We start from the raw sequence: 72089 nt of genomic DNA on the forward strand, positions 1-72089 counted from the left end.
GCCTCTAGAAGGTCGAATCTTTGTCTCACATAACGTCAAATTCTGCTCTCGATTGGGAAGTGAAGAATGCACAAAAAGGATGACTAATCTGGGCCTAGAATATAAAGGCAAGCATACACATGATAGTTTGCTCTTAAACCACTACGAGATATGGTTCGAGTTCAGGCGATTTAAGGCTTAATGTAGCAGGAGGTATCGATCCCTGATTGTTCTTCCATCCATGGTGTGAAGCGAGCAGAAAGACTTGATAATATGTACATTATTGCAGAGGAATTTAGAACACTATCCGGAGGTTCTGTTGATGTTGATCTTTTATTACCCTTCTCATTTTCCAGGTTTTATGCATTTAACCCTTATTCAATTGTACTTCTTCAATATACTAGTATATCTTTACCCATTACCTCTATTTCTTAAAAATGCTCAAATGAACTTTTCTTTTCGTTGTGCACATAAAGCTTTGGCGAATAAAAAACAATAGGTTCTAGTTTTAGATAAGTAGCTGCAAACGTGCTAGTGTTAATTATTTAGTTACATTGATATTTCACTGGTTACAATTTCTTTTATTATTCTTTGACTATTCTTGATAGAGAATGGTTTCCACTTGCATTAAATTATTTCCTACAAAACTCTAAATTTTTTTGGAGTGATTGGATTTTACGAGATTAGAATCTAGTAGACTCGTAGAGTTATCACTCACCAAGTCACACTATATTGATTGATCTAGTTATTCTTCATTCTTCTTTTTTCTAGTTGACTTTTTAAAACAATTCTAGAACACAAATATATACTCGTATAGATTTTTTTGTAATTTTTCTTCAATATACATTGAAGTTGAACGAAATTAATCAAATTATCAAAGTTCAAACATGACTTCCTAAGAAATTTTTACAGATGTTTGACTTATTTATATCTGCTGAAAGTAGGATTGAGCTGTCACCCATATTTTAGAAACTTCATATTTGAGGGACTTCTGAAAACCTGTGAAAGATATTGGCCAACTAAAATATTTATTTATTATTTTTCATATAGATTGAGTAAATTCTTAGAGCATCTCCAACGGTGAGCATAAGAGCATCTGCAACGGTGAGCACAAACTCACCGTCCGTCCTTACCGCTAGCAAGGACACGCTTGTCCGCCGCTGCACTCTTACCGCTGGCACGGACGTGCTCTTAGCTAAGAGCACGTCCGTGCCAGCGAGCAGGGCGACGTGGCGTGTTTCTATTGGCCGTTGGCATTTTTTTTTCTTTTTTTTTAAAAAAAATCGAAAATAATACCAAAATTTTTAAAAAAAAATTTTCGGATTCCAAAAAATATAGCCGTTTTATTACCGTTTTTTTGAATTTTTTTTGAAAATTTTTAAAAAAACTTAATCCCCAAACCATCTATAAATACACACATTCATCATTCATTTGGACGAAATTCGGTCACTTATTAATTTAATTATTTAATTTTTAATTTTTAGGATTTTAATTATGTAATTTTTATTTTTTAGGATTTTAATTATGTAATTTTTATTTTATTTGTATTGTAATATTATTTCGGTTTTTTTTAATGAATTTTAATATTAAGGAAATGTTTTTATTTAAATTGAATAATAGAATGGTGGGACCCTTGTGCTCGTCCTTGCGGAAGAGCACGACTGTGGGTGTTGTGCTCTTGCCTAAGAGCAGACAGAAAAAGTGGGGCCGGACCCACAACCTTGCTCGTTGGCAAAAGCACGGTTGTAGATGCTCTAAGCTCTCCGTCCGTCCTTGCAGCTGGCACGGACACGCTTATCCACCGCTGCGCTCTTGCCGCTGGCACGGACGTGCTCTTAGCTAAGAGCACGTCCGTGCCAGCGAGCAGGGCGACGTGGCGTGTTTCTATTGGCCGTTGGCATTTTCTTTTTTTCTTTTTTTTAAAATTGAAAATAATACCTAAAATAAAAAATATATTTTCGGATTCCCAAAAATATAGCCGTTTTATTACCGTTTTTTTTGAAATGTTTAAAAAAAATTTAATCCCAAAACCATCTATAAATACACACATTCATCATCCATTTGGACGAAATTCGGTCACTTATGAATTTAAATATGTAATTTTTATTTTTTAGGATTTTAATTATGTACTCCCTCCGTCCCATTGAAGATGACTCACTTTCCTTTTTGATTTGTCCCAACCAAGATGACCCATTACTTAAAATGGAAATCCATATATCTCTACTTTATTCCCTCTCTCTTATTTTACTCTCTCCACTTAACAAACAAAATAAAATTGCATAAAATCCCGTGCCGCCCAAGGAAGGGGTCATCTTCCTTGGGACGGAGGGAGTAATTTTTATTTTATTTGTAATTTGTAATATTATTCCAGATATTTTTAATGCATTTTAATTTTGTGGAAATGTTTTTATTCAAATTGAATAATAAAATGGTGGGGTCCTTGTGCTCGTCCTTGCGGAAGAGCACGGCTGTGGGTGTTGTGCTCTTGCCTAAGAGCAGGCAGAAAAAGTGGGGTCGGGTCCACAACCGTGCTCGTTGGCAAGAGCATGGTTGTGGAGGCTCTTAAGCCAAATTATATTCTTAATAATATGTTCACATATAGCACTTTTATACCTTTTGGAGTACCTTTCCGCTTCTAAATTTGCTCTTATGAATTTATTTGACAGCTCACAGCAATAATACTTTGCAAGACTTGAGATATATTTCTTCTTTTGTTTTATCTAATTTTTTAATTTTTTGGAAAATCTCTCCATATGATATGAACTCCACGCAATTACTTGTTGGTTAAACTAAAATGGTATCTATCATTATCTCGCTTTCATCAAATAGGAGTATAGCACATTGACCACGTATTTTTTTAATAAACTACTACAATTGTTCTCTGGATTCGCTTAATTATAAGGAATATTGATCTCGAAATCATGAACTTTGGCTTAATTATGATATTTTTTTACAATAATTGATCTAAAATATCATAGAATCTACATTTTGTGTTATTTTTTCAACCCGACACAAATAAGATATTTTTGGGAAAAACTTGTTCTACTTGGATAGGGAAAAAAAATTATGATAAAATAGACCACTTTTTTAAGTTCGTGGCTAATTGGATAATAAAAAACTACGTAGAAAGTTGAAGTTCTTTGCAGTTCTTAGTGTGTTTTTTTTGTTGTGCATGCAGGGAAAAACCAATGCAATTGCTCGGTCAATACACCGCGCTTCTTAAATCCACTGGATCACTAGGTCCAGGAACTCAAGGAACACAAAGTATTTTTGTCGTTGAACACACTCGACTCTCCTTCAAAAATTAATCCCTCAACCCAAATTTACTATTAAATTAGTATAGGGAAGTGGGGTCGATCCCATGAAGATGGATTCGTGAAGTAGTGCTTAGAGACTCTGGAAACAAGCGGCTGCTGCCACGCAAAAGGGTTGAGGCTTAAACTACCACTAGACCTAGGCACGGAATTTAAATGCTAGACCTAGGACACCGAACACTTATCAAATCAGACATCATCACCGAAAGAAACAATTACTCACTAGACCGTGTAAATGACTGACTAAATATGACTAGGCAGAGAGAATTAAAAAGTGGGGACCATGACATTCAATTAAAGCAAGTACGGTAAAAGCTGCAACTAACAAACTCATGCAGTTTCCTAACCAGCTCGGAAACGTAAATGAAGAAAACAGAGCACACTCCTAGATTCGAACAGAATATAGAAATCGGGACGCCGGAAACTTGCTACGAATCGGAAGTACATCAGATCTACATAAACTAAACGAGATGAAATGAAAACTCGTAAGCTAGGCATAAAATTAAACCAACACGACTCAGATTCACGTCGAATGCTTAATCCACTCCGGATCCAAGCCATCCGAACTCAACACCCAGCACAATCAACTCCATAGCTCCGATTCTCACAGATCTGCTCAAATCAACTCTAAATACCAACAATCACAGACAACCCTACAACATCAGCAAGTAAAAAAAAACGATTCATCCACAAACAAACTCCATTCTCCCAGATCCAACCTCGAACCTGCAATAATCCAGAAAACAACCTCGAAAACAACCAACTCCAACAACCCAACTCAGAATTCAAGTAAACATAATCAACAAACATAGACCAACACAATCGGCATAAACGAAAACGAAACTTGCATAAAAAAAACAGCGAAATATCTAGAAAACAAAGAGGTCCGAGCTTCGAACAGCGAAGCTCGGTGAATGCAGCAGAAATGAAAATGGAAAATAAATTGTTTCTTCGCCCTCAAGAAGGACGGTGTTACAACCAGATTGAAGAGTATGTAAGCTAGAAGTGAACCCCAAGATCGCCCTGAACTTCCCACGAAAGAACCCAAGTGTGTGAAAAAGTGAACTAAGCTACAGGCTGTTGGCGAGGTCTCCAACCGAGAAGATCCTTCCAGCGTGCATGTTTCTCCCTTTTATAGACGCGGACATAACCTTCTAGAGTCTTCGTAGAAATCTCTATTCTACCCTTCAACTCCGAGGCTTCCTCCGTCGAGCAATTTTTCCGCATAATGTCCACTTTTTCGCCTTCTTCCTAGGTCCATCCAACTGTTTCCCTCCTTTGCTGGACCTGGCGAAAATCTTCACACACCTGGCTTAAAACGTGTGTTAGACCCAGAAATTTCATGAATTAAAGCCCTAGACCTATGCATGAAATTAGCCTTATCAAACTGCTCACACTTAAACCATGCTTGTCCTCAAGTATGAAAGACAAGAAAATGAAATAAGGCGAATTTCAATGCACGGTTCCCAAGAACGACTCTACAAACAAGATCTAACAAAAACAAAAACCTAGACCTAGAAAACTTACAGACTCGGAAAAGAAAATAAAACACAAAGAACACAAAACACACACATAAACATGCACTAGTTTCAACTTTTAGGCGACTGTCCCCACAAGCTTAAGTTCTCTCTGATCGTCTACAGTCTCCAAATCCTCCTTCTTCCTTCGTCAACCCAAACGGTTCGTCAGTTTGTCAAGAAACCTATGGATTTCCTAGCGGTTAGGTTCGCTCGATCGCTCATTCCTCACCAGGGACGTTAGGATCGATTCACTCTTAAGTCAATGACACACCACTGATGCGTTGGGTTATGAGAGTTTCTCCTTTTTATCATCTCCCCTATTTTCTGGGTCAGGTAAATATTTCCTCGGTCAGGTAATTTTTACTTCCTGCCCTTAGATAATTAAGCTTCTTTTTCCTCTTTTTATTTTCCCCCTGGACTTCGTCCAGCTTATACCACCAGTTTTTTTCCCTGGACTTCGTCCAGCTTATACCTCATTTTCTCTTTTTTTCCCTGGACTTCGTCCAGCTTATACCTCCTTTTCTCTTTTTTCCCCTTGACTTCGTCCAGCTTATACCTCCTTTTCTCTTTTTTTTTCCTTTATACTCTACTCCCTAAGCATCAAGTGGCTGCCCATTTTTTTACAAGTTAGCTCAAAGTGTTTAGGCTTATAACTCTCTTTATAGTAAGGTTGCACAGCTAGGTCATCTAAGGTATCCTCTATCGTCCTCACTTCATCCAAACCGCTTTTAGTTTATTAAGGAAGAGGGCATCAAAGTTGACGTGTATCCTATCTTCAATCGCTCTTACTAAGGGAATGTTTCTGCCTTATTGTATCCACTAGCTCATGCAACACGTAACACACAGACAAAACTAAAAAAACTATAAGACTCACAGTCACAAACTGCACCTATTCCCTCCCCCTCCCACTTCACTCAAGCTTGTCCCCAAGCTATCCTAGTGAAGGGGGAAATAGGGAAGTACAAACATATAAAACAGAACACCGAACAAACAAACAACGTGCCAAAACAACAACTTCTCACACTTAGACCGTACACCGGGCTAAGTGGGAGAAAGCACAACAACCAAAACCAAACATGCAAAACAGCTCAACCCCTTCTCACACTTAGACCAGAAATTGGGCTAAGTGTGGAAAGTAGCAACACATATGTACAGAACAAGCATGCTGGCACAGAACATTAACACAAACAAAAAAACAGAAACAGAAAGCAATAAAAGACGAAAAGTAAAAGTTACTTGGGTTGGAGAAATTAATTCGGGGTCTGGCCCCCTCGGGAGCCAGACTTGGGCGGCACGGCCTGTTGGGTCACTTTAGCTTTCTTTCTTGCCGGTGATTCCGGATTCTCCTTCCTTTCGTCAGTTTGGCCGGGTACGGTCTTCTTCAAGGTCATGGGTCTAGTAGAGGACGGGGTGATTAGAGGCTTGGTGACTTGTGGCTGCTTCCGGATAGATAGATCTCCCGGACTTGGCACCCTGTGTCCGCCACTAGGTCCAGGAAGTAATATTGGTGTGTCCGGGAACTTCTGGCGAAACCACTTCATCATTCTCATTATCAACGCGACACCCTCCGTCATCTTCTCAGTACATTGGGACGACATTACCACCAGATCAGAAACGCGCCCCTTGAGGGCCACCATTTCCTCCCTGACCGTCTGAACCTCCGTTCTCAATTCTTCCATTTCCGTTCGTACTCCGGCAACTTCCTTCCTTACGCTCTCAGCTTCACCACTGTCCTTCCCTCTACCCCGCAGGGCCACAATCCCTTCCATCACCTTTTGAATCTCGGATCTCATCCAACTGACTTCCTTTCTCATTGCGTCCACCTCCACAACCGGCTTCTTGGCATCACCTGCATCAGCAACGTCCTTCACACCCGCCACCTCTTGTTCCTGTTTGACCTGGGCCTCCGACTTACCAACTTCGTAAAAAAACAGACATCCCTCTTGTGCATGATTAGCAGTCCCTTGTTGAAGAAGTACTCCATATTGAAAACCTCGGGGGTAGACACATCTTCACTTCCCGGCAAGCCTTGTGGATCTTCATAATCACATTGCGCTGCAGATAAGCTCCCAGAAGGTGGCATGTGTATAGATGCCGGGAGGGATTGGCAGTTACTTGGTGGCAGGCTTGAGCTAACCAGTAGCCCAAGTGAACACGCACACCCGTGGCCATGCACCAGGTAAAGTATAAGTCGGCGGTTGTCAAGGCGGTGTTGGCTGTGCCCATCAGATTGTAGCTGATGAAGGTTTGGGCGAACCTCAGAACCCTGTCTTCAATATGGTGAGCCTTCGAACAACTAGTTTTAAATTGACCCACCCTCGGGTGAGTCAAGAACTCTCATTGCTTGAGATCCCCTTAAGCTCGACCGAATGTACATCTTCCCAGATTTGGCAAGTTTCCCCACGGTACTCTTCTCCGCATATATTGCTGTACGTTTTGGGTCCTCAAACTTCCCCATTGCGTTCAGCAGTTCCTTAGTGATCCAGATTTCTTTCGGCTCAAAATTGAGCTCCACTTCTTGTTCTTCCTCGGAGTCACTGGACTCATTAGGGCTTTCCGACTCGTCATCGGACGGTACTTTAGCAGGTGGAGAGGGAGAGTGGTCAGCTGACTTCCCTTTTGCTTTCTTGGTCGAGGAAGGAGCAATCTGCTTACCTTTCCTCTTCCTCTCGACAGCGTGTGGGCGCTCCTCCTCGTCGCTCTCCCCATTGCCAGGTCTGGGAGAATCTGCCTACTCAGGTGCTGTGGCCTCTCGACCCAGCATGTCCTCCTCCGTCTGCTGGACGGTTTCATCTATCTCATCAAGCAGACTCCGACGAGCCTGCCTCCTTGCTTCCCTTGCTTCCCTTGCATTTACCGGTGAACCGGTCTCATCGGGGACATCAGTCAGATCCACCATTAGAGTCATCCCATCGTTGACAGGTTCCTGTGCCTTGCCAGATGCGAGGTCAACTTCCTTCTCAATCAATGGGGTTGCCCCCTCGATGTAAATAGGGGGTTTCTACCCCAACCGGACTTCTCTTAACAAATTGGGCTTCGGCGCCCTCAACCACTTCTGGGGTTTCCCCCTCGACGAACTCCTCCGAAACAGGGGTTTCCCCCTCTGTAAACTCTTTCAAAACAAGGGTTTTCCCCTGTGTACGGCTATCAGTAACAGTAGAAAGATCCACCCCCACAGATTCAGGCAGGGTGTTTCTCTCAACAAAATCCACGGCGGCAAACACAGGATTTACCTCATCAGTGACAGAGCCTAACCTAGGCTCACTTACGGCCAACAACTCCAACCCCGCGCTCAGATCTGCTTCTTCTTCGCGAGTGTCTGTGGCGGTTGGTTCTTGAACAGTGACGACTTCTTCTGGTACAGCGGTGGTGGGTTCTGCGGCAGCCACCGGTTTGGGTGTTGAGACCCCTGAAGTTTCTGGTTGTGATACGGCAGATGTAGAAACGGCTGGTGCAGATTTCCCCATTACTGCCGCGAACATGGCAAACGCCTCCATCGCCTTTTCAGGCCCCCCAAATTTTTGTAGTATATCCGCCATATACGCCGCCGCACTTGAATCGGCGGATCCTGAAGTGTTTCCGGTACTCCGCTTGTTATCCATGAAGAATTCTGTAGAAATCTTTGACAAAAACTTGGACAGAAATTTCTTTGATTAGGGTTGGAGAAAGAGAACCTAGAGAGAAATTTTGGGGAATTTTGTATGTAGAGAGAGGGTGAGTAAGGAAAAATGAAAAGAGAACACGGTTATCAACCGATAGGTATGGGAGAGGACGGTTTGCAGGCGGTTGCAGATATGACGCAAGCGACCGTACGCCTTCCCATAAAGGTGTCCTTTGAAATTCGAACCGGTGCCAGCTCCCTCTCAAAAATTTTTCTTCTCAACTCCTTTCCCTAGCAAATTCCTTCTGCAAAACCGTACTTAGGAAAAAACATTAAAAAAAACTGAAACGCCAGACTCCTCGGTTCTAGGGTATGACAATATCAAAAACATTCCTAAAGAGTCTGGCATTTCGAAAATATTTTTGGAAGATTATTTTTTCTGTTTTGTTTGGGTTTTTCTTGATTTACGAAAATCGATTAAATATTTACAAATTTCTTTCAAGTGTTCTCAAGATTCCCCGGGTCAGGGTATACAAACTTTTCAGTCACTCGACCCAGGAAATCTTTAAGAACACTTCCTTCCTAGACCCGTTTGCGGATATCAAAAAATGCGTGTAGCGGCACTTCGTCCACTACACACATCTCCGAGGCATCCCTAAACACCTTCAGACGATGACCATTGACAAGGAAAGGAGTAGAGTTTGAAGAACTTCCCTGGATCTCTACTGCTCCATTTGCACGCAGACTCACAACAGTGTATGGCCCAATCCATTTGGACTTTAACTTTCCGGGCATTAACTTGAGCGGGACTGGAACATGAGAACCTTCTGCCCAGCTTGCAGTTCCTTGGTCCGGAGATTTTTATCATGCCACAACTTGGTCTTTTCCTTGTACCACATTGCTGACTCGTAAGACTCAAGTCGTAATTCTTCCAACTCCTGGAGCTGCAGTTTCCTCTCTCCCTCACAAGCTTGAGGATTCATATTAATCTCCTTGACCGCCCAGTATGCCCTATGCTCAATTTCCACCGGCAAGTGACACATCTTGCCGAATACTAACCTGTAAGGAGACATTCCAATGGGCGTTTTATATGCTGTTCTATATGCCCATAATGCATCATCAATTCTCTTGCTCCAGTCTTTCCTCGACGGATTCACCGTCTTTTCCAGGATCGCCTTGATTTATCTGTTTGATATTTTTGCTTGGCCGTTGGACTGAGGATGATATGGTGTGGAAAGGCGATGGTGAACTCCGTACTTTCTCATTAGAGCTTCAATAGTCCGGTTGCGGAAATGCGTCCCATTGTCAGATATTATAGCTCTGGGCACTCCGTACCTGTTGAAAATATTAGCTCTAAGGAACTTCGCTACCTCTTTAGCTTCACACGATGTGGTTGCTTTTGCCTCTATCCACTTCGAAACATAATCCACTGCCACAAGTATGTAGGTGTTCCCGTATGAAGACGGAAATGGACCCATGAAGTCCATCCCCCAGACATCGAAGATCTCACATACAATTATCGGAACTTGTGGCATTTCGTCCCTCCTGGAGATTCCCCCGGTCTGTTGACACCTCACATAGTTCTGACAGAATTCAAAAGCATCCTTATTCAACGTAGGCCAGTAAAACCCACTGTCCAACACCTTCCTTGAGGTCTTCCTAGGTCCAAAGTGACCTCCACACGCTAGGGCATGGCAATGATTCAGCACGTCCCTCTGTTCCCACTCCGGGATACACCTCCGGATTACTTGATCGGCTCCTATTCGCCACAAATACGGGTCATCCCAGAAATAGTACTTAGCCTCGCTCTTCAATTTCATCTTCTGGGCCCGGGAGATTACTTGGGAACTGGGCACCTCTCCAGTGACTAAGTAATTTGCCAGGTCCGCGAACCATGGCTCAGTATTTGTCTGATATTTCCCTTTCTCGGTATCCCCTGGACCTATTAATGCCATGAGCTTTTCCCAATTGATGGGTCTAGGAAATTCTTCCAGATAATACAAATGTTCCTCGGGGAATGCATCTGGAATTGCTTCCTCGGTCTCCCCTTGAAAAATACGACTTAGGTGGTCAGCCACCTTGTTCTCAGTTCCTTTCTTGTCCTTAACTTCCCAATCAAATTCTTGTAAAAGTAATACCCAACGGATTAATCTTGGTTTAGACTCCTTCTTCGCCAGCAAGTACTTAATAGCTGCGTGGTCTGTGAAAACGATCACCTTCGACCCCAGCAAGTACGGGCGAAATTTCTCAAATGAGTATACTACCGCCAGCATTTCTTTTTCGGTGGTGTCATAATTCTTCTGAGCTTGATTCAGTGTTTTGGATGCATAAAAGATCACATAGCTTTTTCCATTAATTCTTTGACCTAGCACCGCTCCCACGGCATAGTCGCTTGCGTCACACATAATTTCAAAGGGTAGATTCCAGTCGGGCGCGCTAACAATGGGGGCAGATACTAGTCTATCTTTCAACAACTGAAAAGCCTTTTTGCACTCCTCATCGAACACAAACTCCACGTCGTTATGCAATAAGTGAGTGAGTGGTTGAGCAATCTTTGCGAAATCCTTTATAAACCTCCTATAAAATCCTGCATGCCCTAGGAATCCTCTCACCTCTTTCTGATTCGTCGGGTAAGGCAGTTTTGAGATGACATTGATTTTTGCTTGATCTACCTGTATGCCTCTTTCCGATACCACATGCCCTAGGACAATTCCTTCAGGGACCATAAAGTGGCATTTCTCGAAATTCAAAACCAAATGCTTTTCCTAGCACCTCCTCAGCACTATATCCAAACTCGCCAAACACGAGTCAAATGAATTCCCGTACACCGTGAAGTCGTCCATGAAAATCTCAATGCAATCCTCTAGGAGATCCGAGAAAATACTCATCATACACCGCTGAAAAGTCCCTGGTGCATTGCAGAGACCAAACAGCATCCTCCTATAAGCATACGTTCCAAAGGGACACGTGAAAGTTGTCTTCTCTTGATTCTCGGGATCCACATAGATTTGAAAATACCCACTATATCCGTCCAGGAAATAGAAATATTGCTTACCCGCCAGTCTCTCCAACATCTGGTCAATGAAAGGTAACGGGAAGTGATCCTTCTTAGTAGCCTCGTTCAGCTTCCGGTAGTCGATACACATCCTCCACCCAGTAACAAGTCGAGTGGGGACTAGCTCATTCTTATCGTTCTTAACTACCTGTATTCCTGACTTCTTTGGTACCATATGTACGGGACTAACCCATTCAGTGTCTGGTATGGAATATATGATTCCTAGGGATAGCAGCTTCAATACTTCCTTTAGCACTTCTTCCCTCATGTTCGGATTCAACTTGCGTTGCGGATCCCTACAGGCCTTTGCTCCTTCTTCTAAACGAATGTGATGCATGCACATATCTGGACTGATTCCAACCAAGTCAGAGAGCGTCCACCCAATGGCTTTCTTGTTTCTCCTGATTACATTCAGCAGTTCCTCTTCTTGTCCCTCTGTCAAGCTGCTGTTAATAATCACCGGGAAGTTTTCGTCCTCCTCCAGATAAGCATACTTGAGTCCAGGTGGAAGTGTTTTCAATTCTTTCTTGGGAACATCTTTTTCCTGGGGCAAGGGATTTTTTTCTGTTGTCATTCCCTTCTTAGACTCAGTAGAACTGTTCATACTCGCCACATAAGGTGTCTTCCTTGACCTAGCTAGCTCCGGATTTGCATAGAATTCCAGGATTGCTTCTGCTAGTTTCTCATCTGATAACTCATTTGTGTTCATTGCTTGACACCAACTGGCTACTTCTATATCAATGGCATGACTCATATCAGAATTCTCGATCTGTTCCTGCATTAACTCTGTCTCAAGATATTCCTGGACCAAGGGGTTAATAACATCTATAGCATGCAAATTTTCAACGTCAAGAGGTCTTTTCATTGCCTCATCTATGCTGAATGTATATTTCTCCCCATTGTAATCAAGGCAGATAGTACCGTCAAAAACATCAATGATGGTTTTAGCGGTGCGTAAGAAAGGTCTCCCTAGAAGTACTCCGCCAGACTCTGCAGACTCATTATCACTCATCCTAATCACATGGAAATCAGCTGGGTACAAGAAATCATGTACCTTTACTATCACATTCTCAAGCACACCTTCAGGACAAATGCATGACCTGTCTGCCAATTGGATCACAACTCTCGTGTCCACCATGCCTACCCCTACTAACTTCTTGTATATAGACAATGGTAACACATTTATCGACGCACCCAAATCACACATAGCATGCTCGATTTTCACGTTACCAATAGAGATGGGTAAGGTAAACATACCTGGATCATTGCATTTCGAAGGCATCCTCCGCTTTTGAATCACTGCCGAGACATTCTCGCGGCCTATCAAAATTTTCCCACTGGGTCTAGCCTTTCCAGCTATAAATTCCTTGATGAACTTGCTAAACACCGGCAATTTCAAGACTTGCAGGAATGGTAGATTAATATCTAGTTTCCCAAAGATGTCCATGAAATCCACCGGCTCATCCTTCTTCTTCTTGGCTTCCCCCCGGCTTGGGAAAGGCTTCAGTCGTTTTCCTGCTCCTGTAGAGCTGGCGGCTGAGAATTCTCCAGTCTCCTCCCTTACTGCCTCGTTCTCAAACACTGGTTCTGGATCGAGGAAGAATGGTTCAGTTGACTTAGGCAAGGGTTTCTCCAAATCTCCTATCTTAAGGTCATTCTTGACCAAGGAACTTTCTCCTTCCGAGTCCCTAGTCCTAGGAATTGTATCTTCTTCCTTACCTTCCTTGGGGCTTATCGCCTCCTTCGTTCTTAATACTGGCCCATCATATGCCTTCCCGGATCTCAAGGTAACCTGACTTATATTCGCCCTATCTGGTGGCCTTACTGAGGCGGGAATCTTTCCCTCGTTTCCCCTCATATCACTCAAAGAAGTGGCTATCTGGGACAATTGTTTAGCCAGCATATCCATGGCTGCCTTTTGCTCCCGTTGAGCATCTTGAAGCTTATGCACTACGTCATTGTCGATTGCAGGTTGCCTTGCATATGTTGCGGAGAACTGACGAGGTCGTGCACCATATCATCGATACTCTTTGATGACTTTAGTGGTTGACTGGGCCCTGGCCCTATGCTCAGAGTCGGTCCACTCGCTTGATTCTGACGTGCATTTCCTTGACCGCCTGAAGAGTTGTTGTATTGATTTCCTTGCCCCTGGTAATTATTCTGAAAATTCCTTTGGTGCTGTGGCACATAAGAGATCCCTTGATTATTCTGATTTCTGTTCCCCCAGCTTTGGTGGTCTCCTTGGTTCCGATTGATCCAGCTGCCCTGCCCTTCTTGATTCCTTCATGACCAGTTACCTTGCCTTTTGGGCTGAGGTGCAAACTGCTGACTTTGTTGTGGTGCTGGCTGATTCTGCTCATTGTCAGTCCATCTGAAATTCGGATGATTCCTCCAAGGTGCATCTCTCTGTCTTCCTGGATTCCAGCTCCCATCGGGATTCCAACTTCCCATTGCATTGACCTGGGCCTGATAATCTCCTTCCTGTGTCCCGTAATATTGCTGAATTTGACTATCTCCTGGACCAGGAGATTTCTCCTTCCCTTGTGAAGTCAGTGAATTCGCCTTCTCAATTGCGTTCAAAAGAGCCTTCTCGAGCCTATCAATCCTTGCCTCCACTTTATCATCTCCTTGCTCTTTTACGGCATGCACCGACCCTCTTCTCACAGCATTCCTAGGGTTATCGTATGCCTTCTTGGCGTCGATCAACTTCCCCAGGATTTCCCTTGCTTCACTTCCCCTCTTTCTTGTGAAATTCCCCCCACTCGAGGAATTCATTAAGTCCTTTGACTCAGGAGTCGCTCATTCGTAAAACAGAGAGTAGGTCTCTGCTTCTATCATTCGGTGGTTCGGGCATGCATCCAATAACCCCTTAAATCTCGACCAATACTGACTCAAGGATTCGTCGTAATCCTGCTTACACTCTAATATTTCTTTCTTCAGTGCATTCGTTTTGTTGGATGGGAAGAAATAATCTAGGAACTCCAATTTGAAATCCCTCCATGTGCGGCTAGAATCCGGGGGCAACCTTAATAACCACGTGTTAGCTTCCCCCTTCAAGGAAAACGGAATCGCACGTAGGCGATAATCCTACTCTGTTGCATCATTCGGCCTCTTCTGAATACCACACAACTTACTGAATTCATTTAAGAATTCATACGGACACTCATTTCTACGCCCAGAGAACGTCGGCAAGATGCCGAGCACGTTTGTCTTGATCTCAATAGTTCTCTGGCGTGGATTCATCACTATGTCCTGTGCTGGCTCTCCATCTAAATGGGCAGTGAGAGAGCCGATCTCTGGATCTGGACTACTACCTGCGCCATGATTATCTCCTCTGCTTCCCCTGTTTCTGACTTTGTTTCTGATTCGGGTGGAGATTCTGGATCTTCGCGTCCTGACGACGTCCAAGAGTCGTCGCTAGTGAATTCACTCGGAAACGGATCTCCTGTGGTGAACCCTGATCTGGTGGTCACAGTAGAGGCTGTGTCCTAAACCCGCCAATTAAACTGGCCGTGCTTCCTCCCAGACGAGTTGCTCCAGTAGGTAGATCCTGAGCCTCTGCTCATAAACTACAAACAAAAGAGAAAGGAAACAAATCAAAACTATTTACACCACAAACTCTGAACAATGACACTAAGCACGCCATCCATCCCCGGCAACGACGCCATTTGAAGTTCTTTGCAGTTCTTAGTGTGTTTTTTTTAGTTGTGCATGCAGGGAAAAACCAATGCAATTGCTCGGTCAATACACCGCGCTTCTTAAATCCACTGGATCACTAGGTCCAGGAACTCAAGGAACACAAAGTATTTTTGTCGTTGAACACACTCGACTCTCCTTCAAAAATTAATCCCTCAACCCAAATTTACTATTAAATTAGTATAGGGAAGTGGGGTCGATCCCACGAAGATGGATTCGTGAAGTAGTGCTTAGAGACTCTGGAAACAAGCGGCTGCTGCCACGCAAAAGGGTTGAGGCTTAAACTACCACTAGACCTAGGCACGGAATTTAAATGCTAGACCTAGGACACCGAACACTTATCAAATCAGACATCATCACCGAAAGAAACAATTACTCACTAGACCGTGTAAATGACTGACTAAATATGACTAGGCAGAGAGAATTAAAAAGTGGGGACCATGACATTCAATTAAAGCAAGTACGGTAAAAGCTGCAACTAACAAACTCATGCAGTTTCCTAACCAGCTCGGAAACGTAAATGAAGAAAACAGAGCACACTCCTAGATTCGAACAGAATATAGAAATCGGGACGCCGGAAACTTGCTACGAATCGGAAGTACATCAGATCTACATAAACTAAACGAGATGAAACGAAAACTCGTAAGCTAGGAATAAAATTAAACCAACACAACTCAGATTCACGTCGAATGCTTAATCCACTCCGGATCCAAGCCATCCGAACTCAACACCCAGCACAATCAACTCCATAGCTCCGATTCTCACAGATCTGCTCAAATCAACTCCAAATACCAACAATCACAGACAACCCTACAACATCAGCAAGTAAAAAAAAACGATTCATCCACAAACAAACTCCATTCTCCCAGATCCAACCTCGAACCTGCAATAATCCAGAAAACAACCTCGAAAACAACCAACTCCAACAACCCAACTCAGAATTCAAGTAAACATAATCAACAAACATAGATCAACACAATCGGCATAAACGAAAACGAAACTTGCATAAAAAAACAGCGAAATATCCAGAAAACAAAGAGGTCCGAGCTTCGAACAGCGAAGCTCGGTGAATGCAGCAGAAATGATAACGGAAAATAAATTGTTTCTTCTCCCTCAAGAAGGACGGTGTTACAACCAGATTGAAGAGTATGTAAGCTAGAAGTGAACCTCAAGATCGCCCTGAACTTCCCACGAAAGAACCCAAGTGTGTGAAAAAGTGAACTAAGCTACAGGCTGTTGGCGAGGTCTCCAACCGAGAAGATCCCTCCAGCGTGCATGTTTCTCCCTTTTATAGACGAGGACATAACCTTCTAGAGTCTTCGTAGAAATCTCTATTCTACCCTTCAACTCCGAGGCTTCCTCCGTCGAGCAATTTTTCCGCATAATGTCCACTTTTTCGCCTTCTTCCTAGGTCCATGCAACTGTTTCCCTCCTTTGCTGGACCTGGCGAAAATCTTCACACACCTGGCTTAAAACGTGTGTTAGACCCAGAAATTTCACGAATTAAAGCCCTAGACCTATGCATGAAATTAGCCTTATCAAAAGTCATATTTATTTAGTTGTGTCAAGTAGAATAAAAGGTCATGTACATTAGCAGATATGGTGATTGACCTATCGTGGTAAATAAAACACAGAATATAAAGTTTGTGATCAATTTTAAAGTTCGTGAAAATTACCAAAATTATGCCAAAATTTATAATATTATGGACCAATATCCCTAATTATAAATTACAATAATAGTATCAAATGGTATTATCAGAATTTATATACTAACATAATAAATAATTTTTCTCATCACTCTAATTAGTATTTTATTTGATCCTCATCACTCTCTCTCTGTAGTCTCTACATATACATATATATACATAGCATATGTTTTTGTTTTGATAAACGGTTAAATTGGGTAATTACATGGAGTATATTATTATTGTAGTTTGAAATTAAAAACATAGACTCAAAGTTTGTGAATTATATTTAACTTGTTCGTGTTTAATGATACAATCATACAAATCTTAAAGTAGTACTATTATTCTTTTGCATGTTTGAGACTCAAAAGCGATTGACAAGCTCAAAAAGAACGAAAAAGAGCTAAATCAAACATATTAAATTAAAAAGAACGAAAAAGAGCTAAATCAAACATATTAAATTAAAAAGAACGAAAAAGAGCAAAATCAAACTTTTAATTTTAAGAATAATTAAATAGCCACGTATGCCTTTTTAATTTTGCTTATGAATGGAATAAATTAAGGTGAGTGGTACAATCCGAAATCCGGAAAGCGAGTTGCCCCGAATATATATACTCCGTCTCGCAATTTATTACTCCTTCCATCTCGAATATGCACACTTTTACTCACTATACATTTTCTCATTTTGGAAACTTTTTACTCTTTATTGAGGTGAAACATATTCTTCACTAACAATATTTTAATTATTTTTTCTTTCTATCTCTATATATTACTTTACCAATTGTGCATTAAAATCCATTTTTAACTAAACTTGCATTCTTTTATAGGATGGAAGGAGTACAATAAATGGTAATGTAAAGATATATTAGAACTTTTAATTACTCCACAGCCTAATTAAACTAATTGGCCTAAGTTTCGAATCTTATTTTCCACACATTTAGACTCTTTCATCTTTTGAAGTATATATTTTGTTACGACCGCATTTTGCTAAGGATAGTGAAAGCGGGTAAACCGCGACTAATAATTGGGGTTTAAAGAAACTGGAAAAGAAAAGGGGTAGAACTTGAGAAATTTCACAAAGACCAAGTCAATTGATATCATAAAATAGAAACCACGTATTCAATTACATGCTCTTGGAAATAGAATAAACATTTCATCAATAAATCTGAGTTCGATGGTGAGATTCGGAAATTCTCACTTCACAAAAGTACAGCGGAATAGGTCCTTACTAAACGACTTTGTGTATGAAGACACGAACCGTTGGGAGATCCACTTGATTATTTAATAACATCGACTCCGATCATCACTCCATCCTCTTGACGTTCAACCTGCATATTTATAAATACATGCAGGGCTGAGTACATGATTACTCAGTTGACACGTGCCAAAAGCAAAACACACATTATATACAATTGTCACCCATCAAAGTAACACTCGGGGATTTTTCTTAAAAGGCCCGAGCTTACTAAATTCTTTTGTGAGCTAAAAGTTCGTCTGCAGACTAAGTTCTTTCATCATTCATAATTCATCATTCATCATTCATCATTCATCATTCATCATTCATCATTCCATTCCATTCATCATTCATCATTATGTTCCATTCATCATTCATCATTCATAATTCCATTCATCATTCCATCATGCCGGGAAGGTGGCCACCTTCCACGGACACCATAGCCGGCAAACCCTCTTGGATGGCTCACAGCCCTCGCGGCCGCATCCAAAATCTCATAGGATCCGATGTACCGGGGCCGAAGTTTTCCTTAGACTTCAAATCTGGTTATCCCCTTTGAGGGCGATACTCTCAAGAAAACTTTATCTCCCACATTAAATTGCAAATTAGTCCGTCGAATATCTGCATAGGACTTCTGTCGGTCCTGAGCCTCTTTGATCCTCTCTCGGATTTTTCTGACAATTTCTATCATTTCTTCGACCGCATCTGTGCCCAAAATTTTCCTCTCACCAACCTCGTCCCAATAGAGGGGTGATCTATACTTCCTCCTGTACAGAGCTTCGTACGGAGCCATATCAATCGTTGCCTGGTAGCTATTGTTATAAGTAAACTCTATTAGCGGCAGTACTTATTCCCAATTGCTCCCTCTATCGAGCACTACTGCCCTTCGCATGTCCTCTAGTGTTTGAATCGTTCTCTCCAACTGTCCGTCGGTCTTTGGATGAAAAGCAATGCTAAAATTCAGCTGCGTCCCTAGCTCTTTCTGTAGGCTCTTCCAAAATCTGGACGTGAATTTAGCATCTCTGTCCGACGTGATCGTTGCCGGTACGCCATGCAGGCGAATGATCTCTCTCACGTACAACTGGGCTAACTTCTCTGACCCGTACGCAATAGGTATTGGTACAAAATGGGCGCTCTTGGTGAGACGATCGACTATCACCCAGATTGCAGTGTTTCCTCTTTGAGATTTTGGTAATCCCGTGACAAAATCCATAGTTATGTGTTCCCATAGGGTCGTTGGGGCAGTGCCTTCACTTGCTGACATATACTCCGTGAGGCTACTCGTACTTCCTTTTTAGTTGACCTTGCATAACCATGGTATGAATCTCCATTCATTGTGCTCACTTATTCTTACACGTATTCATCAATCAACTATTCTTATCTAATTCGTGAGGCATGACGGGGTCGTTGGGTCTTTCATCTTTACTCATGTCTGTCTGTGTCACGACCGCACTTCCTAAGGATAGAAAGTACGGTGGGTCGCGACTAATGGGGGAATTAAGAAGCGGGGAAGAAAGGGGAAACAATCAAGTGGTACGACATATAGATCAAAAGATGAAACTTTATTACCAAATCATAGTCTGAAAAGCACGAAGCAACAAAGTTTATATGAAAATAGTCCAACAGACTAAAGAAACATAAGAGTTTTAAAACTTGGCGTAGCGGAAGCATTTGAGAGTTAGCTACTACTATGTATGAAGACACAATAGCAACCGGAATATTTATTGAATACGGTCTTTGTCCAAATGCTCAACATCTTCCGTCCTCGTCAACGCTCAACCTGCACATAGGAAAAACATATGCAGGGGCTGATACTTGATGCACTCAGTGATCTCATGCCCAAAATACATTTTATCAATAAAGTTATGACAAGCCATCGTTGAGTGAAACTCGGGTTTGACTTTAAAATACCGAGAAACACTAAAAACATTTCCATAAATAAAATGGTGTCTGCGCAGACAAATATCATCATCATCCTCCATACCATATCTGAACCATCATGTGAAACGAGAATGTGGCCACAAACTCGATCACTGGACCGGCTGACCCAAAGGACGGCTCACGATCCCCATCAGTGCACTAGTCTGAGTAGGGACTCACTCCCTAGTCAGACCCGAAATCGTTAACCATCAAAGTCTAGTAGGACATTATCCTAGTAGACAATCAGATAGACAATTTCAAAACATAAAATACGGCATGACATAACATTTAAACCACCCTTATCTCACCATATACATATCATTGCAAATAAAAGAGTTTAAGTAATAGAGCCCACCTCAAAAGCTTAGAATTTCCTTAAGTAGCTTCTCGTTCCGACTTTAGCGGGCGTGCGAACCACCTTTTTGGAAAGACATAAATTACACATCAATCTCCATAACGAAGACATTTAGAATGCATGCACTCTAATTGAAGTCTTTTATTTCATTTTCTCGGTTTTTGTGCATTTCCGATTATTCGGCGGCCGCCCAAGGCGTCATGTGCGACGTCGGTCAGCTGCTTACGCCCATTCTTTCCTCCGTTGGCTCCTCATATTTTCCATGACGTCAAAATATATATCTAAAATTAATTAAGCGCATAATTAATTTATCGCAACCATTTTCCTTCTCATTTATTTCTAATGATTAAAATTCACGGAAACTTTAATTAATTTTGTTATCTCGTCTCCAACAAAGATTAAAATCGCTCAACGCAACAATTTATATTTGGTGTTGTTCCAAATATAAATTCCTCAACCGTTCATCGATTTAAGCGCGCCAAGCACTATAAAATCCATCTCAAACATCTCATTCAATCATGCCAAGTATAACAACATCAACGTCATTACTTCAACGAGACTTTCAAACATGTCTCCTAGAAAACTTCATTATTTAAATAAAACACGTCATTACTTCACGACATATTTTAATTAGTACTTAAAAAGTACGGGCGTTACAGTCTGTCAGGACTTATTTCTCATAGATATTTGAAAAGGGTCAAGGCTTTTACCTTCGTTGAGAGACTTGCATTGGAATTTAGTCAAATAGCCTTAACTTGGATGGTACTGATTTTAGATCGAAGAAATACTAGAAAGAAATATTTGTCTTGGGAGAATACTCAAATTACTCAAGGTGGCAAGAATAACTTCTCTGATGTGACTCTGTGAATTAAAATTATCAACTCGCAATGATTGGTTTACAAGGATAGCAGGACTAAGCTCAATTAAACTTGAAGGTTTCTCTGATTTGACTCTGTGAATTAATTACATTCTTTCAAAAGATCACAATGGTTAAGAGGTTTCACGTAAACCCATAGGATTGGGGATTTCTCGAAAGAAATGAAATGTGCCACGAAATAGGACGTAACGAATTAAATTGGAGTTCTCATAGTAGGCATCAAATAGTATGGTACAGTTGACCGTTCAGATTCAAGAGGATCTTGCTAACAATAGAGTGATGGCTCAAATGTGTTAAAGCTTGGAAGAGTTAGTCGCAGGAGTATGTAGAAGTGTAGGCAATTGCCATGAAGCCGCGTTGACCTTTCTTTAATAAAAGTCAAAGCTAGTAAAATTGGAGTCATCTTGAAGAATTCGCAAGTTTGTCAAAGGAAACTTCTGAGGAGATAAACCTCTGGGGTGATAGACAGGGTAACTTATTAAGAACGAAGTTGATAGGCTTTTCAAGTTGGAACAAATGTATGGTTGAATTGAACATGAGAAAATCTCATTCTTGCAGGAAAGAAATTGTCATATACATGTTCGCAAAATAACCAGAGATGACATGAGTTATAAGAAAAATGCGTTACTCGTTAAGGACAAGGTATGGGAAAACGAGCTTAGTCTAAAGGTTCTGAAGACAAACAACTTTAGAATAACGATACGATTGGGCTTGCGAAGTCAAAATATCACTCGTACAAATGATGAGTAACAAAAGTTGTCGCCAATCGACATGTCTGAAATATAAGGGCAAAGCTCGTGCTTATCCAAACTGAAAGTGAATAGCGATCTGATGTATTCCAGATAAGAAGTGGCACATTGATTTGTAATGCAAGTCGCTCAAAGTTTCTGAAATTGAATATTTAGCCATGATCTTCGAACTGGAAATGGGTCACAACTTTCATAGAAAAAGGGGAGTATTGACACTCTGCTTGCAAAACAAAGGTCGATCAAGAGTGTTAAACAGACAGGAAGGCATTTCCGTTAAGGATGTTTAAAGAAAGAGATTTTCTAGGAATCCAAGTAAGTACTGCTGATTAAAATAGCCTATTTCATCCACGTGGTGGGAACATCTAGAGTTTGTCGAAGGTACTCGAAAGGAAACGAATTGATGTATGAAAATCCATGTAAGGGAAGTCATCAACTATAGCCACTATACTGTGTGATCTAACGTCATCAAACTAAGTTCACATCTCAAATCTAGCATTTCTACAGGGCCTCGCGAACCATGATAGGATCAACAATCTCTCTTGGATTTATTCGAGTGGCTTAGCCACAGTGAGAATCTATTTTGTGCTATTCCCTTATAGCATCGTTCCTCGTCTTCCTTTTTAACATTTGCCCCTCTTGTGCTCTTATGCACTGGGCGTCGGCTCTTCTTGTGCGAAAAGTCATGTCGTTGCGGATCACGCTTTCGTGCTTAACTCTGCCTAGCATTGTCTCAAAATTGTTGCTCAGGAAATTAATTACAGGATTCATGATTCATCCTTCGTAGTCCCATCTTGAACTACATTCTTTGAAAACAAAAATTCTTATCTACTTAGGTTCTTTCATTCCCTTGACTAAAAAAAAATTCTTGTCACATTTTGTCTCAGCTATCTCAAAATTCCATTTCTTCAATTGAACGTCTTGAAGTGTTGATCGAGTCGATTACTTGAAATGATCTAGTGAACAAGTCTAGATTTTGACTGAAGAAATATTTGGATCTCAGAGCATGAAAGAAACCTAGGCTCTGATACCACTCTGTCACGATCGCATTTTGCTAAGGATAGTGAAAGCGGGTAAACCGCGACTAATAAGAAGGGTTTAAAGAAACGGGAAAAGAAAACGGGTAGAACTTGAGAAATTTCACAAAGGCCAAGTGAATTGATATCATAAAATAGAAACCACGTAGTCAATTACATGGTCTTGGAAATAGAATAAACATTCCATCAATAAATCCGAGTTCGATGGTGAGATTCTGAAATTCTCACTTCACAAAAGTACAGCAGAATAGGTCCTTACTAAACGACTTCGTGTATGAAGACACGAACCGTTGGAAGATCCACTTGATTATTTAATAACATCGACTCCGATCATCACTCCATCCTCTTGACGTTCAACCTGCACATTTATAAATACATGAAGGGCTGAGTACAGGATTACTCAGTTGACATGTGCCAAAAGCAAAACATACATTATATACAGTTGTCCCCGAGCTTACTAAATTCTTTTGTGAGCTAAAAGTTCGTCTGCAGACTAAGTTCTTTCATCATTCATCATTTATCATTCATCATTCCATTCATCAATCATCATTCATCATTCATCATTCCTCATTCATCATTCATCATTCATCATTCATCATTCATCATTCCATTCCATTCATCATTCATCATTATGTTCCATTCATTATTCATCATTATGTTCCATTCATCATTCATCATTATGTTCATCATAATTCCGTTCATCATTCCATCGTGCCGGGAAAGTGGCCACCTTCCACGGACACCATAGCCGGCACAGCCCTCGCGCGCTTTATCCAAATCGTAATGTTTTGGCGTAGCCAAAACCAACAAACATACAGTTCAACAGATAGGCCTCGAAAATAAACATTTTATGGCATGACAACAACTTGAAAATATAATCACAGATCCATTTGAGAAAAGATGATATTTCATAATTTCACAAGTATTTCATTTATATCCACACTAATGTCATGAATATTAAAAGAAAGCCCACCTGATAAGCTTATTACTCAATTCAATTACTCGCGTTGGCCTCACTTGCCCTTGAGCAATTTATCCTCACTTGGTGAACCCTCTCGATTTGTGGCTGCCCTCCTTGCTCCTCTCCCTTCCCCTTGCTGCACTCTTACTATGTGAATTTTTTTAGTGTCGAAAAAAATGGGAAGGGGAGAGTGGTGAGTGGCTGTTTATATAGCCTCAATTCTTGGTTGTTTGTGACTGAAATCTTGGGTACAAAGTCTCTTATTTTTGGCAGCCAGCTTGCTTCCTTTTGAGCTTTGTAAGTAGGCTACCTATGCCTTTTTGGTGTTACTTATGGGTTGTTTCTATGGCTGCCTTTCAGCCCTTGATTTGGTTGTGTATGTGCATATGTTCCTGCAGGATCTTTACCTTTTGGGGCTTACTATGAGCTCATGTTCTATTCACTATTTGTCTCCACTCCCTTGTTGGGAGATTTGGAATATCTTGGTCTTTTGTCCATTCATTGGACTTGGCAGAATGATGACATATTGATTGCTCTTTTTGCCATTTTTGTGAAGCTTCCATTCCTTACTTTTTAGGTGAGAATCTTCTAACCCCTTTTTGGTGTTTCACTTGTAGGGTACCAAGTTGTCATCCTTGGAGCTTTGTGGAGACCGAAAATCGAGAGAGAAGAGGATGAGGGAAAGAGGAGGATTTTTTTTTTATTCCCACACTTAGATTTAGTTACTCTATTGGACTAGTATCCAAGTACTTTAGTTTGACATCTTTGGAATGCTAAGTTGTAGCTTCCACTTTTGTATTTCAACATGTAACTATTGTATAAGCAAAACCTCACACATATCAATAAGACTGTGTTGTCCTTTTCCATCAATCTTTCCAAGATATGTAAATCCTCTTCATAAAGTATTGTACTAATTTATTCTTTTTTCCTTTGCATGAATAATTTCTTATTCCTTATTCTCCAAGATCGAGCACATATAATTTCAAAAGTCGGGATTACAACGGAATTTCTACGGTCACCCGTTTTCTAAACTAAATTAATTAAGCTAATAAATCTGATTTATCTCGAAAGAAATGAACGAAATTTCGGGGCGTCACATATTCATTTCGTCCCCTATTAATTATCCACTTTTGTTATTTTCGTCTGTCCCCCATTAATTGTCCACTTTTATTTTTTACCGTAAATGGTAGGTAGACCTCACATTCCACTAACTCATCTCACTCATAATTTATTACTTATAAAACTAATGTATAAAAGTGAGGCCTCTATTCCACTATCTTTTTTCAATCCACTTTTCTTTATATTTCTTAAAACTTGTGCCGAAACCAAAGTGGACAATAATTGGGTACGGAGTGAGTATAATTTTGTTAAAAAATACTGGTAAATCATACAAAAATCAATGATTCAGATTGAATTTACTAGAGAAAAATGTTTTATATAATCGCTTCTATATGTATGTACGGGTATGATAAAATGAGAATTAATATTTAAATAAGAATAATAAACTAATACCCATCATATGATTATAAAATATAACGATTATACTAGTATACTTAAGATTGTAATATCTATATATCAGTCATTCATTAAGAAATTCAATTATGGAAGAAATGCAGTTAAACCAAAAACCACTAGCTTCTGGAATTGTATTATTAAAAAATAAAATCTTGTTTGGTAAGTTTCATGTTTACCACGAAAACTGATCAAAAAATGACTTGTATAAAAGTCCCTATCCTGCTTGCTCATCAGCACAATATGCATGCAAATTAGACATTTCTACAACTACTATCAATATACATTCTCCCAAACCACACACACACGCAGAGATGACTGCCTGGCTACGATTCTTGCTATTGCTGATCACTATTTTACAGCCTGCAATGGTGCAGTCGGAATTTCGTCGGTATAAATTCAATGTAAGATCGCTGCCTGCCTATATATGCAATTTCTGTTTATCAGAAAGAAAAATGATTTTTTTTTGTGTGAGCATTTAATCCATCACACATAGCAAGCAAGATATAGTTATCTATCTACTAATATAACTAGTAAATGTATAATATGTATTGAAGTCCCAATTTACCAATTGAAGCCCCACAAGGAGGAGGTCTTACTACTAGGTAAACTTACAATTCAAATCTCAAATTTTGGACATTTCTGCAAAATTAAATCCAACTATAATTACTACAGAATGAAGTCCCAATTTACCAATTAACCAAGGCTACATAACATATGCAGGGGAATGGTGGAAATCAGCTGTGGAAGCAGTCATAGATGAAGCAATGGCTTCTGGCAATGCCCCCAACATTTCCGATGCTCACACGATCAACGCTCATCCTGGTCCCAAGTCCAATTGTCTAGGCATAGGTGAATTTTTACTAATTTATTAATTTTGCATTAAAACCCGTATCGTATCCAATACAAGACTGTTTTAGATTGTTTTTTTTTGGACGAAAGTGGTAATACTTGGGCATGTTGTGAAGGAGGATACAAGCTAGTGGTTGTACCCGCCAAAACATATCTCCTTCGAATAATCAACGCAGCTTTGAACACGGAGCTCTTCTTCAAAATCGCCGGCCACAATCTCACGGTGGTGGAGGTTGACGCAACCTATGTCAAGCCATTTGCCATCTGTAAAAATCATGGATTAAATATGTCCGGTCAATGGATTTTGACCAAATAATAAATGTGACGAGACATTTAATTTTGTGAAATTAAATGACATAGCGTCGATCTACATTTTACGTAGATAAATGTAGTATATTCACTTTCTCAAATTCGATTTCCGGTGAGTGAGAAATAGTGGATTAAAGTTGGGCATAATTAGCTTTTAATTAAAGCTTGGAGTTGGAGCTTAGGGAATAATTAACTAGTGTTAATTATCCCACATTGGAGGATTAACACATCTTTTAATGTGCTTAAATTAAGTGCATTTATGTTACTTAATAATTATAATGGACCAAGATGGGTGAAAGAGCCCACACGCGCGCACACGCGCCCGCCGCCCCTGCCCGCCCGCCCGAGCCCGAGCCCGTGCCCGTGCGCACGCTCGCGCTCGCGGGCCGCGGGCCCGATCCCGATCCCGATCTCGATCTCGATCTCGATCTTGGACTTTGGACTTGGACTTAGACTTGGGCTTGGTGCTTGGTGCTTGGCCCAAACTATTCTTTTTAGACCACCGCCGAGTCAGCAGTCCAAGTGGCTTGACACGTCGTCAAGTGAGGCACAGTCACGGCTGCCACATAAGAAATCCACACGCGAAAGGCACACTCCTGCCACACGCTCGTAACCGCCGGCGGTTACGAATCTGCCATGATGAGCCTTCATGGCTTGGTTGACCCTGCATGGTGGCTTGGCCTATAAATAGGCTAGCCATTCCACTGCATTCTACACACAATTCACAAGCATAAGCTCTCTCCCTCTCTCTGCATTGTCTTTCTGTCGAAGCTCTGCCCTCTCCTCCATCCAGTTCGCCGGAGCTCTGTTGATTGCGGTACTGCATCAAAAGAGACGTAGCCGTTTTACCTTTGGGGACGACACGCCAAACCGAGACCACTACCGGGGCGTATCTCGTCTTGCGGGAAGAGGCCTCCTCGACTCGGCTATCACACTGGTTTAGTTGTTTCGATTTCTATTGTAATTTCTTTAGTTCAGTTTCTCCTTTTCTTTCTTTTGGGTTGTATTACGCCCTACTGTTATCTCTTGTAATCCCGTGAAACCAACAATCGCAAGACGAGATAACTTGCCTTTGAAGGAATCTGGACCATTAAACTGAACTAAAACTTTCGAAACTTTAAACACCTTTGCTGGAGATGTCGACTGAATCCAACACCGCTGCTGCCACCACCGCCGCCATTTCCTCCACCATGGCGAACACTGGACCGGTCAACACTTCATCGATTCCGATGATGATGCCCACTCCTGGGCGCTATCCTTCTTCATCAACAACCCCTTGGGAGTTTGTTAACCCCCTTGGGCCCACTGGTGGATCCACCTCAAGTGGATTGGTTGGTTCCACTTTTAGTGGTTCCTTCGGATCCTTTAATGGATCGAGTGCTGGGGCCTTCGGGTCTCACACGAATGCTGGGGCCTTCGGGTCTCATGCGGGTGCTAGTCCCTTCGGGGATAGTGCGACCGTGGCGGGCTCTATGCCCAACATGAATGGTGGGGGCTCTATGCCCAACCACGATGTTGGCTCCTTCGGGGGCAACGGAATTGGTTCCTTCCATGGACCAAGTTCGGCACCTTTGGCACCAAGAATGATGCCACCTGCCGAGAAACCACCCAAGTTTGGAGGATCTGACTTCAAGAGGTGGTACCAAAAGATGTTGTTCTACTTGACAACATTGGGCGTCGCCAACTTCCTCACGGAGAACGAGCCGCCCGTGCCAAGTGACCAAGAGACTAGGCTCGAAGTCATGGCGGACTATGAGGCTTGGAGGAAAGGAGATTATCTTTGTAAAAATTTCATTCTAAGTGCTTTAGATGATAGTTTCTACAATGTATACTCCAATGTAACCACATCTAAACAAATGTGGGAAAGCCTAGAAAAGAAATATAGCATAGATAATGCTGCAAGGACTGAACAAGTTGTAGCATCCAAATTTATGGACTACAAGATGGTCGACTCTCGACCCATCATGGAGCAAGTCCAAGAGCTCCAAATGATCATCCATGCATTAGTGGCTGAAGGGATGACCTTGCCCGACAAATTCCTAAGGTGCACGATCATTGACAAACTTCCTCCCAGCTGGAAGGACTTCAAGAGCTATCTCAAGCACAAGCGAAAACAGATGACCCTTGAAGACTTGATCGTGAAGTTGCGCATTGAGGCTGATGTGCGCAAAAGCGACCAAAAGGCTAAGGGCTTCACCCCAAATGAAGCCAAAGCCAATCTGTTGGAGCGGGGCGGTCCCTCCAACAAACGCCCTCGCCCAAACCGTCCAAATGACAAAGGGAAGGGAAAGCATCCTTCAAAGAAGTTCGAAGGCGACTGCTACAAATGTGGCAAACAAGGTCACTTTGCTAAAGACTGCCGCAGCAAGAAGAAGAAGCCGACTGCCCACGTCATTGAGAAGGAGTTCAAAGACTGGGACGAGAACGACCTCATTGCTGTGGTCACTGAAGAGGTTAACCTTGTTGATAACAAGGGTGGCTGGTACATCGACACCGACGCTACTGCTCATGTCTGCTCAGATAGGAGCAAGTTTGCCTCCTATACTGCTGTTGAAGGAAGGAAGATCAACATGGGGAATCAAGCATCCTCCGAAGTCCTTGGCATCGGAAATGTGATCCTCATGATGACGTCTGGCGTCACAATAACGTTGAAGGATGTGCTGCATGTCCCGGACATCCGCAAGAACCTAGTGTCAGGATCAATACTAGTTAATAAGGGGTTTAAACTTGTATTTGAGTCTGATAGGTTTGCTTTGTATAAGTTTGGAAAATCCCTCGGAAAAGGTTATGTAACCGATGGGCTTTTCAAACTTAGTGTGACGACTCGCAGTGTTGCTAAGCCTTTGGCCAATAATAAAGCATCTACTTCCTCTTATTTGACTGAGTCTTCAAATTTATGGCATTGTAGATTGGGGCATGTAAATTCAAAAGCCATTAAAAGATTAGTAAATTTAGATTTACTAAAAGCTAATGAATTGGATATCCAAGATAAATGTGAAATTTGTCTTGAAGCAAAAATGACTAAGTTGCCGTTTCACTCGGTTGAACGAAGCACAAAACCCCTTGAATTAATTCACACGGACGTATGTGATTTAAAGATGGTGCAAACTAGAGGTGGTAAAAAGTACTTTATCACTTTCATAGATGATTGCTGATAAGTCGTATTCTAGGCCTTGGTTACGGGTCAGTATGATGTGCTTAATTGATTATATTTGCAAAACAGTTGTTTAAAGTGTGCAGGTTAAGCATTCTAGCCAGTAGGGAAGTTTCAGAATGTTCAGGTGAAGGAGGCGCCAGCATGATCTCATACTGATCAGTATTCGTGCTAAAACGGCTTGAGATGGAGAAGACGGATAGCTGGGACGGATTACCCACAATTAAGGGCAAAGAAGTCAAATTGCAACGAGGATTTACCCTAAAATCAAGGGTAGCCTCCCTATAAAAGGAAGCCAAATTGGAGAGAGAAATAGACATTCACTCATTCACCACCATCTTTAGGTAGAAAGTTTTCTCGGTAGTTTCAGTCTTTCAGCCGTGTCCCGCTTCTTGCCTCGCCGTAGCCATGATCACTTGACGTTCAGATGTTCCCAGAATTCCAGTCATCGTCCATTCCAGCCAGCAAGATCGTAGTTTAGAGTCTCATCGCCCGGAGTGGCAAAACACTTTTACATTGCTTTCGTAGTTTTAAATTTCTCGCTTTCCTTACGTTGGATCTTGTTTGCCTTTGGATATTTTCTGCTTTTGAAGTACTTTGTTGAAGATCCGAACGTGTTTATGCTATGAAGTTGATTTCCGTTTCGTTTATTGTGGTGTTTCTTTATTCCCTTGCCTAGTTAGCTTAGATCTAAAGTTTCTCGGTGTTTAAAGTGCTGAATCTCTCAACTCCGTTTACGTAACAAATTTCTTTAGGATAGATAAACAAGTACTGTTTGATCGGAAAATAGATCGTTGCATGCAAAGCTTAGTTTTAATTTCTGAATCGTTCTTTCATGTTGACCAGTATGCAGAAGTCCAGTTTCAGTGTTTGATTTCCGATTTGATTTCTTAGTTTTGGATCTGTGTTTGTGAGCTAATAATCTGAGTTTTCCGTGTTGAATCTGGAATTGTTATCTGAATTTTGGAAGTGTTTGTTGAAGAAGATGATGTCTATTTCAATTGGAGGGGACCACTTACTTTTCGAGATGCTTTTGCTTTTGTCCTTCACTTTTAGTTAAGCCCTGTCAGCCTAGTCATCAAACTTCCACTACACTCTGAATATTCTGTTTAGCCCAAAATAGAAACCCGTACCTTCCAAATATTTTCTGTTACAAAATTGTCTCCCCATTCCACGTACACAGTTACATTCCAAATGTTTTCCTTACCGTCTGACCAGTAGAACACCTCCTTTAAGTTCCAGCCTAGGTAGAAACTCAACCCAAGCGTGGTAGCTAACCAAATCTTCCAATTGTCACCGCGGTAGTTTAAGAACGCACCATCTCTGTGGGATTCGACCCTTACCACCACTATACTGATCAGTAGAAGTGGGTTGAGGAATCTTTGAAACCAAGGTCTAGGTTAGTTAGGATCTCTATCCTGATCAGTAGGATATATCCTTGCTTGAACGACACCTACGCACCTAGGTCCTTTCAAATGGCGCCGTTGCCGGGGATGGATAGCGTTATTTGCAATTACTGTGAGTGATACTTCGGTGTATATATTGTGCATAACCTTTTTTTTTTTTTCTTTTTTTCTTTTCTTTTCAGTTTATGAGAAGCAGTTCGGCTCCTGACCAGTGGAGGCCGAAGATACTTCAGCGAGGATCGATACTCGTAACAACTCGATCCGGGTTGTCGACGGCTTTATCTGACTTAGGTTCGAGTAGCGACGAAGAGCAATACAACATAGAAGGACCAATACCAGAGGAGATACCACTGTTGGAAGGCATTCCAGTTCAGATGGCCGCCAACGGAGATGAGGATCCAGAGATCGGTACCCTTAACGCGCATACCGAGGGAGAACCATCGCAAGCCATAGTCGTCACTCCAGGGCAAACCGCCTGCGATGTGAAGCCTCATGTGATCGCGATTCTGCCTACATACTGTGGGAAGAGCTATGAATGGCCGTATGAGTTTCTGCATGAGTTTTGTAAAATTTGTAGGGCGCAGAGGAGACCAGCAGGAGCGAATGAGGATGATTATAGGTTGAAGGCCTTGCCATTTGTGCTCAAGGGGGAAGCCAACACCTGGTTCATGCGCCTGCCCCCCAACTCCATTGAGACTTGGGCCGATTTCAAGTCAGCATTCCTAGGCGAGTTTTTCCCGTCATCAAAGACAAGCGCGCTGAAAAGGGAAATAACTAATGTGAAGCAAGGGTATGATGAACCCTTGAGCGATTATTGGGCAAGATACATGGGTCTTTTGGAATCATGTCCCAACCATCGCATGGCGGACATTGAAGTGCATCATACTTTCTACGAAGGTATGAACGCGGTAACCAAGGATCTAGCAAATTCATCGTCAGGAGGAAGCTTCACACAATTACGGGTCAGCGAAGCGAAGAGAGTCCTAAGGAAGCTACTGAATGCAAAAAAAGAGTATGACCATTCAAGGGAAGGATACAACCGAGAGCGGGCTGCTGTTGTCTCGTCTACTGATCAGGAAAATAAACTGGAGCAGAAAATGGACTTTAAGATGGATGAGCTGAAGAAGTCACTTCTGAGTGCGATCGAGAAAAGCACCCCACCACCTCCCCCAGCTGGGAATTACAAAGGTGCAGAACAGGGAAATCAAGGACCGAACTATGAACAGCCTAGTGACTACGTGAATATGGAACAGGTCAATGCTGCGGGGTACTTCAATTCCAGTGGGCATTGGATTCAGGGTAGACAACGGGATGCACCATGGAGGGATCATCCAAACTTTCGATGGGGAGACGGGGGCCAAAATCAGAACCAAGGATAGAACCAGTATAACCCCAATCCAAACCAAAACCCTAACCGTGGACTAGCAAACCCAGACTACCAGCCCAACTGGTCAGAAAGAAACCAACAAACCCAAAATCAAAGCCCACAAAGCCAAAACCCGAATCCTGTTTATGTACCACCCCACCAGAGAAACTTCCACAGTTTCCAAAATCAGCCAAATCATGCACCCCAACACCATCAGAACCAAAATCAGTTTCAAGCCCAGCACCAGAATCAATATCCTCAAGATCAGTACGTCCCTCCTGCCCAGTATAACTAATACCCGCCTAATCAAGGCCAGCAAAACTTCCAGAACTATCAACACCAAGGGCCGAATCATTTCCAAAATCCGAACAGGCCAAGGAGGTCCGTTGAGGACATGATGGGTAAAATGCTAGCGTCACAACAGAGCATCAAAGGAGACTTGCAATCCCATAACGAGGTCGTGCAGGGGATGCAAAATGCCCAGAAAGAACATAAGGCGAACATGGATATGATGAATAGGCAGTTAGCCCAACTGGCCAGTTCGGTGGGGGATTTGAAGGGAAATGCAGGTAAACTCCCATCTACAGTCCAAATGCCCGACAAGGCAAATGTGAGTAAGGTTACGTTGCGGACCGGAACTACTTATGACGCGCCTCAACCCAAACGACCTAGTGGAGGATCTAACGGAACGAAGATAGAAGGCGATACCGTTTCAGCGGAAGAACTAGGGAGGCCTATGCCTCAGATGCAGGATCCATTCTTCTTGGATGCTACACCAATTGTAGGAGATGAACCCGAAACCCTACTGACCAGGAAGGAACCTCATCGAGAGGAAGAGCCCAGAATGGAAGCCCAGACTCAGGAACTACCCCGGAAAGACTCCAAGAAGGTTGCTAAGGGACAAGTAGATGAGAAAAAAGGGGAGAAACCATTCCCATTCCGATTTGTTACAAAGAGGAAGAAAGAGAACCCGGTTGACTATTTGTCGATTTTTGGGAAGTTGGATGTCACCATACCATTTCTCCAAGCCGTGAAACTACCCCCTCTTGGGAAATTCATAAAGGACTTCATAGCCGGGAGAGCCCAGAAAGATGGCAAGATTATGGTGGAAGGGATAGCGTCAGCAATAGTGCAAGAGACGTTACCACCCAAGAGAGCCGACCCAGGTATGTTTACCTTACCAATAACTGTTGGAGATGTGAAGGTCGAACATGCAATGTGTGATTTGGGGGCGTCTATAAATGTCATGCCATTGTCTATCTATAACCGGTTGAAGGGAGTGAGGCTGTCAAGTACTAGAGTATTGATCCAACTGGCTGATAGGTCGTGCATAAGTCCGGAGGGAGTTTTAGAGGATGTATTAGTTAGAGTGCATGATTTTACATACCCTGCTGATTTTTATGTGATCAAAATGAGTGAGCATGAAGCGAGGGAGTCTAGTGGAGTCTTGTTAGGAAGACCATTTTTGAGAACGGCCAAGACGATCGTGGATATGGCTGAGGGGACTATTTGCATTGATTTTCATGGGGAGAAGTTTACCTTTGATATAAATGATGCCATGAAGAAACCTATTGATTCTGAAAATCTATGCTATGTTGATATGATTGACCCTTTAGTCCAAGATTTTCTTGAGACCGAACTATTGCAGGAGAAACTCCAGGCTTTAGATGTTTATGAACAGGCTGACGTAGAAGCTGCTGCATGGTGTGATCTGATCAGTAGCCAGGGGTTGACCGATGAAGAAATTGAAGGAGCAATCAAAGATTTTTGTCAAAAGTCGGAGTTCATAGGAGCCGCAGGGGCTCAGCTACCAGTCAGTATAGAAGAACCATCAGAAGGAGATTTAGAAAAAGGGGAAGAGTCCGAGAAAAACCCCCTAACCGAAGACACACTTCCACCCCAAATTGAGCTGAAGAAGTTACCCTCGAATTTGAAGTATGCCTTCCTCGGAGGTGAGGACTCCTATCCAGTGATCATCAGCAGCAGCCTTACGAAGGAACAAGAAGCTAGGCTACTGACCGTGCTGAGCAAGAACAAGAAGGCGATTGGATGGAGTCTTACAGATTTAGTTGGAATTAGCCCCGACGTCTGCATGCACCATATTAGGCTGGAAGAGGGAGCAAAGGCACATCGAGATGCCCAAAGGAAAGTAAACCCTAACATGCGAGAGGAAATATTGAAGGAAATCTTGAAGTTGTTGTCGCTAGGGATTATCTATTCAGTGCCAGACAGTGAGTGGGTCAGCCCGATCCACATGGTTCCAAAGAAGTCGGGAATCCAAGTCGTCCAAAATGAGAGGAATGAGCTGATTCCAACGAGGCTAGTCACGGGTTGGCGAATGTGCATCGATTACCGCAAGCTGAACAATGCAACAAGGAAGGATCACTTCCCTCTGCCTTTTATCAACCAGATGTTGGAGCGACTCGCTGGGAAGAAGTACTTTTGCTTCTTGGATGGGTACAGCGGATATTTCCAAATCTACGTGGATCCTGAAGACCAGGATAAGACCACCTTCACTTGCCCATTCGGAACTTATGCATACCGGCGCATGCCTTTCGGCCTATGCAACGCTCCAGGTACGTTTCAACGTTGCATGATGAGCATATTTTCTGATTTGATTGAGGATTGCATAGAGATATTCATGGATGACTTTACGGTCTACGGAGACTCGTTCGATTCTTGCCTTCATCATTTGGATATAGTTCTTGAGAGATGTCAACCGAAGAGTTTGGTTTTGAACTTTGAGAAGTGCCATTTTATGGTCACCGAAGGGATTGTTCTGGGACACGTGGTCTCGGAAAGGGGAATCCAGGTGGATCGAGCAAAGGTGGACGTTATATCTAAATTACCGTTCCCTACTGATCAGAAGGGGATTAGGGGTTTTCTGGGGCATGCCGGATTTTATCGACGATTTATTAAGGATTTCTCCAAAATCGCCCAACCCCTTACCAGGCTACTTCAAAATGACGTGGAGTTCGTTTTTGATGAGCAATGCAAGGCTGCTTTCAATCTTCTCAAGGAAAAGCTGATATCCGCACCTATCATACGGGCTCCTGACTGGGACCATCCTTTCGAAGTAATGTGCGACGCCAGCGACTTTGCGGTAGGGGCCGTGCTGGGTCAGAAGATCGATGGGAAGAGGTACGTAATTTTTTATGCGTCCAAGACTTTGAATCAAGCCCAGCGGAATTACGATACCACTGAAAAGGAGATGCTGGCAGTGGTGTATTCTTTCGAGAAGTTCCGGCCATATGTGTTGGGATCCAAGGTCATAGTATATACTGACCATGCAGCCATTAAGTATCTAATTGCCAAGAAGGAATCCAAACCACGCTTGATCCGATGGGTACTCTTGTTACAAGAATTTGATTGGGAGGTGGAAGATAAGAGAGGAGTCGAGAACAAGGTGGCAGACCATTTGAGCAGAATAATGCAAGATGGAAACAGTGACGAAGTGCATGATAAGTTTCCAGAGGAACATTTATGTGAGGTGATTTTTGCGCCCAGGAAAATTGATTGGGAAGAAGTGTACAAACTTACTGGTCAGAATGATACAGCAAAAGGAAAGGAGAAGGTAGAGCAGAAGCCATGGTATGCGGACCTGGCCAACTACCTAGTAACTGGAGAACTTCCAGAAGCACCAAGTGTTACCAAGGCACAAAGAATGAAGATCAAGAGTGAAGCAAAATACTACTTTTGGGACGACCCCTACCTATGGAGGGTAGGATCCGATCAAGTGATAAGAAGGTGCATTCCTGACTGGGAGCAGCGGGATGTTCTAACCCACTGCCATTCGTTAGCATGCGGAGGACATTTCGGATCCAAGAAGATGGCAAGGAAGATTATGGATAGCGGCTTTTATTGGCCAACACTCAACAAAGATGCGTACGAGTTCTGCAGAAGTTGCGAGCGTTGCCAACTGACCGGTGGAATATCTGCCCGGGACGAAATGCCGCAGGTACCCATAATAGTTTGCGAGCTATTCGACATATGGGGAATGGATTTCATGGGGCCTTTTCCTTCGTCCTATGGCAATCTGTATATCCTAGTCGCGGTAGATTACGTCTCCAAATGGGTAGAAGCCAAGGCCACAAGTACGTGTGAAGCAAAGGAGGTGGCCAAGTTCTTAAAGAGTCATATCTTCAGCCGGTTCGGAGTTCCAAGGGCGATCATATCAGATCAAGGTACACACTTCTGTAATCGCACAATTGAAGCCTTAATGAAGAAATACAGTGTGCACCATAGACTTTCCAGCCCGTACCATCCGCAAGCCAATGGTCAAGTGGAGATCTCTAACCGTGAGATAAAGAAGATTTTGGAGAAGACTGTGAACACTTCGAGGAAAGACTGGAGTGTGAGGTTAGAGGATGCTCTCTGGGCGTATCGAACAGCCTACAAAACCCCCATAGGCATGTCCCCTTACCGGATCGTTTTTGGGAAGATGTGCCATTTACCGGTTGGGATCGAGCATCGAGCATACTGGGCAGTACAGAAAGTGAATATGGATGCTACAGCCTGCGAAGAGGAAAGGAAGCTGCAGCTGCAGGAGCTTGAGGAACTTAGATTGGAGTCATTCGACTCAGCCATGTGGTACAAGGAGCGAACCAAACTGTGGCATGATCGAAATCTGAGAACTAAGGAGCTCCACGTTGGCCAGAAAGTACTACTCTTCCAGTCAAGATTGAAGCTTATGCCAGGGAAACTCAAGTCCAAATGGACAGGACCTTACATCATAACTGCACTCAGATCCAATGGAGCAGTAGAAATTTCAGGGAGTTTTCCTAACTCGGAACCTTTCATAGTAAATGGACATAGGTTGAAAATATTCAGGGAGAATAGCGAAGTGGGTGTAGTGGATGAAATTCCACTGCAAACACTTACATCGGTCTCATACTGATCAGTAAGATAGGAATTTGGAATTCCACATGGCTAGTTCCATTTTGATAATTTTCTGCGTATACTGGCCAAGTAGGATTCCAAATTACCCAAGAAAGGTGTAAATATTGTAAATACGTAATTAGTCTTTGCATGTCAGATAATTTCTAAGAAAATCCAAAAATATTTTCGGGCCTTAAATTTAATTTGGAGTACACATTGACCAAGAGACTACCTATTTGGTGCTATTTCATTTCTAATTTAAGAGCCCATTTGAATTATTTCCCTTATTAGGCAAGTAATGGTAGGTTTCGAGAAAAGACGAAATTTTGAATTAAGACTTATGCAGCTTTTGCAGGGTGGCAGCGGCTGGAGTGGCGTGGAGCAGAGAGAGTAGACGCGATAGCCAATCAGGAGCCAGCATTCCTAACCGCCTTCCGTCCAAGCGTCGCGACCGACAACTCCCTATAGCCGGTTGTAACCACCTGCAACTGCTATCTCTCGCCTAAATTAAACGACCGTCCGAAACTTTATCCCTCACAAACCCTCATTTTCAAATTCCCTTTTTTCAAGAGATATTATCCCATACTCTCTCAAGAAAGCGTAAATCACAAACCCTCATTTTCTTCCATTTTCTCCCAGATATCAAGACGAAATTCCACTCTTTACAAGCCCTAATTTTCAGCCATGGGGAAGAAAGCATTTGCTACCAAAATCAAACCGCCCTCAAAGAAAACCAGTGAGGAAGGAAACCTTGAAATACCACCACCACTAAACCCACAACGTCCCGCGCCAACACAACAAGCCCCGCCGATGGTCTCTCTGGATGCAATGGCGGAGTTTCTCCGATTGTAGGATCCGAATAGGAATTGGGCAGCGGAGTTAGAGTATTTTAACCAAGGTAGAGGGCAAGGGAGCGGAGCCGGAGCAACTCATGCGACAACCATGCCAGTAACCACTACGCAACCCTTGACCCCTATTTCATCTTCATTGCCGATTCCGTCGATGATTCCCCAAGAAAGCAACCCCCCAACTGAAGCCGAAATGACAGAGACGGAAGGAATTTTTCCGACGACCCAGGAAGCCGAACTTGAGGATCTCTAGGCCATTGCGGCTTATTATGCCTCTGATGAAGAAGAAAGAGCGGAAAGGCTGAGAAGGGAGCAACAAGACCAGGAAGGGGGAGAAGGAATTGAGGAGACGCCAGAAGTGGAAGTGGTTCGCCAAGAAGTAATTAGGGAGGAGATCGACCTGAATAAGTCGGCCCAAAAGCGCGGCCTCATGATGGAAACGGAGTTTGAATCAATAGTGGAAGAGGTGAATCGCAAGAAAGATATTGCTCTAATGGCTGAGGGTCTAGACCTCGCATCGAGGGCAGTAGGAGAGGATGAACAAGCTTTTACAGAACCCATACCGAAGGATAAGGCATCCCAGTCAGTAGGAGAAGAGGAGAGGGAAGAACAGAGTGAAGAGAAAGGGCCAGAGCCAGTTGATACCCAAGTGGAAGCAGGGGATGATCGAATGCAAGTAGATGAGGAGAGACCAACCGTAGACACTCAAGTACCGGAAGCTAAAGGTTCCTTGTGAGGGAAACCTTCCATGTGCCCAAGAAATACCCAAAGCGGTGTTTGATTTCAATTTTTTTGTGTTTTCAAAGATAAAGTAAAGATAAGTTGAGCTAGCCACAAAAACTAAACTCAAAATGGTTTTGGATGGAGAGAAAGAAGGTGAGAAGAAAGTGTAAAGAAGGAGGAATCCTCTTTGAGGACCTATGACCTCCCACAAAGAGATGTGGGCAACCCTAGGCTACTTTCACCCAAAGCAAACACTCCATTGGCTCCACATTCATGACTACACAACCATAAATGCATACCTATACTTGATTTAGCCAAATGAACATAAAACAAGCAACCTACAATGTAGGAATTTGGATAGAAATCTCACATGGGAGATGCTCTCAAAGGAGTCTTCATAATAACATTCATCAAAGTCTGCCCTTAAAGTCTTACAAAAAGGATATTTATAGTTAGGGTTGGAAACCCAAGAAAAGGGCTAAAAACACAAGGAAAATCGGATGTAAAAGTTGAATCGCCCGGCCGGGCGTTTTGGGAAAGTGAAATCGCCCGGTCGGGCGAACTTTCTGGATTCGGCGCTGCTTCTTCAAACGCCCGGTCGGGCGTTCTGGGATGGTGAAATCGCCCGGTCGGGCAAACTTTCTGGACTGTGGACGATGCTCAGCGCACAAACGCCCGGTCGGGCGTTCTGGGATGGTGAAATCGCCCGGTCGGGCGAACTTTCTGGACTGTGGACGATGCTCAGCGCACAAACGCCCGGTCGGGCGTTTTGGAGGTGTGGATTCGCCCGACCGGGCATTCCATCTGCCTCCTCCATTCCCCTCCTAATGAAGTTTGAAACGCCTTCCCGAAGCCTTTGTCTCATTGATCTCGTGACGGGCCTTCCGGGCAGCTTAAGGGGAGTCGTGGTCGGGTCAGCCCGGGCCTTGGACTTCCCGTTTATATCATCCTCTCCCTCTTGAGAAGGATTTGTCCTCAAATCTGGGTCGTCCCCTACAAAATCAAACGGGCTCAAGTCAGCCACATTAAAAGTACAACTCACGTTATACTCACCGGGAAGATCAATGATGTAGGCATTGTCGTTCACACGCTCTAGGACCATAAATGGGCCATCCCCTCGCGGGGCAAGCTTGGATTTTGCTTTGTCGGGAAAACGTATTTTCCGAAAGTGTACCCAAACCCAATCTCCGGGGTTGAACAACATTTTCTTTCGCCCTTTGTTCACCCTTTGAGCTACTTGTTCCCCCATCTTGCGGATTCGTTCTTGCACTCGAGTGTGCAAGTCTTGTACAAACTTGGCCTTCTTCATCCCACCTACATCAACCATATAAGACAAAGGCAAATCGGCCGTGGACAAGTCCAACGGGGTGAGTGGATTGAAACCATAGACAACCTCAAAAGGAGATTGTTGGGTGGTGGAATGTATGGTCCTATTATAAGCAAATTCGGCTATAGGCAAACATTCTTCCCAAGAAGTTTTATTTTCAAAAACCAAGGCACGGAGAAGAGTTCCCAATGAGCGGTTTACGACTTCCGTTTGACCATCCGTTTGGGGATGTGCGGTGGTAGAGAAAAGAAGTTTGGTGCCCATCCTACCCCAAAGCGTTTTCCAAAAGAAACTCAAAAATTTGACGTCTCTATCACTTACAATAGTTCTCGGGACCCCATGGATTCTTACAACCTCCTTGAAAAATAAACTAGCAATGAATTTGGCATCACTTGTCTTCCGACATGGAATGAAGTGAGCCATTTTGGAAAACCTATCCACCACCACAAAGATGCTATCATTTTTCCGAGGAGACATTGGGAGACCTAGAACAAAGTCCATGGACAAGTCTACCCAAGGATGTGTAGGAGTAGGCAAAGGGGTGTAAAGACCATAATTGTTAGATTTAGACTTGGCTTGCCTACACTCTAAGCAACTACTACAAAACTTTTCAACATGCTTCTTCATGCAAGGCCAAAAGAAATGCTCACTTAGTATGTCAAAAGTTTTAAGCAACCCAAAATGACCCATTAGGCCCCCTAGGTGAGCCTCCTTAATCAACAAGTTTCTCAAAGAGCATGAAGGTATGCACAACCTATTCTCTCTAAAAAGATAGCCATCCAACTTATAGTATTTATCAAAAGCACCTTTTTCACAAGCTCCGTAAATAGAAGAAAAGTCATGATCATGCTCATAAAGGTCTTTAATAAACTCAAATCCAACATATTTGGAGGCACACATAGTAAGCACACGCTTTCTCAAACACACGGTATCACTCACAAGTAAAGTGCCATCATGCAAGGTCTCAAAAGGCTTCCTAGAAAGAGCATCGGCAACCACATTGTCCTTTCCCTTCTTGTACCTAATGACATAGGGAAAAGTCTCTAGGAAAACACTCCATTTAGCATGCCTTTTATCAAGTTTATGTTGACCTCCTAAGAACTTAATAGACTCATGATCCGTGTGTATCACAAACTCCTTGTGCATCAAGTAGTGTTGCCAATTCTCAAGGCAACGGACTATAGCATACAACTCCTTGTCGTATGTGGGGTAGTTCAATTGGGCTTGATTTAGTTTTTCCGAGAAGTAAGCTATGGGCTTACCCTCTTGCATGAGAACTCCCCCGATCCCCACACCACTTGCATCACACTCAAGTTCAAAAGTTTTATCAAAATTGGGGAGTGCTAGTAAGGGAGCATGCGTGAGGTCATTTTTCAAAGTACTAAACGCTCTCTCTTGCTCCTCCCCCCACTTAAACTCAACATTTTTTTTGACAAGGTGGTTCAAGGGTGAAGCTTTTGTGGAAAAATCCCTAACAAACCTCCTATAGAAGCTAGCAAGGCCATGAAAGGACCTAACCTCACTCACATTCCTAGGTGTTGGCCATTCCCTAATGGCTTTCACCTTTTCCTCATCTACCCGCACTCCTTCCTTTCCCACAACAAAACCAAGAAACACAACTTCCTCAACACAAAAAGTGCATTTAGGCAACTTGGCATATAAAGTATGCATTCTCAACACTTCAAGCACATTCCTAAGATGACTAGCATGCTCTTCAACACTACGACTATAAATCAAGATATCATCAAAATATACCACCACAAATTTCCCAATAAAAGGACGAAGTACATGATTCATCAAACGCATGAATGTAGAAGGGGCATTAGTCAAACCAAAAGGCATCACAAGCCATTCATATAAGCCAAATTTGGTTTTGAAAGCGGTTTTTCCATTCATCTCCCTCTTTCATGCGAATTTGGTGATATCCACTAGCCAAATCAATTTTAGAAAAACATATAGAGCCACAAAGATCCTCTAACATGTCGTCTAACCTAGGTATAGGGTGTCTATATTTGATGGTGATTTTGTTAATTGCCCTACAATCTACACACATCCTCCAACTTCCGTCCTTCTTAGGTACAAGAATGACGGGTACGGCACAAGGAGATAGAGATTCACGAATTAGACCTTTGGCAAGGAGTTCCTCGACTTGCCTTTGTAGCTCTTGTGTCTCCTTGGGGTTCGCCTTGTATGCGGCCCGGTTTGGGAGTGATGATCCCGGCAAAAGGTCAATTTGATGCTCGATCCCCCTCATGGGAGGGAGTTCACTCGGGAGTTCTTCCGGGAATACATCTTCAAATTCCTGCAACACACTTTGGACAATCAAAGGATACGGGTCAAGGTTAGTAGCTAAGCACAAATCCTTACGGACCACGAGGAGAACGGAGGGGTGATTGTTTAGTGCCCACCCAAGGTCGGTTTTACTAGCTATCAAACATTCCTTTCCCCCTCTTGTTTGTGGGTGCTCTCCTTTGGGCGCTTTTATTTTTCTCTCACCACCCCCACTCTCACTTGGCTTTTTTAGCTCACATTCTTCTACTAGCCTTTTTTCCCTATCTCTCTCTCTTTCCTTTTGTAGATGTTGGCTAGCCTCAAACACGGCACTAGGTAGCAATGGCTTCAAACGAACCTTCAACCCGTTGAGCATGTAGAAATACTCATTCGTGAAGCCATTTTTGTAGGCCCTTCTATCAAACTCCCATGGCCTCCCTAGCAAAACATGACATGCCGTCATAGGAATGATATCACATAGGATGTCTTCCTCAACTTCTCCAATCTTCAATGGAACTTTGCATTGAGCCTTCACCCTCAACTCTCCGGAGTCCCCTAACCATTGCAATTTGTAGGGGTTTGGGTGTTTAAGTACCTTCAATCCCAACTTGGCCACCAACCGGTCACACACCACATTTGTACAACTCCCTCCATCTATGATGACCAAGCACGTCTTGGACTTCACCTTACACTTCATATGAAAGATGTTGCACCTTTGCTCCTTATGCTCCTCAAGGTTGGGTTGTACATTGAGCATTCGGAGTACAACCATAGCCCTTAAGGGTGTATCTTCTTCTTCGCCACTAGAAAAAGCTATGTCGGTGTCCGGGCTCACTTCTTTAGTGCCCACACCCTCCCCATCTTCTTCATCTTCCTCACTATACACGCTACCATCTTGCCCGATAACCATTACCCGTTGGTTTGGGCACTCGCGTGCATAATGGCCATACCCCTTGCACTTGAAACATTGAACCTTCTTGTCTTCCATAGGGGCTATAGCTTTAATAGGTTGAGTACCCGGTAGAGCCTTCGCGATCGGCCTCCCTTGGGTGTTCGGATTGGCCATGTTTTCCACCTTCTTGCCGGGAGCACTCCACTTGCTAGTCCCCGTCCCTCCGGTTTGGCTAGACGCCCATTTAGCCCGGCTAGAAACCAACTCCTTACTTTGCCTCTCAAAAGTGTCGGCAAACCCAATCACCTCGTCCAAGGAAATTCCCCTCAATGCCTCCACTTGCACCTTGTGCTTCAAGTTGATGTTAAGGCCATGGATAAATCGATCTTGAGTCGCCTCTTCTCGCTCCTCCACCCCTACCTTGCTCATCAATGATAGGAGTTCATAGTAGTACTCCATTACGCTCTTCGTCCCTTGCTTCAAATCTTGAAACTCCCCTCGAAGTCGGAGGAAATAGGACTTTGTTACAAAGGTAGTCCTCATGAGCTCACACAACTCCGCCCACGAACCCACTTCCCCTCCCCTAACCATCCTTCTCCTCCTCATCGTATCATTCCACCATGTATCCGCATTGCCACGAAACTCGGCTATTGCCACCTTCACCTTATCACCTTCCAAAAAGTTATGGAGTGAGAAAATTTTGCTCATTTGTGACTCCCATTCCAAGTAGGCCTCGGGATCAAACTTGCCGTGGAACTCGGGAAATGTGTGCTTGATAGACTTGGTGGGATCATCATACCGCGGCTCCATCTCCTCCTCATAGTTTCTATATCTTCCATGCCTACCATTCCACCCATGGTGCCCCATGTTTCCATTTCCTCTTCCGCCCATCATGTTCCCGAACCTACCATTCCTATTCCCATTCCGTCCTCCTCCTTGTCCCCCCGCGCCCCCCATGATCGTACCAACCATATGGCTCTTCCTCTCCATTACTCCCCTCGGAGGCATCATGATGTGTGTGATTGCTCCTAGGGGTGTTTGACCTTGATAGTCGCACGGCCTTCAAAGCGTTGAGCTCGTCGTGGAGAAAAGTTTGGTTTTCATGGATGGATGCTTGGTTCACCTTGAGTTCCTTCAAATCCCCGAACATAGCATCTTGAGTGACATGCATTGTGGTTTGGCCTTCTTTTAGATCCCTCAAATCCGTCATAATTTTTTCCATCAAGTTTTTCAACTCATCCCCCGCCACACTAAGACTCGTGCTCGCACCCGGTTGCGGATCCCCCATCGTGGTGGATCTAGTACGAGGTGGCATTCACAATGGTACCTACAATAAGAAATAAAAAAAACTAGGATCTAGTCCTAAGGGTTAGTAAAATCCACACTCACACACACAAGAAGGGGAGATTTTAGTAAGAACTCACTTCCCAATTGGTAATCCCACCCCCAATTCACTCACCAATGTCACTCGGAAAAAGGCTTAGAATATAGTGAGGGCTAGGTTCACTCACTCTCAATATCCAACTTCCAAAATGCAAGCGCTAAGACAAATCAATCAAGGTATACACATAGGCAATATAACCAAGCAAGTAAGGCCAATCAAGCATGTGAAAGTAAGGTTCAATGCCTAAGGAAGCTAACAAACAAACTTAGTTGAGCTGAAAATTTATGTAACTCTTGGCTGATCTTTAGGAAATTTTTTTGATATGGCTACCCAACCCCAAAATTGATGAAACTTGGTAGATAACAAGATTAAAGGGTTTAGAAAGAGGGAAAAATATCCCCAATATAGCAGGTTTTCGAGAAGACCCTCGATTTTACGTTTTCCCCAAATCTGTCAAACTAGGGCACAAAACAGGGCAGCAACTTCACACATTAATTTGACCTATCAAATGATAGAATTTTTGGCTGAGATTTTTCAGGACAATAGTTCATATATCAAGGTTCATGCACACCAAAAATCAGCTCAATCCTACAACAATTGACCAATAAACAAGCAAAGGCTAAAACAAAAGAAATAAGGAAAAACAAGGAAAATGAAATTTCATAGAGGTTTAAAATCAAACACTTGGTAGGCACCTAGGCTCTAGATACCAAATGATAAAGGTTCCTTGTGAGGGAAACCTTCCATGTGCCCAAGAAATACCCAAAGCGGTGTTTGATTTCAATTTTTTTGTGTTTTCAAAGATAAAGTAAAGATAAGTTGAGCTAGCCACAAAAACTAAACTCAAAATGGTTTTGGATGGAGAGAAAGAAGGTGAGAAGAAAGTGTAAAGAAGGAGGAATCCTCTTTGAGGACCTATGACCTCCCACAAAGAGATGTGGGCAACCCTAGGCTACTTTCACCCAAAGCAAACACTCCATTGGCTCTACATTCATGACTACACAACCATAAATGCATACCTATACTTGATTTAGCCAAATGAACATAAAACAAGCAACCTACAATGTAGGAATTTGGATAGAAATCTCACATGGGAGATGCTCTCAAAGGAGTCTTCATAATAACATTCATCAAAGTCTGCCCTTAAAGTCTTACAAAAAGGATATTTATAGTTAGGGTTGGAAACCCAAGAAAAGGGCTAAAAACACAAGGAAAATCGGATGTAAAAGTTGAATCACCCGGCCGGGCGTTTTGGGAAAGTGAAATCGCCCGGTCGGGCGAACTTTCTGGATTCGGCGCTGCTTCTTCAAACGCCCGGTCGGGCGTTCTGGGATGGTGAAATCGCCCGGTCGGGCAAACTTTCTGGACTGTGGACGATGCTCAGCGCACAAACGCCCGGTCGGGCGTTTTGGAGGTGTGGATTCGCCCGACCGGGCATTCCATCTGCCTCCTCCATTCCCCTCCTAATGAAGTTTGAAACGCCTTCCCGAAGCCTTTGTCTCATTGATCTCGTGACGGGCCTTCCGGGCAGCTTAAGGGGAGTCGTGGTCGGGTCAGCCCGGGCCTTGGACTTCCCGTTTATATCAGGAAGCTGTGGCGCCTCCCGTCTTAAAACCCCACCCAGTGAAGCGGCAATTGGTTCTGAAGGTGCGGGTATCTCAGCGATGCCTGGGTAAAAGAGCAGCCAGCAAGGCCAAGACAAGCACGACTGAGAACCCAGTAGAGATCGAGAGCGAGGAAGAACAAGCCACTCCAACGAAGGCAGGGGGTGAACCTGCACAGCCTACTGCTCAGGAGGAAGAAGCACAATATCAGCGAGCCAGAAAGAGGAAAGGGAAGGCTCCAATCCAGAAGAAAGCAGTAACAAAGAGGTCCAGGGCAGCAAACACAGGAATTGTGATTACCGAAGCTTCTCAGAGGATCCCATCGAGCCGGCAAGAGCAGAGTGATAGTGAGTATGAGATTAGTGAGGAGTCTGCATCAGATAGTGATGAGTCCGTGGAAGAGGAGGAATATGGGGAACAGTCGCTCCCAGGTGATCACCGAGAGCTTGTCCACCCACCAGTGGAGAGGCTCCGATATAGAAGATGGACCATGGATTTCACAAATGAGATCGCCGAGGAGATGAAACTCTTCGAGAAGCAGAAACTGAAGGATACCTTCGAGAGTCTGGACGATGGCAGCAAGGAAATTAAGTGCGGCAAGGTAATACACTACCCTTCTCTGGATGAACTAGGTGTTCGTGACCAATTCCTTGCTTATATAAATGCTTTGGGTTTTGAGTGGCTACTGCAAAATGGGGATCCACGTATCAGTGTGAGATTAGCGAAGGAGTTCTTCACTACCTTTCGGTTTAAGGTGACAACGGACCTGGATGAAGTGTCCATTAGTTTTAGATTGTTTGCGGCAGAGTTTAGTATGAACTTGATAGAGTGGACATGTCGGATGGGCATGTGTACATTGGAAGAAGCGATCAGTTCTGAGTGGAGAGACAGGGAGAGGGGTATCCCTCGTAGGCACGTGGATTTTGATCAACAGGAGGCCTGGGCTGAACTTACTCACCCCGGCGCTGGAGAATTCGCGTCCACTGTTTCCCGTTCCATCCATTTCAATGATCCAGTTCTGCGACTAATACAGCTCCACCTTGATGCCAACCTGCTGGGCCAATCTAACTCAGCCGTCCGCACTTCAATGACGGAGGTGTATCTCCTTTGGTGCGCAAGACAGGGACGCAAGCTGCATCTTGGATTTTGGACGGCATATCAGTGCCACTTGATCGCTACGCACCCTGCCAGAAACCTCACTCTTTGCCACATTTTGGGAGCTTTCGTAGGCAACAACCTCATTATCACTGAGGCTGAAGACTTGTCTCCGCTGCCCATGGTGCGGCCACCGGGATTATTCGACATACCTTACTTCGTTAGGACAAATGCGGTCTACATGAGGGTGGGACGACCGCAATTTTATGCAATGGGTGAGGAAGCCACGGCAGGAGGAAGAGTCGCGTTATTGGAAAGGACGGTTACTGAATTGGCGGAGGAGAACAGCCAGATGAGGGCAGAAATGATCCGATTGGCATCAGTAGTGGAACGGGTGTTGAAGGAATCTGCGGAGCAGAGGATACTGACCCAGAGGCAAGCGTCTATGGAAGTGATCGTGACTAATTTAGGAGAGGAGAACCGCAAGATACAGACGGAGATGAATAGGATGTTGTCCATGATCGACAATATCCTAGAGGAGGTGAGCCACCAGAGGGCGGCTGAAGCTATGAGAGTAAGGGGCAGTGTAGCCCAGGATACCGGACCAAGCGGCCATGCTGGCCAGGATGTTGAACCACAAGTCCCAGAGACCGTAGTGAAGGAGCCAGAGGAAGAGAAAGCCGAGGTGTCGGCAACTGCCGAGGAGCCGGCAAAGGATGATGAGAACTAAGCTGGAATGGAGACAGACCAACCGGAGGACCAACCGATAGAACGACCTGCACCACCTGCCCCACGAAGGAGCAGGAGACTCCAATAGACCCCCCCTACTGACCAAGTTAGTTTTTCTTTTTAAGTTTCAGTTTTTCTTTTAACTTTTCGTATTGTTGTTATGAGTTGTTTTTTGTTTAGGTAGTATAATTTGTGTTTGTGCGCAAACCCCACTTCATAACACTTAGCCTATTCCATAGTCTAAGTGTGAGAAGTTAAGGGTTTGTTTCTTTGGAGCATGTTTTCTTTGTTTTGATGTCGCATGCATGTTAGCTCACACTTAGCCCATTGCATGGTCTAAGTGTGAGGAGTTTGTATATATGTGTTTGTGGTTATGTTTTGTTGATCTCTGTATAGGTGATAAAACCTCTCTCACTTAGCCTATTCCATAGTCTAAGTGTGAGAAGTTTTTGTTTTAGTTTTGCTGTTTGTTGTCTGTGTGCCATCGTACTGGCCATTACCTTTTCCACTTCACAGCCTTATCTGAGGGCAGACACTTGTGAAGTGAGAGGGGGGACGCAATGGCCAGTAGGATGTATGTATATATATGTAGTCTTTGTGTTTGTGCTTTTGTTTTGTTTTGTTAGGTCTAGTTTTATGTTGTGTGTGATTGGGCTTAAAACTCAACCGTCTTGAGCTGAAGGTGAGGGGAATTGAGGGAGATAGGACATGCTGGAAAACCTAAACCATCCCCGTTAGTACCTCCTAGTCAGGATAGATGAGGTGAGTATGAGAGAAAAGCCCATACTTAGAGCCAAACACGAAAGCCCTCTAAAAATGTGAGTTATAAGCCTTAAAGTGGAACCACTTTCCACATATATTGGAAAGAAAAGAGAGGCTGCCACAATTCGCCTAGGGTGAAGTGATCACGGGTAGCAAATACTGAAGGCAGTAGGAACCCCCCCCCCCCCCATTTAAAAAAAAAAAAAAAACCGCCTTTAGAACCCTTTCTTCTTAACCTTTTATATACCCAGATAAACACCCCAGCCGACTGGGACTGTGTAAGGCATGAAACAAATGGAGCTTACTGGCCAGGAAGAAGTGCGGAAAAGCAGAAACCAGCTGGGCGAAAAAGTTAGAAGAAAATCGACCAGGGAGTCATTCCCAGTCCAAAAAAGAGAAGAAGGAATAAGGGTGGCGAAGCCACGAAGGAACGAAAAAAAAAAAAAAAAAAAGCGGGAACCGAGAAAATGAAGAAAATGGTCAGAAAGATTTGACCACAAAAAAAGAGATGAATGAAGGAACAAGGGTGGCGAAGCCACAAGATGCTACTGACCAGTGGAGACCAAAGCCAGAAGCGCCAACTAAAGAAAGCAACTGATCAGAAGCCTAATATACACAGTCCCCCCCCCCCCCCCCCCCGCATAAATAAAAATAGAAATTTTGAACCTTAGAGCCTTAGGAACATCCACCGAAAACATTACAAGCCAACAACCCCGTTACAAGCCTATAAGTCCTTCAGTAGCCGCTCGTGGAATCTAAGTCCGAAGCAATTGTGGTGAGCATAATGAGAGAATGCAGTCCTAACATTCCTGGTGAGGTATGAGTGACTGAGCGAACCTAGTGTTGGGCCGAGAGTGTGGGCGATCTTGACAAACAGATATACTGACTGGAAGAGAAAAGGGGGGTGGCAGAAGTTCAAGGCTGTCTAAGGCCGGATTGCACCTGATCCAGAGGGGAGGGATGGTTGAAAATATAGCCCGATCTATGTGTTTTCAGTCTTTTATGTGTTTATGTTTCTCTGTGTTTGTTTGTGTTTTTCTTTGCGTCATAGTTTAGAGTCTAAGTTAGGTAGAGTCGGTCAGGGAAGTAACCAGGCTAGAATTCGACTTATTCTTTTCTTTGTTTGTTCTTCACGCTTGAGGACAAGCCTGTGGTAAGTGTGAGCAGTTTGATAAGTCGTATTCTAGGCCTTGGTTACGGGTCAGTATGATGTGCTTAATTGATTATATTTGCAAAACAGTTGTTTAAAGTGTGCAGGTTAAGCATTCTAGCCAGTAGGGAAGTTTCGGAATGTTCAGGTGAAGGAGGCGCCAGCATGATCTCATACTGATCAGTATTCGTGCTAAAACGGCTTGAGATGGAGAAGACGGATAGCTGGGACGGATTACCCACAATTAAGGGCAAAGAAGTCAAATTGCAACGAGGATTTACCCTAAAATCAAGGGTAGCCTCCCTATAAAAGGAAGCCAAATTGGAGAGAGAAATAGACATTCACTCATTCACCACCATCTTTAGGTAGAAAGTTTTCTCGGTAGTTTCAGTCTTTCAGCCGTGTCCCGCTTCTTGCCTCGCCGTAGCCATGATCACTTGACGTTCAGATGTTCCCAGAATTCCAGTCATCGTCCATTCCAGCCAGCAAGATCGTAGTTTAGAGTCTCATCGCCCGGAGTGGCAAAACACTTTTACATTGCTTTCGTAGTTTTAAATTTCCCGCTTTCCTTACGTTGGATCTTGTTTGCCTTTGGATATTTTCTGCTTTTGAAGTACTTTGTTGAAGATCCGAACGTGTTTATGCTATGAAGTTGATTTCCGTTTCGTTTATTGTGGTGTTTCTTTATTCCCTGCCTAGTTAGCTTAGATCTAAAGTTTCTCGGTGTTTAAAGTGCTGAATCTCTCAACTCCGTTTACGTAACAAATTTCTTTAGGATAGATAAACAAGTATTGTTTGATCGGAAAATAGATCGTTGCATGCAAAGCTTAGTTTTAATTTCTGAATCGTTCTTTCATGTTGACCAGTATGCAGAAGTCCAGTTTCAGTGTTTGATTTCCGATTTGATTTCTTAGTTTTGGATCTGTGTTTGTGAGCTGTTAATCTGAGTTTTCCGTGTTGAATCTGGAATTGTTATCTGAATTTTGGAAGTGTTTGTTGAAGAAGATGATGTCTATTTCAATTGGAGGGGACCACTTACTTTTCGAGATGCTTTTGCTTTTGTCCTTCACTTTTAGTTAAGCCCTGTCAGCCTAGTCATCAAACTTCCACTACACTCTGAATATTCTGTTTAGCCCAAAATAGAAACCCGTACCTTCCAAATATTTTTTGTTACAAAATTGTCTCCCCATTCCACGTACACAGTTACATTCCAAATGTTTTCCTTACCGTCTGACCAGTAGAACACCTCCTTTAAGTTTCAGCCTAGGTAGAAACTCAACCCAAGCGTGGTAGCTAACCAAATCTTCCAATTGTCACCGCGGTAGTTTAAGAACGCACCATCTCTGTGGGATTCGACCCTTACCACCACTATACTGATCAGTAGAAGTGGGTTGAGGAATCTTTGAAACCAAGGTCTAGGTTAGTTAGGATCTCTATCCTGATCAGTAGGATATATCCTTGCTTGAACGACACCTACGCACCTAGGTCCTTTCAATTGCACAATGTATTGCTACATTTATCTTTTAAGAAGTAAAGATGAAGCAATAGAAGCGTTCAAAAATTATAAGAACGAAGTTGAGAATCAACTTGGTTGTAAAATCAAATCGATTCGAAGCGATAGAGGGGGTGAATATGTAGCCCTGTTTGAGGAATTATGCAATGCAAGTGGTATAATCCATCAAACGACTGCACCATATTCACCACAATCTAATGGTGTTGTAGAACGCAAAAATCGAACTCTGAAAGAGATGATGAATGCACTGCTTCTAACTTCAGGATTACCACATAACATGTGGGGGGAAGCTGTTTTGACAGCCAATTATATCTTGAATAAGATTCCTCTCAAAGGAAAAGATGTTACTCCTTATGAGCTGTGGAAAGGAAGGAAGCCATCCTACAAATACCTCAAAGTGTAGGGGTGTTTGGCAAAGGTGATGGTTCCTCCGCCCAAAGAAGTTACAATCGGACCTAAGACGGTTGATTGCATCTTCATTGGATATGCACTTAATAGTAGTGCATATCGATTTGTTGTTCACAAGTCCGAAATATCGACTATAACAGTAGGAACAACAATTGAGTCAAGGAATGTCGTATTTCTCAAAAATACATTTCCTTGCAAAGACAAAGAAAAGGTCGTAACCAATTATGAGACAAGAATTGAAGAAGAAGCCACGAGTTCTAAACCAGTGGAAGAAGAAGCCACTAGTTCTTAGCGGATGAGGAACCTAAATCGCGCAAGCGTGCAAGGCCCGATCCAAATGATACAGTACTAAGACGTGGTAATAGGGTCAGAACACCAAAAACATTTGGTCCTGACTACATTGCTTTTATGTTTGAAGAACCGACATCTATAAAAGTAGCATTCGATGGCCCAGACGGGTTACATTGGAGAGAAGCTGTTCAAAGCGAAATTGATTCAATTTTGCTAAACCACACTTGGGTGTTGGTTGATTTGCCCGAAGGTGCTAAACCTTTAGGATGTAAATGGGTCCTTAAAAGAAAGTTTAAGGCCGATGGAACAGTAGATAAGTATAAAGCCCGATTAGTAGTAAAGGGTTTTAAACAAAAGGAAGGACATGACTTCTTTGATACATATTCACCTGTAACAAGGATTACATCTATCCGAGTGCTTCTCGCTATTACTGCATTGCACAATCTTGAGATTCATCAAATGGATGTAAAGACCGCGTTTCTAAATGGTGAACTAGAAGATGAAATCTATATAGAACAACCCGAAGGGTTTGTAGTACCTGGACAAGAGAAAAAGGTATGCAAGCTTGTAAAGTCTCTATATGGATTGAAAAAAGCGCCATTGCAATGGCACTTGAAGTTTGATAATGTGATGTTATCAAATGGGTTTAAAATCAACGAGTGTGACAAATGTGTCTACATCAAGAGCACTAATAACGGCCATGTTATAGTGTGTTTATACGTTGATGATATGTTAATCTTGGGTAGTAACACTCAAGTAATTAACGATACAAAGGCCATGTTAAAGAGAAACTTTGACATGAAAGACATGGGTCTAGCCGATGTAATTCTTGGAATGAAGATTCTAAGAACGTCTGATGGAATCATCTTAACACAATCACATTATTTGAGAAGATATTGAATAAATTCAAAGCCTATGATGGCGCGCCAGTTAAGACTCCAATTGAACTCGACGTTCACTTGAGCAAAAACAAAGGCGAGCCCGTTGCACAAGAAGAGTATGCACGGGTCATCGGGTGCATTATGTACTTGACTAATTGCACTCGACCTGACATTGCTTGTGTCGTGAACAAGTTGAGTCGTTACACGAGCAATCCAAGCAAAGAGCATTGGAGAGCTCTTGTGAGGGTTTTGAGATATTTAAAACATACTCAAAATCTTGGGCTACACTTCTCGAGATACCCCCCGGTACTTGAAGGATACTGTGATGCCAATTGGATATCCGATAATAGAGACTCACTTTCAACAAGTGGATACGTCTTTACTATTGGGGGTGGTGCTGTATCGTGGAAATCCACAAAACAGACTTGTATAGCCCGATCAACAATGGAATCGGAGTTCATTGCCTTAGATAAGGCGGGTGAGGAAGCCGAGTGGGTTAAGAACTTCCTTGAAGATATTCCATGTTGGTCTAAGCCAGTGCCACCAGTGCTGATCCACTGCGATAGCCAAGCAGCTATTGGAAGGGCAAACAATGGCTTCTATAATGGTAAGTCTCGACATATACGTCGACGACATAACACCGTGAGACATTTGATCACAACAGGGGTGATTACAATTGACTATGTGAAGTCAATAGATAATCTAGCGGATCCGCTAACCAAAGGGTTAAACCGTGATCAAATGAACAAGTTGCTAGAGGGAATGGGTTTGAAATCCACAAACTAAAGAACTATTATAGTGGTAACCCAACCATGATGACTGGAGATCCCAAGAACTTGGTTCAAAGGGACAACTAAGCTATGAGAGTTCATGAGAAACACTCAACTATATCTATTCCCTAGAGAGCAATAGAGTGTTAGAGAACTTGCCTAGTGGTAAAGGCTAAGTCTATGACTTTTAATGGTTCTTAAGGATCTCAAAGAGATGGAGTTCTCAAAGAGACCAAGTATGACAAGGTACTTGACTAAGAATCACGTATGTAAGTGTGAAGTGTGGTCGCCTCATAAAACACACTTATGAATCCAAAGTGGTGTCCAAGACCGCAATGGACACAAAACGTGAGAACGGATGAGGTTGAGGTGTTTAAGCGTTAACACCATTGTCTCGGTGCACGCCGTGGGGGATTAGTTCAAAGCATCGCGCTACTAAGCCTCCTGTGTATCCGATGCTGTCGACTATGGAAGGTTCAAGGCCAACAACTACCTTTCCTTATGCTTATATACCTCTCGAGGGTTGAGCTTGTGTCTGCATGCATATGCATTTGGCTATTTCCACTCATGTGGGGGATTGTAAAAATCATGGATTAAATATGCCCGGTCAATGGATTTTGACCAAATAATAAATGTGACGAGACATTTAATTTTGTGAAATTAAATGACATAGCGTCGATCTACATTTTACGTAGATAAATGTAGTATATTCACTTTCTCAAATCCGATTTCCGGTGAGTGAGAAATAGTGGATTAAAGTTAGGCATAATTAGCTTTTAATTAAAGCATGGAGTTGGAGCTTAGGGAATAATTAACTAGTGTTAATTATCCCACATTGGAGGATTAACACATCTTTTAATATGCTTAAATTAAGTGCCTTTATGTTACTTAATAATTATAGTGGACCAAGATGGGTGAAAGAGCCCACACCCGAGCACACACGCGCGCCGCCGCCGCCCGCCCGAGCGCGAGCCCGAGCCCGTGCCCGTGCACGTGCTCGTGCTCGCGCTCGCGCTCGCGGGCCACGGGCCTCGAGCCTATTGCCCGGGCCCGATCCCGATCTCGATCTCGATCTTGGACTTTGGACTTGGACTTGGACTTGGACTTGGACTTGGATCTTGGATCTTGGCAATTGGTCTTTGGGCTTGGTGCTTGGCCCAAACTAATCTTTTTAGACCCCGCCGAGTCAGCAGTCTAAGTGGCTTGACACGTCGTCAAGTGAGGCACAGTCACGGCTGCCACATAAGAAATCCACATGCGAAAGGCACACTCCTGCCACACGCTCGTAACCGCCGGCGGTTACGAATCTGCCATGATGAGCCTTCATGGCTTGGTTGACCCTGCATGGTGGCTTGGCCTATAAATAGGCTAGCCATTCCACTGCATTCTACACACAATTCACAAGCATAAGCTCTCTCCCTCTCTCTGCATAGTTTTTCTGTCGAAGCTCTGCCCTCTCCTCCATCCAGTTCGCCGGAGCTCTGTTGATTGCGGTGCTGCATCAAAAGAGACGTAGCCGTTTTACCTTTGGGGACGACACACCAAACCGAGACCACTACCGGGGCGTATCTCGTCTTGCGAGAAGAGGCCTCCTCGACTCGGCTATCACACTGGTTTAGTTGTTTCGATTTCTATTGTAATTTCTTTAGTTCAGTTTCTCTTTTTCTTTCTTTTGGGTTGTATTACGCCCTACTGTTATCTCTTGTAATCCCCTGAAACCAACACCATCGATACCATATTGCTCGCCCCCGGCCAGACCACCAACGTCCTTCTCACCACCGATCACCTCACTTCAAGGTACTTTATTCAACTCCTTAAGAGCATCCACAATAGCGCCTAGTGCACCGCCTAGCCGAGCGCCGGCGCTAGGCGGTGCGCTAGGCGATCTATTGCAACCGCCTAGCGGATTTCGCGATAAAAAACCGCCTAGCGCTCGGCGGTTCCGCGGCGCTAGGCGGTGCGCTAGGCGATCCGCTAGGCGCTATTGCAGCGTCCGGATTGCCCAGCGCACAGCCTAGCGCGAATTTTTAATTTTTTTTTTCCGAAACACTATATATACGCGACTTGCCTGTCATTTTCATTCGCACCACTTGTATTAACTAGTACTCTCTCTATCTTAATTTCTGTACAAGATCAACACCTAGAAATGAGTAACACCGGTGGTAGTGGTGGGAGTGGTGGGGATGCTGAGGAGTACGAGCGTATAATGAACGAAGCGCTAGAGGCCTATACGAACCGTGAGATTGATCAATGGATGCAGAGGGCCTTGCAGCCGGCGGTACCTCGACCTCGACCAGTGGTACACCGCCGAGCGGTGATTGATCGTGATCACGTAACTGCACATCAGCGCCTCTACGAAGACTACTTCACACAGGAGCCGCGGTTCAACGCCAACCTTTTCAGGCACCGTTTTAGGATGCGCAGGTCCCTGTTTATGCGTATTGTTAACGGATTGGAGCAACGATATCTGTATTTCCGCTTTAGGCACGATGCGTTTGGCAGACCCGGCCACACTCCTATTCAAAAGTGCACTGCGGCAATCCGGCAGTTGGCCTACGGAGGCGCTGCAGACATGTGGGACGAGTACCTCCACATCGGTGAGACGACTGCCCTGGAGTGTATGAAGTATTTCTGTCAGGACGTGATTGAAATATTCGGTGATCAGTACCTTCGAAGCCCTACCACCGATGACTGTCGGGATTTGCTGCGGATGCACGGGGAACAGCATGGGTTCCCAGGAATGTTAGGCAGCATAGATTGTATGCATTGGGAGTGGAAGAACTGCCCCGCCGCCTGGAAGGGGATGTACACTACCGGCTACAAGGGAAAGAATCCCACGATGATCCTCGAGGCCGTAGCTGATTACCGGCTGTGGATTTGGCATGCGTATTTTGGGATAGCTGGTTCGAACAACGACCTCAACGTCCTCAACTCGTCGCCACTTTTCAACGAGCAGTGTCAGGGTGTCCGTCCAGCCATCAATTTTGTCGCCAACGACAACCGACATGATATGGGCTACTACTTAGGGCTGGCAATTTTCGACACGACACGATAATCCGACACGAATCCGCACGAAATTATTGGGTTGGGGTCAAGTCTTATTGGATTCGTGTCCTTATCGGGTTGACCCATTAAGAACCCGATAATTTCGGGTTGGGTTCGGGTCGGATGCGGGTCGGATACGGGTAACCCATTAAGAAATAATATTTTTATTTTTATTATTATTTAAAAAAATATATATTACTTTAATTTTTTAATTTCTTATAAATTAGGTTTAAATAGTATAAAACGAATTTTAATTGTGTAAATTAGGTTAAAAATTAAGGTTTAATCGTGTAATATTAGGTTTTAATCGTGTAATATCAGGTTCAGGTTGTTATCGTGTCGTGTCAACCCATATTATATCGTGTTGATAACGGGTTCGTGTCGGGTGCGGGTCGTGTTCGGATTTGAAGGTAGCAGGTCGGGTTCGTGTTCGGATTTACAGTTTCCTTAACAGGTCGGGTTCAGGTTAGGCCTTATTGGGTTGGGTCATTATCAGGTTGACCCGATAACGACCCAATCCGCACGATTTGCCAGCCCTACTACTACTTGGCGGATGGGATATACCCTAGGTGGCCCGTCTTTGTGAAGACGATCCGATGCCCAGGAGATGAGAAAAAGGCCTACTTTGCGGCACGGTAGGAGTCGGCGCGTAAGGACGTGGAACGCGCATTTGGTGTGCTCCAGGCTCGATGGGCGGCAGTTAAGGGGCCAACGCGTTTGTGGCACGTCGACTGCATTGCTGATATAATGTACGCCTATATAATCATGCACAACATGATTGTCGAAGATGAAGGTGGACAACTGACTGGTTGGGCCAACGACGATAATGAAGCTGGTCCAAGCCACGGCGTAGCCGCCCCTAACGTACGGAGTGGGGTACCCCACGATGAAGACGGCCGCCTCCAAGCACATGCCGACATGCGCCAAACGGAGGCTCATATTCGACTCCAAAGGATTTAATTGAAGAGTTATGGGCGCGGAGGACTGCACGACGTTAGTTTTTTTTTAATTATGTAATTTTTTTTAATTAATGTACTTTTTAAATTTTATTAATATTAGTGAATTTTCTCGTTTTTGTGGCGTAAATTTAATTCCGTATATTGTGTGATTGTTAATTATTTCATTTTGTATATATTTGTTAATAGTGATGTGGATAGTATTATTAATGTTTCCCGTATATGTCTCGTAAATTAAATTCCGTATATTGTGTGATTGTTAATTATGTCATTTTATATAATTGTTATTAGTGATGTGGCTATTGATGTGGCTGGGCTATTTATGATGTGGCTAGGCTATAGCTGAACTATTTATGATGTGGCATGAGGATTTTTAGTGCTGATAATGTGACAGTGGCTGGGCTATTCCTATTGTGGATGGCCTAATAGAGTTGTCGATCCAATTTCGATTTTCCCGCCAAAATTGGATTGCAGGTACCAAATCACGGCCTCCCCTTTCAAGTCCTCTCCTGTCACAATCGACAACTCCACAGCAACCGCCACGTTGATCTACGCCGGAGCCCTAGCCTCCGCCACCACAATCCTCTCCGATCTGCCAGCGCAGAACGCCGATACCTTCACGCAGTCCCTCCGCGGCCTCAACTCCGCCGCCTACCCGTCCCTAGTCCCCCTCCAGATCGACCATTCCTTACTCTTCACCATCGCCCTCGGCTTGGCTGATTGCCCTAGCTGCGACAACAGCCTCCGCCTCCGCGTGGTGGCGGACATCAACAACGTCACATTCCTGATGCCGCGGATCGCTCTCCTCAACGCTCATTTCTTCGGAATCGACGGCGTATTCACCGACGATTTCCCCGCGAGGCCGGCGGCGCCGTTGGTTTACATCGGAGCGAAGCAGCCGGAGAATATGAGGACGATGAGTGGCACGAGATTGTACAGGCTGGCGTTCAATTCGACGGTGCAGGTGGTGCTGCAGGGAACCAGCATGATTTTCCCGGAAAATCACCCGATCTATTTGCATGGATCCAATTTCTTCGCTGTGGGTAAGGGTTTGGGCAATTTTGACCCGGATTTGGATCCGAAGAGATTCAACCTTGTTGACCCGGTCGAGAGGAATACTATTGCTGTTCCATGAGGTGGATGGGTTGCCATCAGATTTAGAGCTGATAATCCAGGTACTTTTATTTCAAAATTTGCTGGGAAAAATGCTATTGAAGTTAATAATTATTTGTCACATAATAATAGTAATAGCTGAAGTATAATGTATTTTTTTTATTAAATCATGATAAATGATGTGATATTTTTACAAATTTGTGTAATATTTTAATAATGTTTGATGGAATTTGTAGGAGTATGGTTTTTGCATTTCCACCTAGAAGTGCACACATCATGGGGGCTTAAGATGACATTTGTAGTGGACAATGGCAAAGGGCCCAACGAGTCTCTTCTACCACCTCCAAATGATTTGCCCAAATGCTAAAAAATCACCACCCTAATTAGGGTTCTTCTTTGTTGTTTTTTAATTTTCACAAAACTTTTGATTTTTCAATAATTCAAGTGGTTCTTGGGCACAACGACGAAAGGTTGGATGTGTCAGTCGATAACGAAGGACCAAGCACCTCGTTTGGGCCAGATTACAAAATGTATGAAGTTTCTACATGTATTATATTTACATATTTTATATATCATGTTGACATTTGTTGATGTACGAAAAAATTGAAAATTTTCAAAATTTTTTTCAAATTTTGACATTAGAACATATGCAATTGAAATTTCATTAGAATCCTTATGAATTAATCTTTAATTTGATATATGTTGTGCGGAAAAATAATTTAAATCGAGAAAGTTATATGTGTTTTAAAGTTATGGGATATTTTTCAAAAGTTAGTTACAACTAATTTGTTGTAAATTGACCTTAATACCCTTATTGACGTTTTTTTGTTAATTGTATTGACATTCCGGTGCTAATGATCTAGGTCATTAATTTAAATATCTAATAACTATTATTTAATTATAGTTAACAATTAAGTATTGAGTTAGCAATATAACACTCTCATATAATTTTTTGGCAGTTTTTCCTTTATAATTGCTCTACCTTTACTTCTGATTCCCATTTTTACATTTGGGGTTCTGTATTGGGCCTGAATTAATTTAATGGACTTGGGCTAATAATGCTTGATTGACTAGTGACAGTTGAGTTATCCAACATTCCTATGTAAGAGAAACGATCGGTGGCGACGCTGTGTGAGCGATTTGTAGGCGCCCAGTGACGAGTCATTGAGATACTGATACCGTCATTTTCTTTTTACTTAGTATTAAGTATATTTTTAATATTCTAATATTTATCCTTGTTTAATACTTAATCCGTCCCTAAAAATTTGTCACTTATTTCCTTTTTCATCCGTCCTTAAAAATTTGTCACCTTTCACTTTTACCATTTTTAGTAGTAGACTTCATATTCCACTAACTCATTCTCATTCCTATTTTATTTTAAAATTAATATATAAAAATAGGATCGACGTATCATTAATTTTTTCAACTCACTTTCTATTACATTTCGTGAAACTCGTACCGAGTCAAATGGTGTCAAGTATCTTTCATCACGTCTCTCTCACCAATCAATTCTCTCTCTCATCTGTAATTTTCTGGCCATTAGAGCATCCACAATAGGAATAGCCCAGCAATAACCCAGTCGTAGCCTAGCCACAAACTTCTCCTGCCACATCATCAACACTAAAAATACACCTGCTACATCATAAATAGGCCAGCAATAGCCTAGCCACATCATAAATAGCCCGGCCACATCAATAGCCACATCACTAATAACAATTATATAAAAATGAAATAATTAACAATCACACAATACACGGAATTTAATTTACGAGACATATACGAGAAACATTAATAATACTATTAAAATTTTTAAAAGTACAATAATTTAAAAAAAACTACAATAATTTAAAAAAATTACAATAATTAACAAAAAAGTACAATAATTCACTCCTTTGCTCCGTCGTCGTCTCCGTCGTCGTCTCCTCCGTCGTTGTCGGCACCACCGCCTCCGCCTCCGTCGCCACCATCGCCTCCGCCTCCGTCGCCGCCGCCGCCTCTACTCCCGGCGGCTTCCATCCGTGCCGCCTCCAAATCCTCCTGCATGCTCAGGAGCAATGTTTGAAGCAAACTCTTCTCTACGGGGTCCACCGCCGCCCGCCATTCGGCCATCGTCTTGACCATTTGAGCGCGCGTTTGTTGACGCGCGAAGAATTTGAGATCCGCTGTGGATTGGCCAAGGGGGGATGCCGACTGGACCTCCTGGGAACCCCCGGCGACCCCCCTCGCCTCCCATTGAGCCCGCCTGTGCCCAACCGGGTGAGTTCGACGAGCGAACGAACGAGGGGTCGGGACCTCCTGGGCCGTCTCGGGGAGGTCGTGGGAACCACCGCTGATGCCGCTGAAATCACAGGTATAGTTCAGTCGTTGCTTCTTCCGCCAGCCGGCGTCGACACCTACTCGGAACTTCTCGGAATCATTCAGCACAAGATAGCAGTTCCAGTAGGTGATGTCCTTATACACCCCCTTCAGGGGGAAGGCTTTCTCCGCTATCCTCCTGCAGTCTTCCTCCGTTTGACCACTGCTCATCATGCGGAGGGCGTTGGTGTACAAGCCCGAAAATCAGGAGACCGCAGCCCTTATTCGGTCCCACCCCTTCCGGCAATCCTCCCCGGTGCATCGCCTCCCCTCCGGGCAAAACCTCTGGTAGGCTGCTGCTATCTTGCCCCACAAGTTGACGATCCTCTGGTTGTTCGAAACGAGAGGATCATCGCAAACACTCACCCACACCTTGGCCAGAGCGACATTCTCCGCGTCCGTCCACCTCCTCCGTACCGAGCTGTCGTCCTCACCCGGCTGCGAGGACTCGCCGACCCTCTTCCCCTTGTTTTCTTCTTTGGGGCGCCACGACCCCGCCCTGCGCCCCCGTTTGAACGGGAGCATCCGGAACACCGAGAAGATCTAACCCCAATTCATCGAAGGAGAAAGTGTCAAATTGGGGCAACGGCTGCGCCTCCGTTGGGGTCGATGTGTGCGACGAACCAGTCGAAAATCGAAACTGGGGCGATAGACGTCCCCCGGGGTCCCCTGTGTCGCCGGTACCCCCCCCCCCCCGGCGTCCCCTGCGTCGCCTGTACCCCCCGGGCATCATCTGCATCCCGGGTGCCCACCCCGGCATCATTTGGGCACTGGGTGCCCACCCCGGCATCGCCTGAAACCCCCCCGACGGACTCCCCCCGGTTGGCATCCCGGACATCATCTGCTGCCACTGGTACATGTTGTAGTATGGTGGCATCTGACTCCATCCACTTCCCACGGGGACCGGGGGAGTTTGAGCTTGAGACCCGCTACTCCCTGAAGTTGGCTCGTTGTTGAGATCCATTTACCGTTGTTAATCTTGTACAGAAATTTAGATAGAGAGTACTCGTTAAAACAAGTGGTGTGAATGAAAATGACGTGCAAAGCGCGTATATATAGTGTTTCGGAGAAAAAAAAATTCGCGCTAGGCGGTGCTCTAGGCGATCCGGACGCTGCAATAGCGCCGAGCGGATCGCCCAGCGCACCGCCTAGCGCCACGGAACCGCCGAACGCTAGGCGGTTTTTTAATCCGGAAACCGCTAGGCTGTTGCAATAGATCGCCTAGCGCCGGCGCTCGACTAAACGGTGCGCTAGGCGCTATTGTGGATGCTCATACAGATGAAACTTTTGCAGATCTATCATCTATAATTTTTTTTTATTGAATTAGTACTTCTCAAATATTATTAATGGCTGTGAATTGGGATTTCTTCAATATGCCTCGCTAAATGAGTTTCTACAATTTCCGGTTAAAATTTGTGAAATCAAATAGTCTGGATCCATTTAAATTTATTCAAAAAGGGATTTTAATTGTAAAAAAGGTGGAGTAGTTTCTTGTAGAGAAACATTTCAATGGTAAACGCATATGACCATGTTCTGAAATCCTTTCTTTCTCTTCCGAGTTCCAAATCGATATTAGATTTTACAATCACATCTGTGATAATTTCATTCTCGGCGTTTAATCACAGAGAAAGAATAGGAAAAATCACTTACAGTTAAGAGATGGAAAACTTGGAAATTGATAAGAAAGATGAAGATCATATTTTAAATGGATATTAAAATTGATGGATGATTGAATATCAAAAAGAGAAGATGGATGATTGAATATCAAAAGAGAGAAGGTCAGATTTTAAATGGAGATTAAAATTGATGGACGATTGAATATCAAAAGAGAGAATATTATGATAAAAATATAAATAAAAGAGAGAAATGTGACGAGGATGCCATGTCATCAGGCGCCTACATATCGCTCCCATCCACAATAGGCGCCCAGCGACCGCCCAGCCGAGCGTCGGCGCTGGGCGGTTCGCTGGGCGGTCTATTGCAGCCGCCCAGCGGCTGAGTGGAGAGAGAAACCGCGCAGCGCTGGGCGGTGGCGTGGCGCTCGGCGGTCGGCTGGGCGGTCCGTTCGGCGCTATTGCAGCTCCCGGATCGCCCAGCGCACCGCCCAGCGCGAAATTTAATTTTTTTTTTTCCGAAACACTATATATACGCGCTTTGCTCGGCATTTTCATTCGCACCACTTGTTTTAACGAGTACTCTCTCTATCTTAATTTCTGTTCAAGATCAACAACGCAAAATGAGTAACGCTGGTGGTAGTAGTGGTGGTAACGGAGGGGATGCTGAGGAGTACGAACGTCGTATGGCCGAGGCGTTGGACGCCTATACGACCAACGCGATAAACCAATGGATGGAAAGTGCCTTGCAGCCGGCGATACCTCGACCTCCCCCCGTGGTCCACCGCCGCAGTGTGATTGATCGGGATCACGTAGCTGCACATCAGCGCCTATACGAAGACTACTTCGCACAGGAGCCTCGGTTCACCGCTAACCTTTTCAGGCGTCGTTTTAGGATGACCAGGGACCTGTTTATGCGTATTGTCAACGCTTTGGAGTCTCGATATCTGTATTTCCGCTTCAGACACGATGCGTCTGGCAGACCCGGCCACACACCTATTCAAAAGTGCACTGCGGCAATCCGGCAGTTGGCCTACGGAGGCGCGGCAGACATGTGGGACGAATATCTCCACATCGGTGAGACGGCTGCCCTGCAATGTCTGAAGAATTTCTGTCTGGGAGTGATAGAAGTATTCGGTGATCAGTATCTGCGAAAGCCTACCCCCGAAGACTGCCAAGATCTGTTGCGGATGCACGGGAGTCAGCATGGGTTCCCGGGTATGTTAGGCAGCATTGATTGTATGCATTGGGAGTGGAAGAACTGTCCCACAGCCTGGAAGGGGTTCTACACGTCCGGCTACAAGGGAAAGAATCCCACGATGATCCTGGAGGCCGTAGCTGATTACCGGCTTTGGATTTGGCACGCGTATTTTGGGATAGCTGGTTCGAACAACGACCTCAACGTCCTCAACTCGTCGCCACTTTTCAACGAGCAGTGTCAGGGCGTCGGTCCGGCCATCAGTTTTGTCGCCAACGGCAGCCAACATGATATGGGCTACTACTTGGCGGATGGGATATACCCTAGGTGGCCCGTCTTTGTGAAGACGATCCGATGCCCAGGAGATGAGAAGAAGGCCTACTTTGCGGCACGGCAGGAGTCGGCGCGCAAGGACGTGGAGCGCGCATTTGGTGTGCTCCAGTCTCGATGGGGGGCAATTAAGGGTCCAACGCGTATGTGGGATGTCCAATGCATTGCTAATATAATGTACGCCTGTATTATCATGCACAACATGATTGTCGAAGATGAAGGTGGCGAACTGACCAATTGGGTCAACGACGATAATGAAGCCGGTCCAAGCCACGGCGTGGCCGCCCCCAACGTACGGAGTGGGGTACCTAACGATGAAGCCGGCCTCTTACAAGCACATGCCGACATGCGCCAAACGGCGGCTCATATTCGACTCCAAAAGGATTTAATTGAAGAGTTATGGGCACGGAGGATTGACCGCCGTTAGTTTTTTTTAATTATGTAATTTTTTTTAATTAATGTACTTTTTAAATTTTATTAATATTAGTGAATTTTCTCGTTTTTGTGTCGTAAATTAAATTTCGCATATTGTGTGATTGTTAATTATTTCATTTTGTATATATTTGTTAATAGTGATGTGGATATTATGTGGCTGGGCTATGGCTAGGCTATTGCTGGGCTATTTGCTTGTTTTGATGATGTGGCAGGAGGATTTTTAGTGCTGCTGATGTGGCAGTGGCTGGGCTATTGCTGGGCTATTGCTGGGCTATTCCTATTGTGGATGGTCTCACATAACCCGCCCAGCAGATCGTTTCTCCCTATGTAAAACCGACCTTACTCAATTCAGCAGTCCTCCTATCAATAGACATAGAATGTTATACTACTCATCCCATCAAAATATGGATAATTGGTATAGCACAGAAATAGGATAAAATTGGTAAAGTAAAAAAGAAAATGAGAAAGAGAAGAATAGTTAAAATAGTGTTAATAGATAATGAGATTTACATTATTAGTATTTCCTCCGTCCCACAATAAGAGTCACATTTTGCTATTTCGTCCGTCCATAATAAGATTCACATTTTACTTTTACCATTAATAGTAAGTAGGTCTCACATTCCACTAACTCACTTCACCCCTATTTTATTATAAAATTAATATAAAAAGTGGTCCCTATATTCCATCAACTTTTCCAAACTAGTACCATAAAAATATAGGCAATGGGCATGACACGGAAATTAAGACAAAATTGGTAAAGTAAGAGGAGAATTGTATGGTAAAGTAAGAGAGAGGAGGAGAATAGTAGTTAAAGTAATGTTAGTGGATAGTGGGCGGAAAGGATCTCCTACTTCATTCCTACTCCAACACTCATAACACAATAAAATCATTACTTTATTATGATGTGAGTGTTGGAGTAAGAATGAATGGTGGTATAAGCTATAAATATATTGATGTATAGGAGTAATAAATTGAGATACCTTTCTAGAAATAGAATGTACATATTTTTATGGGATAAATGAAAATAGAAAGTGTACACATTTTTATGGGACGGATGAAGTATTTGTTATTTGAACTTGTCGGCATTCGGAGTTCTACATCGGTTGAGTCAGAGTGCAAATTGAATTCAAGGGTTTGTTGAGATGGTGCCGAATCCAATTAATTAATTAATTCAAGTCATTCCTTATTTTTTGGGTAGAGCATAAGCCTCCAGCTGCTATCCAGCTTTAGTCCAGTTCCATACTCATATATAATCCATCAGGTCATACACATCTCTCACATTCATCTATCATCCATGTGGAAGCTGCGATCCTGGCTAGAGAATCCTGAAAACTTCGAGATTCAGCCTTGGGTTTATCTAGTTGTTTATTATGCCAAGTATTTTAATTAATATTTTAACTGCTTGTACGAGTAGCTAAATCGTAAGAATTCTAGTAATTTGAATGCAGCTCTTTATGTTTGTTTAGTTTCAGTTTTAACTTCCAACACACTATTTGCTCTGTTCAATAGACTCTATTTACTTTGTTCAATTATGTGCAATAATGTTTTTGTTGCTTGACAAGATGAATGATTTAATAGTATCAGGGGGAATTTAGAGAGGATATAAATATTAGATGATAACACTATAGTCAATATTCCCAAAAAAGTCTAAGAGTGAGGGCTTTTAAGGTTCTTATGAACAGTTTAGAGTTGCATGCATATGAGAGCATCCACTACGCGGCGCGCCGGCGTCCCGCGACCCGTCCCGGAGAGATGGGTCCGTCGCGCGCCGCGTTGCAGCATCCGTCCCGTCTCGTCCCGTCCCGCATCCCGTGTCGACGAGACAAGCGACGGGTCGTCTCGCCACGTGCCTATGCGACGTGGCACGACCCGGCGTCGTGCGTGACGCCCACTCGCCGGCCCGCGAGTGGGCGTCGTCACGTGCAGAAGCAATAAGGCCATCCACAACGCTGTCTCTACACCGTCTCTTAACTACTATTTGAGCACTATTTGAGGGCCCCACTGTCCTTTTTTTCTTCATCTCTTAACTAAGAGACGGAACCTGCAACGCTCCGTCTCTTAACCGTCTCTATACCGTCTCTTAATTACTATTCATTCAATTTAATTTATAAATTTTTTTTAAAACCCAATTCAATTTAAACAAACACACTTTATTAAAATTAAAACAACATTACAACTTAACATTAAAAAAACGAAGACATAATTAAAATTCTAAAAAAATAAAAATGACATAATTTAATCTTCTCCGCCAAAATTTTCCCAAATGTGCTCAATTAGATCCTCTTGGAGTTGGGTGTGGGCGCTAGAGTCGCGTGTCCTTGCCCGAATAGCCAACCGTTCTTGTATAGATGGATGCGCTCCACTTCGCGGCGGACTACTTGCGGTTGAGCTTCCGGGGGATTCGGGGTCGAACCAATTTCCGGCATCGGGTCCTTCGTCTCGGACAATCATGTTGTGCAAGATTATGCACGTATACATGATGTCGACCATGCTCTCCATGAACCACGAACGAGCCGGGGCTTTGATGATGTTGAAGCGCGCTTGGAGAACCCCGAACGCCCTCTCCACATCCTTGCGCGCAGCCTCCTGCTTCTGCGCAAAAAGAGCCTGCTTTGGGTTCGCTGGCCTGCCGCACGTCTTCACGAAGGTCGGCCACTTCGGGTAGATGCCTGAAACGAGGATTTTTTTTAACACGTGTGCACAGAAATAGATCACTGCAAGCGCTTGGTCAAGACACCACGCTCCTTAAATCCACTAGAGCACAAGGTCTAGGAACTTAAGAGAACATAAAGTGCTTGGTCGTTGGACACACATCGACTCCCCTTCAAAAAAATATAAATCCCTCAACCCGAATACTATGAATTAGTATAGGGAAGTGGGGTCGATCCCACAGAGATGGACTCGCAAAGTAGTGCTCAGAGACTTTGGACAGACAAATGGCTGCTGCCACGCAACAAAAGGGTTGAGAATTTTAAACTAACTCTAGACCTAGGCAGAAAATGTAAATGCTAGACCTAGGACATGTTAAACTTGTAAATTCAGACTTCGACAACAAGAAACATAACCACTTCCTAGACAGTGTAAACAACTACCTAATCTAGCTAAACAGAATATGACTGAAAGTGGGGACCATAATTCCAAAAATGGCAAGTACGGAAAGAACTGCAGATTAACAAACTCTGACGCTAGCTCGCAGCAAAATGCATCCTCTCAACCGAATTAAACTTGCAGATGAACAAAACAGAGCAAAAAGCGAGATTCGACAGAATATAGAGATTTGGTCGTCGTTATCTTGCTGCAACTCGGAAAAACATCAGATCTGCGTACACTAGACGGAATGAAAGTAAAATACGTAAACTAAGCATGAAAATCAGATCGAAACTACTCAGATTCACGTCAGAATACTTGATCCACTCCGGATCCAAGACATCCGAACCCAACAACCAACAAATCCAGCAAATCCAACCAAAATTCTTCCACAATCCAACTCCAATCTCCCGGATCTGACCATTAACCTACAATAACTCAGTAAACAGCTGCGAAACGCATCCAACTCAGACAATTTAAAACTCCAAAATCTCAATAAGCGAAACGATCAAACCAGAAATCAACACAATCGCCATAACGGAAAATCAAACTTGCATTTAAACCAGAAACTATTCGGCGAAAACAGCGAACCGAGCTTCGAACAACGAAGCTCGGCAGAGTAAGTAAAATGCGGAAAGCGGAAAATAAATTGTTTCTTCGCTCCTAACAAGAGCGGTGTTACACCATATCGGAAGCTAAGATGAAACCCGAACGTGCGAACTGAGATCTCCTCAAAACTAGTATCAAGTGTGTGTGTGGGAAAGTGAACTAAGCAACAGGCTGTGGTGAGGTCTCCCCCCAGAAGATCCCTCCAGCTTGCATGCTTCTGCCTTTTATAGATGCGGACATAGCCCTTGAGTCTTCGTAGAAATCCCTATTCTACCCTTCAACTCTGGAGCTTCCTCCGTCGAGCAATTCTCTTCATAATCGTTCACTAAATCGCCAGTTCCTCGACCTTGTGATTTTTTGGTCTTCTTTCCTGGACCTGGCGAATTCCTTCACACACCTGGCTTAAAACGTGCGTTAGTCCTAGTAAAATCACGAATTAAATCCCTAGACCCATGCATGAAATTAGCCTTATCAAACTGCTCACACTTAAACCATGCTTGTCCTCAAGTATGAAAGACAAGAAAAAGAAATAAGGCGAATTTCAATGCACGGCCCTCCCCCAAGTACTATTCTACAAACAAAACAGACTCCTAGACCTAGACAACTACAACACGAAACACATAAAAATCACAAAAGAAAAGAAAACACATAAGCGCATAAACTGGTATTTTCCTAGCAGCCATCCCCACAAGTTTAAGGTCAATCCAAGCGTTTACAGCCTCAGATTCCTCCCCCTCCCTTCTTCTGTCTAGTCAAGTTGTCAGTTCGTCAAGATAGCCTTCTGACTTCCCAATTGTTAGATTCACTCGATCACTCATTCCTCACCAGGGATGTTAGGATCGGATCGCTCTTAAGTTAAAGTTACTCCACTGATGCATCGGGTTATGAGAGTTTCTCCTTCCTACCGTCTCCTTTTTATTCCTGGGTCTGGTTACTACTGCTTCCTGCCCTTAATTTTTTTTTTTTTTTTTTTTTTTTTTTTTCCTGGACTTCGTCCAGCTTATACCTCCGGTTTTATTATTTTAACTCCTCCCCTGGACTTCGTCCAGCTTATACCTCCGTTTCCTGGACTTCGTCCAGCTTATACCTCCTTTTCCTGGACTTCGTCCAGCTTATACCTCCTTTATTCTCTACTCCCTAAGCATCAAGTGGTAGCCCATTCTTTTTACAAGTTAGCTCAAAGTGTATAGGCTTATAACTCGCTCTTATAGTAGGGCTGCACAACTGGGTTATCTAAGGCATCCTCTATCGTTCTTACTTCATCCAACTGACTTTGATTTATTAAGAGAAAAGGATTCACAATTTAGCATGTATTTTCTCTTCAATTACTCTCCCTAAGGGGCTTTTTGCTATTTATTTTACCAGTTATGCAAACACGAAACCTAAAAAAAAACTTCTACAAACTCCTAGACCTAACAGAATATGTACAAGACACTAACTGCACTAACTGCGTCCCCCCTCCCACTTCATTTATGCTTGTCCCCAAGCAATCCGTATGAAGTGGAAAGCAGGCCAGTTAGTGGCGACATGAAACGAACTCAACAAAACACAAACTTCTCACACTTAGACCAAGCATTGGGCTAAGTGGGAGAAGGAACAACATACAACACAAAACATGTTATGACATATAACCCCTTCTCACACTTAGACCAATGCTTGGTCTAAGTGGAAGGGTTCAACACATATATACAGAACCTAGCATGCTGGCAGGTAAAACAGAAATAAAACGAAAGAACTGTTAAATAAAAGAAAGAAAAAGTTACTTGGGTTTGAGGGGAAATTCAATTCGGTGTCTGGCCCCCGTGGGAGCCAAACTTTGGTGGCACCGTCGGCTGGGTCACCTTTGATTTCTTCCTGGCCGGCATCTCCGGCTTCTCTGGTCTGTCATCAGTAGGTCGGGGTATGGCTGTCCTCAGGATCACGGGTCTAGCGGAAGAGGGGGTGATGTGAGGCCTCGGGCCTTGTGATGGCTTCTGCGCGGATACACTTCCTGGACTTAGCGTTGTAATGTTGCCGCTAGACCCAGGAATAGTTTCTGATGCATCCGGGAACTTTTTGTGCAGCCATTTCAGCATGGTCGTCATCAAAGCAACACCCTCCGCCATCCTGTTGGTTTGCTCACTTGACGAAGCCACCCAATCGGTGATACGTCCCCTCAGGACTGCGGCCTCTTCCCTGCTTTTTCCGAATTCCCTTCGGATCTCAGTCATTTCCTTGCGTACCCCGTCGATTCCTTTCCTTACCTCCTCAACTTCTTTATGAACTCCCTGAACCATCAGCCTGACTTCGTCCTCAGTGGCTTGATCCTTTACCTCCACACCATCGGGTTCCTGCTTGACTTGTGCCTCTGACTTACCGACCTCATAAAAACACACCTCCTTTCCCTCGGGCGATCAGCAACCCCTTGTTGAAAAAAAAGTCGAAATTGAAGACTTCCGGGGCTGAGCACATCTTTACTACACGGCAGGCCTTGCTGATTTTAATTACAATGTTGCGCTGCAAATAGGCCCCGAGAAGATGGCACGTGTACAGATGCCTGGACGGGTTGGAGGTGACTTGATGGCAGGCTTGGGCTAACCAATAACCCAAATGAACTCGTACCTCCTGTGGCCATGCACCACGTAAAGTATAGGTCGGCGGTCGTCAGGGCGTTGTTGGCAGTGCCCCATCAAGTTGTAGCTAACAAAAGTTTGGGCGAATCGCAGACCCGATTTTCTATATGGTGTGCCTTCGAAAAACTTGTTTTAAATTGACCCACTCTTGAGTGAGTCAAGAACTCCCACGCACCTTGTGCCTGAAATCCTGGCGTCAACTTCGGCGGACCCAACCATTCTGTCGTTCCACAGGCCCTCATCATCTTCTGTTCTCGTTAGCAAGCCCATCCACAGCGTCCACTCCCGGATACTCATCCTATGTTCTTCATTAAAAAGCCTGAAAGCTATGGAATCCGTATCCAAATCGGCGGTGGATTTGAACCGGAAGGTGGAAAAGAATTCACGGGCCGCGTCGACTGGAACTTCGAAAGTGCTGTGCTTTAGTAACCAATCAAAACCGATTGCATCTATATACCCCCTGAACTCATCGTTAGAGCTAATATGTTTGAGTTCCGCCGGGTGGTACATTTTTCCGGACTTCGCCACCTTTCCCTCAGCACTCTTTTCCTTGTATATGGCCACACGTTTTGGATCGTCAAATCTTCTCATATCGTCTAGCAGCTCTTTTGTAATCCAAATCTCCGTCGGC

General features: G+C 43.6%; 1 protein-coding gene and 1 pseudogene across 4 annotated transcripts in view; both read left to right on the top strand.

Annotated features, from left to right (window-relative positions):
- LOC121762116 overlaps window positions 1-417 on the top strand; it is a 2427-nt gene extending 2010 nt beyond the window's left edge. For all 4 annotated transcript variants that reach the window (XM_042157893.1, XM_042157891.1, XM_042157894.1 and 1 more), the window contains one exon: window positions 1-417. This exon is cut by the window's left edge and continues 855 nt beyond it. In XM_042157893.1, coding sequence (XP_042013827.1) covers window positions 1-181 — 181 coding nt within the window. In that variant the 3' untranslated portion in view covers window positions 182-417.
- Window positions 418-25806: 25389 nt separating this feature from the next.
- LOC121760709 lies at window positions 25807-59586 on the top strand (annotated as a pseudogene).
- The last annotated feature ends 12503 nt before the right edge of the window (window positions 59587-72089 follow it).

The sequence above is a fragment of the Salvia splendens genome, chromosome 13 (assembly GCF_004379255.2).
Source record: "Salvia splendens isolate huo1 chromosome 13, SspV2, whole genome shotgun sequence".
NCBI classification, from domain to species: Eukaryota; Viridiplantae; Streptophyta; class Magnoliopsida; order Lamiales; family Lamiaceae; genus Salvia; species Salvia splendens.